The sequence below is a fragment of the Ambystoma mexicanum genome, chromosome 3q, assembly GCF_040938575.1.
Source record: "Ambystoma mexicanum isolate Mex_15411 chromosome 3q, UKY_AmexF1_1, whole genome shotgun sequence".
NCBI lineage: Eukaryota > Metazoa > Chordata > Amphibia > Caudata > Ambystomatidae > Ambystoma > Ambystoma mexicanum.
In genome coordinates, this window is record NC_090926.1 from 981,195,820 (window position 1) to 981,267,908 (window position 72,089).

Genomic DNA, 72,089 nt, shown 5'->3' on the forward strand with positions numbered 1-72,089 from the left:
TCAGGCCTCAAAGATAAGGCGGGAGACTATTCCATGCTCTTGCAGCCACATTCTGAAATACTCCATTAGTGGCTTTGGTGGTATTGCATCGAGGAGGGGCCAGTTGATCAGTATTACTAGATCTAAGGGATCTAATGTCAGTTTTCTCTTTGATCAGATACTGATTTGCCCAATCAACATTTATGTGTGATTAACAGGAGGCGATATAATAACGTCGACTCACCTGGGAGGCAGTGCAAACCACGTCTAGCCTCAGAGACATTAGCTCTATGGCTGCCGCCAAACCGGGCTCCTTTACCGGGTTCCCAGAATGGGGAATTACCGGGCCATTCCGAGTACAGAGGGCCCGGTAATTCCTCCCTCTGGGAACCCGGGCCCGGACCTTCCCCATTCCCATTGAGCCCCCATAGGGCTCAATGGGAATGGGAGAGGGTGCAAACAACGGGCCAATTACGAGTGGCCCGTTGTTTGCTCCCTCTTCCCCTTGCGGGACCCGGTAACGTAGCCTGGTTTGACCAGGCGTTCCTTACGGTTCCCGTGAGGGGAGCTTGTAATTGTGCGGAATGGAGTTAATGGGTCCGCACCCATTTGCGGAACCCGTTAACCCATTCCGCCGATCTTATAATGAGGATCATGATCTTTGCAACCAATTCCAGGAACCACTCGTACAGCATTATTCTGTGTCACCTGTAACCAATTACATTCCGTTTTATTGCTACCATGCAATAGACTAGAACAGTAGTCGAGTTTGAAAGACACAATCAGACCTTCCAGGATTTTGCCCCATGAAATCCCAAATTTTGCGGCATGAAATGGCAAATATTGCGGCACAAAACTTTATTTATTGCAGCATTTTTATGGGACATTTTTTATTAACTGGAGGATGTAATATTGCCACATTGCAGGAAAGAGGCGGAGTGCAAGGCTACAAGAGAGCCAGGGTATCATTATTATGTATCTTTTGTATTAATTTAATAGGAAGAGTCCCAGATGTCTCTGTAGGAGAGCTTACCTTAATAAGATGTTCCAGTGCAGGCTTGCAGTTGTCGAAAATGGATCTGGCTGTCAAGATAGCAGCAAGGACCTCTACAGTACCCATAGGGAAGAGTGGACAAGAGAGGTATTTGAGTATTCTGCCTTCCGGCCCTTAATGGACCGCCACAGACCACTTGGTGTTCTCGCGCTGGCGCTCTCACACCTGGTTTGCAATAAAATGCAGCACGAGAACTACCAAGGGGTCTGGGATATGTATTTCAGGTCCTGTATTTGTCTGCTTCAAAACCCTCTAAGTGGGATGCCGAAACTCTAAATATACAAACAAACTGTGCCCTCAGTGGAGAAGCAAATAGAGCGTAGGTTTAACAATGGCAATAACAATGCGGGTAAAAAAAATCCAATTACTGAACAGTATGCAGTTGGAGATAAAAACGTAGCAAATTAAAAGCACAATACTACAAAAGCTAAAAGCGGCTTGTAAACTGAGCCGTGCCGCAATGAGGGATCTATTTGAATGATCCACAAACCGCTTAGTGTTCTCGCTCTGGCACTCTCATGCCTGGTTCGATATAAAATATGGCACAAGAACTACCAAGGGTTCTGGGATATGTAGTTCAGGACCTGTATTCGTCTTCTTCAAAACCCGCTAAGCGGGATGCAGACACTTTAAATGAAAATGGGACATTCTCAAACGTCACTGCAGCAGTACATGGGTGAAGATGAAGAAAAAAAGTGGAATTCGAGAATGAGATTGGTTTACAATGGCCTTTAGCTGGATCCCCTCATGGCTTGGAACATTGGTGAAAATGTTGGTACCCATCATCGTGTTCATCTTTGTGATTTTCTGCACGTGCCAATTGGGTCTCCAGTGTTGTGCCAAAGTTGTGCCTAATAGCGCAATGATGATAGTTACTATTGGTAATATTAAAGTACCTTGTGGTACAAAAGAAGCAGAAATAAACACTGACCAGACTGACCACCCCATCCACCACATGGGCCCACTCCCTATTTGAGATGTACTGGACAACCTATACCACAAAACCATTTTCCCTCCCCCGGATTCTGAAAATTACAAAGAAGTATGAGTTGACTTGGCTGGGGTGGGGGATGCATTTACATGCTCCACCCATGACCTGTACACCTGAGCAGCACGCACATGCAGGGTTAAGCTTAAAACATGTTTGTAGAGCCTGGATGCCACGAACAGGAACACCTGCATGGGAGGAAGCAGAAAGGCAGGCCAACAAGCGTAAATATGGGGGTGGGTGGGAAATTCGGTACTGTAGAAGTAACAGAAGGGGGGAATGTTGGGATGGAAATTATTATATCCCACCCCCTAAGCTCTTTCAGGTGAGACGAATCCCCTATGAGATAGTGTTGTGTATAAGGGGGGAGAAAACTGCACTATGAAACTCGGTGCAAAAGCAATATTGCACAAACAGCAGATGCATGGCATTAGGAGACACATAGAAAGAAATGACATTTTGGAGTTATGACAAAAACACATACTTGTATAATCAAGCTGCACCAGCCGAGCTCCATGGAAAGATTTCACTAGGCCCAACATCATTAAGGCAGAATGAATACAGGCAGCTAGTTCTCACGGAAGTCCACTTCTCCCCTGTCTCTTCACAGTTGCAAACATATGATATCATTCAAAGGAATGTGCCCTGTAAAAGCATGGGACAACACCAGACTCCATGCTGTATCCATTCATCACCACTAAGCTGCCAGCAGGCCTCCAATTCCTACCCAGCTAGCCCAAAGCCAACCCCAAAACCACCAACTCGACCCCCACACCCCTGCATTCCTTGAGAAGCAAGTGACCCCCTTAAGCTAGCACAATCAAGTGTCCTTAAACAATCTAAGTATGCACAGCTGTTTTACATCCAGCATGAAATACATCCTTTGTAACACAATGTACATGGAGGTATAAATTAGAGATAAAAAAAGCCCAGGGTGACAATCTTGAGTGTGAGAGGTGTGGTATAAATGAAGCCCAGAATGTGTGGGTCAGTGTGACTGGATTTTATCCTCCCTTCCCCCTGCCACCAATTCCCACGCTGCCCCTGTGCATGCCACAGTGATATAGTGAGTATGATTAGCATGTTAGTTTAGAAGCAACATTGTATTTTATGATTGCCCCAACCTTCACTGAACTCCAAGATGAGCCCAACTGACCCACTTGGAGCCTGATAGATGGGCAAGAAACTAACCAATTGTAGCCTGTCATCCCCTACAGAGCAGGCCCATGTATATGGTTGTGCCACTCTGTGACACCAGTTTTTAATGTATATGATGGCGGCACACGGCATTTTAACTTCTGCTTGTTCTCAGACTAACAAGAACATTCTCATGCAGAAGAGTCCTTTGCTGATATTTGTATTTGGTAATATTAAACCTTGTTATCCTTGCAAAGCTATCTCCTGGCTTATTTCCCTACAGGGTTGTATTCACTCTAGAGTGTGCATAAAAAGGGACTTGCCTTCAGTCTCTTGAAGAGAATAGGAGCAGTACACATCAGATGAAGCAAGGCACAGCGTTACCTAGAGTGTGACCAAATCCATTGTGAAGGGAAGCAGCTGAGGTAATTTTGGCTTTGTGGCAGCAGGGCATTAAAGTGCCCACAGAGTCCCTGTGTAACACAGCGAAATACCTTGTCAAAAAAGCAAAATGGTCAAGTTGGTGGATGAAACATTTTTTTTTTTTTTTCAAATTTAGTTTTTATTGACAATAGGCAGAAATAAGGTCGGGCCGAACATCCGACCCGATCAGCAAATATGATCAGAACAACAGAAAAAAAAAAACACATTGTCGGTAACATTTTCAATTACATTTTTCTTAACTTCTTTTCCCGAATCACCCCCTCCCACCCCACCCCCCTAAACAATTAACAAGCAAAGTTTAGTGGTGTTACAAGTATATGAATTTTTGGGAAGTACAAATGCGAGCCATTCGGTTATTAAGTGTAGCACTAGGAACAGTGGGGTTCATATGAAAGGTAGGTAGGCGGAAGCTAGGCCGGGTCTAAGAGGGGCGAGTGAGGGCCCGCCAGTTATATACAATTACACAGGTCTGCGTGACCAACAGTAGAGCGGAGACACAACCCTCCTCCCAGATTCTCCAGTTGTTGGTGGGGACAGAGTGGGTCCAGCTCGTGCAACTCAACCATTCAACCCTCCAACATATATACAGCTTGGAAGTGAAAAACAGGCGGTGTTAGCCGCCATGGTTAACTCAGCAGAGTGCGGTGGGATGAGTGTTACTAAGAGTCAACGGGTCAGGCGCACTCTGTTATGAGCCTGTACAATGCCCCTTCTATAAGCGCATGGAGACACAATCATCGTGCAGAAGGACTGCCATCCATTCTTGTACAAAGTCTGTCATGGTATCATTCGCTATAGCTGTAAGCTTTTCATACGAGAATATCATCCTAAGCTTATGAAGCCATTCTTCCTTGGAGGGGGCCTGGCCGCTCTTCCATTTTTGGGCAAGCGCCAGCCTTCCAGCTCGCAGCATGGCACCAATGACTTTGGGGTAAAGATTTGTTTCCGTCTCCGGCAAGGGAATACCCAGCAAGACTTCTAGTGGGTGCAAGGAAGGACCGAACCCCTCAATATCTTTGATCCAGCTAAGTAGTTCCGACCAGTAAACCTGTATAATAGGACATCCCCACCACATGTGAAACCAGGTTCCCCTTTGGTGGCAACCCCTGGGGCAGAAGGGAGATACGTCTCGGAACATTTTGGACAGCAGGGATGGAGGGCGATGCCAGGAATGAAGAATTTTAAAGCTGTGTTCCATGGCAGCCGTGTATAGAGAGCCCGCGAAAATACCCTTAAAAACGGCCCTCCAGGTATGGTCATCCAAGGGCATCCCCAGTCTCTCCTCCCATATGCGTTTAAAGGGTTGTCTGCCCTCTAGGTCGGACGTTATCAAGACCATATAAAATTTGGACAGCGCACCCTTACGTGATGTGCTCTTGGCCAGGATGGATTCAAATGGAGTGAGGGGGCGGCTCAGCTGTTCGGACCACCGGGATTGGGACAAAATCCCCTTCAATCGTAAGTATTCAAAAATCGTGGGGGGCTTATCTACCAGGGCCTCAAGCAAGCTGCCATATTCTATGAAGCCCTCCTCTCGTGTCAGCTGGGAGACTCTTTCCAAGCCCAAGTCGGACCAGGCCTGTGTGTCGCGGAAGCCTCTTGTGTCTAAGTCGATAGGGGGCCCCCAGAGTGAGGATAGCGGGGAAGGCCAGGTGGTTAGGGGCTTGTTGGCCTTGCTAGGTTTCCATAGCGCCCACAGGGCTGCCAAGGTGGGGTGCATTTTTAGCTGGAGTGGGAGAACCTTAGGAGAGGCCCAAAAATAATCTCTAACCTTTTTCGGGTGGGCATGGATGTCTTCTATGTATGTCCAGTATGTGCCCATATCATCTCGCATGTGTTCCAACATCACCCTGAGCTGGGCTGCCTTATAATAGAGTCGGAAGTCGGGGAGGCCAAAACCACCATATGTCTTTGGGAGGGTTAAGGTGGAGGATTTGATTCTAGGTCTCTTACCATTCCAAATAAAATGAAGGACACGGGACTGCAGTGTTTCAAAGAAAGTCTCAGGTATCACAACAGGAAGTGCTGCGAAAAGGTAGAGGAGGCGGGGCAGGACATTCATCTTGATTGTGACCATGCGACCCAGCCAGGAAAGCGTGAGGGGAGCCCATCTAGTAAGGTCGCTGCTGATACGGGTAAGGATCCCTGGGAAGTTGCTCTGGAATAGCTGTGACAGGTCTCTGGGGATGGTAGTGCCCAGATACCTCGTGGATTCTCTTTCGATTCTGACCCCTAGGATATCGGAGTTGCTTCCGACATCCAGGTCGCTCTGGCCGATGGGCATGATGCTTGATTTGGAAGTGTTTATCCTCAACCCGGAGAAAGAGCCAAAGATGTGTATAAGGTCGAACCATCGGGGTAGGGATATCTGGATATTGGTTAGGTAGCCCAGGATGTCGTCTGCAAATAGCGAGAGTTTGAAGTCGCACTCCCCACATCGTATACCCGTGATTTCTGGGTCGTTCCTGACCGCTATAGCTAGAGGTTCCATTGCCAAGGCGTACAATAAGGGTGACAAGGGGCATCCCTGCCGGGTGCCCCTGGTGAGGGAAAAGGGCTCCGAGGTGCCTCCGTTAACTAACACTCTCGCTGTGGGGCTGTTGTAGAGTGCTGCTACCCACCCACAAAAATTGTCCCCCAAGCCCATCTTCCGGAGGACCTTGCCCATGTAGGGCCACTCGACCCGGTCGAATGCCTTTTCTGAGTCGAGTGAAAGGAGGTACCCTTCCACTCCCTGCCTGGATGTCTCGTGCATGAGGTTGAGGGTTTTCCTTATGTTATCGGACCCCTGGCGCCCCGGGATGAAGCCCACCTGGTCTCCGTGTACTAGGGTGGGGAGGAGTTTTGCCAGCCTATTCGCTAGGAGCTTGGCCAGTATCTTAACATCCGTGTTAAGAAGAGATATGGGGCGGTAAGATTGACATTGCGCGGGATCCTTACCCTCCTTAGGCAGGACTACAATCATAGCTGACATCATTGTGGAGGGGAGGGTGCCTTGGTCTAGCGCGGCATTGAACATCTTGGCCATGAATGGAGCGAGGGCTGATCTATAGGTCTTATAAAACTTGACTGTGAAGCCATCATCTCCCGGGGCGGTGCCACTCTTTAAAGAGGATATAGTGTCGATTATCTCCTCTGGGGAGATGGGGTGTTCTAGTGCCTCGGCTTTCTCAGGGAGAAGGCCCGGTATGGGGAGAGAGTCCAGGAATTGGTCGATGTCTTTCCCATTCCCAGTATATTCTGAACTATACAATTTTTCATAGTATAACCTAAATTGCTCTGCGATCTTGGCGTCCCTCGCGGTAAGGTTCCCTTCCGTGGTGCGAACCGAATTGACCCTCCTACTATTCCTGAGTTCCCGAAGTCTCCAGGCCAATATCTTGTCCGCCTTTTCCCCCTTTTCCATATATTTTTGTTTCAAAAACGAAAGCTTCCTTTCCGTTTGTCCTACTTGAAGGTCGGCTAGCTTAGCTCGCAACCCCTGCAATTCCTCCCATTGCCCAGGGAACATCTGCGTTTTCAGTTTTCCCCCTGGTTGGATGGCCGCTATCTTGCCTTTCAGCTGTTTCTCCTCGTGCTCCCTCACCCTCTTCCTTCTGGACCCAATACTTATGAGTGTGCCTCTAATGGTTGCTTTAAATGCCTCCCATACTCCCATGGTGCCTACCTCTCCATTGTCATTCAGGGCGAAGTAATCTTCTATGGCTACCAGGATGGTTTGGCGTATCTCCCTATCTTGTAAGAGGAGGTCATTGCACTTCCATCGGGTTTCAGCTACCGGGGCGGGGGGGAGGCCAATCTTTATCGTCACCATATCGTGGTCTGTCCAAGGGACAGTCTCTACCCCAGAGCTTGTGACCTCTCCCTGCAACGATGAGTCCACCAGGATGTAATCTATGCGTGAAAAAGCATCGTGAGGCTTGGAGTAGAAAGTGTAGTCAGGGTTGCGGCCCTGTACAGTGACATGTGTATCACACAACCCCAGCACCCCATTCACTTCCTGAAAGGCCTTCGCCATTTTCCTATGGTGACGAATGTTGGGGCAGGGATTTGCAGACTTCCTGTCCCGCTCGGGGCAAAGCACCATATTAAAGTCCCCCCCCACCAATAGGGTGCCCTCGGAGAATGCCAATATTGTTCCTCTCATACCCTCCCAGAAGGTGTCTTGTGCTTCATTCGGGGCGTATATGCAGACCAGGGTGAACAAGCAGCCCCGCACCTCCCCTTTCACCATGAGATACCGACCCTCTGGGTCTGCTTTCGAGGCTTTGAACCTAAAGTGGGCCCCAGGGGCTACCAACAGGGCAACTCCCCGCTTCTTCGTTTGTGAAGAGGCCGTGAACAAATGCTCTATGGTTTTTGCCTTGAGCTTAGGCTCTTTACCTCGAACCCAATGAGTCTCTTGTACAAAAAGGAAATGAAGACGTAACTTCGCAAACTCCCTTAGGATCAACGACCTCTTTGTAGGCGAGTTGAGCCCACGGACATTTAGTGACCCCACTGTTAAGGATAGGAGTGGATCATCCATGAAAAAGGCTGTCAAGGCTCATAACTCCCTTCCCTGAATCGCAAGCATCGCAGTTCCCACATTGTCTTTGCCGCCCACAACAGGCTCGGAGGAGCCCCCGGGGCGCACGAGTAACCCAAAAACTTATCGCGCAACAACAGTAACCCCAACACCCCAACCCCCCCTCGTCCCACCCCCCTCCCCCCTCCCCCCTGATCGCCTGGTTGATTCGTGACATTGTCAGGACAATCCAAACCAGGCCACCGGTGTCTCCCCCCTCCGGGCTCATATATTTCTTTTAACTTATGATTCGAGCCCCCCCCTATCCCCGGTTACAATACAGTTCACAGACTACTACTACATCCCCTTCTGATCACCTAGTCAAGTGTCACTTGCTTCGTGAGGCACCAGCGGCTCGTTTCCATCGTTCAAGGGCGCTGGAGACGTTGGGGCCACTCTCCTGTACTTTCTTTGGCCTCGGACTCTGCGCCTTTCCTTCGGTGTTTTGTTCCCTTTCGGACCTGTCGGGGGTCGCACACAGTTCTGGTCTTCCGTTTCCATACTTGGATTGTCTAATAGTTCGCCCGACACTCTCTGGATATCGTCTTCCGTGGTCAATGCGTACTTGTAGCCCTCGAGTTCAAAGGAGAGTGAAAAAGGATATCCCCACCTATACTTGACTCCCCTGGACTGGAGCATCTTCGTCAAGGGAGCACAGAGTCGGCGTCTCGCGAGGGTAAAGGCCGACAAATCCTGATATATCGAGATCCGGGCTCCTTCCCACTCCACCGGCCCTTTCTTGCGAGCCAGTTCGATGATCCTGTCTTTTTCCGAGAAGTAGTGAAAGCGGACTAACACCGATCTGGGGCCTCTGGATGGTGCCCCTGCTCTGTGGGCCCTGTCGATGGTGGGTTCGTTGGTGTTAGCCCCCTCAAATAGCACTCCTATTACCGCGTTAACGGTCCTGATGATGTCTGCTTGCGTTTCACCGTCGCGTTCTGGGAAACCAAGAAAACGTAGGTTGCAGCGACGTTCTCTATTCTCCAAATCGTCCATTTTTAGGGCGCATTTTTCTTCTCTTCTCTCGAGCTCCGACAAGCGCATGTCGAATTGGGTTTCAAAGACGTCGGCTGAGGCTGTGTTGGATTCCAGTGCCTGGACCCTATCGTCCAAATTATCCACTTTTTTATCTAGGGTGTCTAATCGTAATGTAATGTCCGCCCTGAAGCCCTTAATTTCTTCCAATAGGGCCGCCATTCCCCTGGTGACTGAGTTTGCATCCACCGGTTCCTGTTGTGCCTGGGCCGCCATTGCGGGGGGCGTACGATGAAACTTCTGCAAGGATTCTCTCCAGTTCATAGGGCCCTGCCCCAGCGGACCCGGGATGCGGGGCCAGCGGCAGCCTCGGAGGTTAAAGCGGCGGCTCTGTTCTGCTAGGGTCGGGGGGCCAAGCAGCTTCCCTCTGTAGGTGGTGCGGAAGCTGTTCAGGCCAGGCCGTATTACTTGGGTGATAGCCTCCCGTGATTCGTGTTCTCCGGTTATTGCTCGTGCTATGCGTTCGGTTCTGTGGGGGCCCCGACAGGGTTCACCGGGTTCCGCTTGGTCCTGCGGGCGAGTCCCCGCCACTCCCAGGCGCGGGCCCTGTCCCGGCCTTCCGTTTCACTATGCGGCTATCCTCTACTTCAGGGAGCGAGCCGCGAGTCACCCCCACCAGAAAGGCGGGGGGAGGAATCCGCCGGCCGGGGACGCCTAGGCCTCCTTCAGGCCGCGCTCGGGCCCGGGCTCGTCGTAGATTTCCACGGAGCCGCGGCGCCGCAGGGAGGAGGGGCTTCCGTCCCGCGGGGATGCAGATGCTCAGAACTCTGGATCGGTTCCACCTCCGGAGCTCAAATTTGGGCTAGGGGTGCCCGACACCTTCCTACAGGCTTGGGTGGTGTCAGCTCCTCACTCCTGGGGCGTCGGGGGGGGCTCAGGTCCCGCGATCTGTGCCCTGTCGAGGAGACGAGCGGAGATGCGTCAGTCCATCTCTGCGCCCCCTGGTGGATCCTCGAAACATTTATTTTTTAAGCTAAATACCCAGTTGTATGAAACCCTCCCATGTTCCTCTGCAATATACTAACTGAGGTCACACATTTTACTGTCATTGATTTGAAAAATGTGTTCTTTTCAATTCCTTTGCACCTCCTATTCCGATTCCCAATATCTCACAACGTTTACCTATCCTGGTCAAAGGTTTCAACACACCTGACTTCCGCAGGGGTACTGAAAGTCTCTCAAAAATGTTAACAGAGTACTACACATGGATCTGGGCAGTATACATGTACAGAGTACGGTCATTCAGTATGTGCATGACATCCTAGTGTGCAGCACGACAGAAGAGCTATATAGAGAAGATTACATTGCACTGCTGACATTGCTTGTTGACAAGGGATACAAAGTAGATAAGGACAACATGCAATACTGTCAGAATGAGTTTGTGTACTTGGGACAAATAATATCCTCAGCAAGGAAAAGATTAACCCCAGAAAGAGCAGCTGACACACAGAACACACTACAGCCCACTACATTCAGAGAAATGCAGCAGTTATTGGGTCAGTGTAACTATTGCAGAGCATGGATATTCCAGCTACACAAAACCTTTACTGCAGGCATTCAAAGAAGCACTGAGAAGGAAAGGGTCACTTACATGGACGGGAGAAATTATAACATGTTTCGAGGAACTAAAAAATGTCTTAAGTAACGTACCATTACAGGCAACCCCTGATGGCATGCAAGAACTGTATTTATTTCCCACTCCAATGGACAAGTAATGATGCTGTGTTGGCTCAGGAAACATTGCTACGACATAAACCCCAAGCATATTACAGTGGAATATTAGATTCTGTGATGCAGGCTCAATTCCCTTATGAATAGGCGCTGGCCGTTGCAGCCTTTGCCATTGAATATTCCTCAATAATCACCATGTGTTGCTCAGTCATGCTATATGCAGAGCATTAAGTGTTCACAATTCTTGAGAGATCTAAATCCACTTTGACCACACAAGGGGCCTTTGCATATGTAGTGATAAAGTCAAGCACGTCTATTCACATTATGTAATGCCACACAGTGAACTCTGCCACGTTCATTGCAATACCTGTTCAGGAAGGTGAGGAAGAGCATGATTGCATTACCTATGAAGGCTGTGGAGATGATTTAATATGACCAAGGGAGGATACACTTGAGGAATGGGAGGTCCTCTTTGTTGATGGGTCATCAATAATTGATCAGGAGACTGGCCAAAGACACACAGGTGAGGCAGTGTTGCACCTTGTAGGCGGAGAATATGATATTGTACTGAAAAAGAAAAATCAGCAACACACTATTCGGCTCAGGCAGTGGAACTGATTGCATTAATTGAAGCATTAGAAGCATCCAATGGGTGCTTAGTGACCATTTATTTGGAATCCACAGACCTGACATCCCCTGTACATTCAGCGTTGTCCAGATGGAAAAGAAGGTGATTTCAGAAGTCAGACATCACACCCGTACAGCATGCAGCCTTGTTAGGGACATGATTTTTGCTGTGTACCGTCCAACACTAGTATCAGTAGTTAAATGCTCCAACCATACCCAAACTCAAGACCCCGTTTCTCTTGGCAATGACGTAGCAGATAATGACACCAAAGAAGCAGCGTATCACAGGGACCCATAAATCACTGCATATCCTGATGTGGTATTCAGTTATTCAGGAGGACAGTTTTGTCCCCAACCTGCATGAATGTGTCAACACGTTTGTGGACATTGCAAAACATGTCATCTTTACAACACAAGCCAGATGCTTAGGACGTTGTGTGTCCCACTGCCCCGTCCCACTGGGCCTTTCCGGGAACTTAACATCGACTATGTGAATATGGTAATAACTATGTGCAGTAATTACCATTACCTTATTGTTGTATATTGTCAGTTTTCCCATTGTGTTGAAGCATGTCCCTGCACACATCCTGATGCAAAATCAGCATCCACATATTAGGTATGTGAGGTATTTCCTTGTTGGGCCGTGTGTGACAATGGAACTAATTTAATGAATTATTCAAGGGAATTGTATCCCTAGTGGGGATAAGGCACATACTTTGCTCAATATATCATCCTCAGGGCAACAGGATTTCTAGGAAAGATGTATGCTCTACTGAATAGTAAACTGTGTACGTTATGTATAATATTGGAGAGGCACTGCTTGCTCTGTCTCCCTCTAGCTTTGTTTAGCCTGAGCATGCAGCTCAGTAAAGATCACCACTTGTCCATGCACAAGATAGTGACAGAGAGAAGGATGCTCCTACACACACAGCATCAGATGCTCACAGGGTAGTAGGAGTTTTGGAGGAAGAGTTTCATGAGCATTTGCAGGAGTTAACCAGGAGTATAAAAGTTGTGTCTCCCTCGATTGCTCCTAGAAGAGAAGAAACAATTGAAGTGTCACCGATGATCGAATTGAACGTAACGGCACCACAATTGTATCCAGGGGACCAGGTCTTCATGAGGAATTGTGTCTGCCTCTGGAACACACAGAGGTTCCAGGAACCTTACACTGTTGTCATTGCCATGCCCTTTGCATTTCTGATGGAGGAGTTGCTACTGTGTCCACTTATCCGATATTCTGAAAGCACCCAGAACTACTCCACTTTCTCAGGAGAATGCTCACTTTACTGAGTGATATTACAGTACACTTTGCAGCACGTTTCCTTATGCTATTGCAGTTGATCAATCCTTATATTATGATGAAGAGCTGGCATTTTTCTGCTTAGTTGTCTGTTTTTTTTCTGCCTCTGCAGGTTCAACACTGTCAGCATCATGTAATATATGGTTTATGTTGTATATGTTGTTTTCTTTTTAGAGTGGATAAATTGTGTTTTTGTGTGGTTATTTTATATGGTTGGGGCATATAAAGGGTGGTATGGGTTGAAACAGCCGTATCCTTGCGGCTAACATGAACCAGGAGGGAAGCTGAGACAGGGATAGAACATAACCAATATAAAGGTGTGATCCTTGACACTGTGGCTGATGTGCACCACCCCAAATCGATTCGGGTAACATGTGGTATAATCACAGGCGTGAAGTGGGGAGGTAGAGGTCAAACGAGAGCTGCTATGTATGCTCTTTAATAAATGATGTGACGGGCGCACCCAGGTTATTTACACCTCATGAAATGCTGCATCTTATAGCTCTGCAGAGGAGGAGCCAAAAGCCTCTACCAGAAGTCATGCCCCTAAATTTCCTATCTGTTGGGAACTGGAAATAGTGACACAGGAGACACCTGTAATGATGCCAATAACACGAGCATCCTTTCAAGCAAAGCACCCATTGAGAAAACCATTCTTTATTTATCCACAAAGAGCTGGCAGTCTCTTGGGGAAGATCCCTAAAGAGCGAGAGAAGATGGATGGAAGAGCAGACTGGTGACGTTACATGAAGTAAAGTGGCACACCGAGAAGAGATAACAGAAGAGACCCCCTTACCGCATTCCGGGTCCGGGTTCCCGAAATAGGGACTTACCGGGTCATTCCAACCTTGGAGGACCCGGTAAGTCCCTATTCCCAGAACCATTCCCCATTCCCATTCAAGCCCGGATAGGGCTCAATGGGAATGGTGATGGAGCTAATAACAGTACCGCAATTTGCGGTACCGTTATTAGCTCGGAAGTCCCTTAACGGGTCCCTTCCATAACGCCTGGTAAAATAAAATTCCAAATAAATGTTAAGGAAGGGACCCGCTATGTGACCTCGGAATAGGGTGGTAAGGGATTACTGACTCTGGTGCCCATACCGGTGCCGGTAATCCCTTACCGCCTACTGCGTAATGAGGCCCATAGAGTCTGCTGATGAAGTAAGAATCAAGTAAAACTTTCACGTGCAAAATAAAGATTACACGTGTGGAAGAGCATGGAAGAAAGTGCAAACCATTTTATAATTGTACAGATGCTGTAATGCAAGTAGACTAAGGAATCATAATGGCTGGCTATACGTAGTGAACAGATTGCAGCGATGCAGCAAGGTATATATATATGCATAAGAAATCTGGATGTTCCACATCATGTTTTAGCAAACTGGAGCCCCATCAGCAGGAAAGCTGAAAGTGTGGCACAGTTAATAAAAGTAGCTGACGAGCAAGAAAGAATTCAAGAGGTCTTGGTTGGCCCAGTGTCAAAAGGCCAGTGTAGCCGAGAACCGGATTCTAGCTTCAAGAGATACAATGAATGCAAGAGACGGGCCAAGCTCCTGCCAAGGAACAGCAAAAAGACAATGAGTGCCAAGGTGTATTTGTTTGAAAACCATTAAATACAGAGAAGATGCTCGAAACATGTTCTCCAGTGACATAGATGGAAATATACTTGGGCAGACAACACTGAGCCAAGAAGATGAGAGCATGTTCACCCTCCCTTTTTATTCCCAGGAGTTGTGAGGCTTGCAAGGCCATGTTCAAAGGCTAATTGAATGACAGAAAGTAAGAGTGATGATAGATGTTGGGCTAATTGGGTGGGGAGGCATGGTCAAGCCCAACCCACAAACACCTGGGGTACCAGCTTGCATGCTGCTAGCAAGTGGAATATTCCAGAAAGGTACAAGGGTGTCAACCAATTATAGTGGGCCACGTATTAAAGAGCCCTATAGTTTGTGAACCAATAAATCGTTGTATATTTTATGAGGATGAATTGCACTAGAGGAGGGCTTAGTTGCCCACCTGACAATAGAGACCCAATCACAACCCCATTCCCCATAGATGGTATATGTAGACGTTTTCAGTTATCCGACAACAATCCAGTTTAAGTTTTTACATTTTGAGAAGTAGTGTGATGTCAGTGATGACAAAGTTTAGCCATAAAAGCATGTTTCTTTGTAAATCGTTGAGACCTTGCCATGAGATTGTACAGAAGGTCCCAACACCTTCTGTGGGTCCTGGCACTCCGGGATCAGAAAAGGGAGGCTGAAGCACATCAAGACACTCAGACTGGAGTTCAAAAGTCATCTGTTTATTTTTTTGCAGCAGAGCAGGACACAGCATACAGCATACTGATGAAAAATCTGTAACTCTCAAATCCCCTCAGTTTTCAGCTTCTTATATACTCTTTTAAAAAGTGAGGTAATGCAATGATCATCATAAGACATCCTGATTGGCTTTGGAATTTGAAGACAACCCCTTTTCCAATCCCTGGTTGGTTGCCTTAGCTGTCACTCAGACCCAGTCTGAACATGTTTCGTCTAACTCATTCTACACCAGTGGCCTGTTCCTGAACTTCGATGAAAAAAAATGTTAACCACTGACCTCATCATGACTAGCAGAAAGCGACCATTATATATGCTCAAGCATCCATTTTATAGTTGCCTGACTTGTCTTATCAAAAATGCTGACCAAATTACAAGATATCTGACCAACTTATGTTTACCCAAAACCTGGTCCCTGCTCAATTTCGAATCTGGATTGTTTGATAATTTATGATAACCATGTACTACTTAACATATTCTCTTCTATGCACGACATTTTGACCCCACAAAATAGATCGCCTTTAAAGCGATTTTCTGAAAGGCACTACATTTCTGATTTTCGCAGTGTTAGAGTCATTGATCAACCCGGTAAGTTATCTACATTTGGTTTGAGGGGATGAGGTCTATTTCCTATAAAGTCGTTTTGAGAGGGGTAGGAATACCTCCTGTACAAGATGTCCATCGATGTCCGTTGTACTCCCTGTTTTAGAGAATTGTTAATAACACTGCGTACCTTTTGCCAGCTTCCAGAGTTGATCTTTTTACTGATGTTTGAGTAAGTTCTGCATCTGCATCCATCCTATAAGAGGGCCACCTCATTTTAGAGGGCCTACGCACTCAAGTGGTAGCTGGTCAGTTGGTTAGATAAAGATACACCGGTTTAGTAAACTCAAAGGTTTTTGAATATTCTGATACCCTCCATCATCTAGCTGGAAGGACGCAACGTTTCCTGTGGAGAATGACCGAAATAGTTAAGCTTTCAAGTGAAGAAGATAAAGGTGGGACGCGCTACTCTTTGATGAAATCCCTCCTGGTTTCCACAGGTGCCGAGAGGACTGAAGGCAATAGTGGCAGGATTGAAGGAGTGGAGACAATACAGAGGGCCTAATGCTGAAACACGAATGGTGAGTAGGCTAAGGAGAGTGGCAAACTGTGGGTGTGGGATTGTGGTAACATAAAGTAACAGGGGTTATTTTAGTGTGCTGAAGTAGGAGAATGGGAAAACACCCTCCCCCCAGTCTCATCCGGATCATGTCCTAGGGGATCAAGGCCCAAACACCCCCCACGAGAGGAGTTCCAACAATTCCCTTCCTTACCGGATGACAAAGTATCCTGCTTCAAAAGCATACACATACGAGGAGTATGCCCACTAGCACGCCCGGGTCAGGCCGATGCCTGTGCCATGGACCAGCTCGATTAGACACCAACCACGGAAATCATCATCAGTAGAGATGCCATGACGATATAGCCAACAGACAAGAACACACGTGCAACCATGCACATTGGTCACTCACACACCAAACAACATGAAGAATATACTCAGTGCTATGACATAGCGGACTGGCATACCCACGGACATGCATCATTGTTATTTTTCACATAGGCCTTCTACAGCACCGCAGAAATGCAAGACGCCTGAAGAGCTTGTGTATATGCTTGCCGATGCTTTCTCGCTGCCTATCACTATGAGGATGCCACCATGTATATCTAATGCTGCGTATGACACTCTGTCACCCTGTGACCCCCATAGTATGGATTATGTACCGACACCCACGAACTAGGCCCAAGTAGGCCGCAAGCAATAGTCCCCGGGCAGGAGCCTCGCAAACAAAAATCATCCCAGAACGAAAAATGCAAGTGCTGACCATGCAGAACGAGCCCCCAACGAGAGCCCAGAGCCAAGGCCACGATGTTGCAACCTGCATGCCGCGCACCCAGCGCGAAGGTTATACCTGCAGATGCCAAGCCGTCAGAGTCAGAATACAAAATCTAATGCTCATAATTCTACTCCAGCTACGGTCTCCCCACATGTGAGCAAGCCTAACTGACAAGGTGCCAAGCTTACGAGACAGAGAACTGCCAGGGTCCCACGTCTGGGACACAATCTGCAACAACGAAGCGACAAGTTGGACACCTACAGTGATGGGAAAGACATGCACACCAGCCAGTAAGCAGACCTGTCCATTGTCTACCACAAACACATAGTTGCACATTGTTGCTAATGTCAGGTACACCGCGAGCTCGGAACGGCGATGGTTCCAGGCTTGGGGGCTCACGGGGGAACCAATCAGAATACGGGGGCTCAGCACTGACGCCATTACTCTTAACCAATCACCAAGGGTCCCCATGTAACAATTCCAATGTAGCAACTGTTAGGGACAGCCCAAGTGTACCACCTGACCCGTCCTCATCCACTAACATGTCTTCCCATAGGGTATCCATACTAACCCTACCACTCGGGGAACCAACCCGAAGTGGTGATAGGTTTTGTGATGATTTTCCCAGGTGACACAAGTAGCGCGTCATACTGCTGTAAAAAGGGCCTGCGAGCCCCACTAATGACGAGAGCCTCTCTGGATGCGTACGGTCTGAGCGTATCCCTGCCGTTACTCTAATAAACAGCAGTAATTACCTTGCTCCTTGTGTGTGTCTCATACTCCTTTTGGGACGCGGGAGGAGTTGGGGCCTCCCCAGCCCCGGAGGTCCGCGGACGGCTCTGCCAGCCCCCGGGAAATCACCCCGACAGTGCGACGAGGAATTTCAAATATATATGATAACGAGTTAAAGTGAGACATATAGCATTTGAAAGCCTTTGGTCCTCGCTCAAGGTGCATAGAATTATTGTCTTAAAATCCAAATGGATAATAATAGGCGGCACATAGACAGATCTGTGAGAAAAGACAATTCAAACTCCATTGGAGTATTTTTTGAGGCTAAGTGAAAAGAGGTGTCATGATGTGCTTGTGAAAGTCGACTAAGCTTGTCTGTTTGTGAACTTTATGTTTTAAAGAACTGTTGGGAGAGACGGCAAGGATAGGTTGTGCTGAATAGAGGTAAAAACATATTATCTATCTTGGGTCATTGTCGGCGCCGACCGCAGGTTAGATTGAAAGCATTGAGAAGTAAAGGCTTGAGAGGCGAGTCTGGAGCACGCTCATATTTGTTATTTTTCTGAAACATATTGTGTTTATACGCTGGTAAGTATAGACAGTCAATTGAGACTTGTCAAAATGGGAGAAGTCACACCTGTGATGCGTATGTGCAAAACCTTGCCAAAACAAATGCCCAAGATCAAACAGTATAGTGCAGAATGGGTAAAAGGCACTGCAGATAAGATGTTCATGCCATGGCCACAAAGGAGATCACTGTCAAAGCAGTATTACAACACCTGACTAAATACTTGCACGCAGTGTTCATGGGAAAGAAGTTAGAGAAATGGTTAACTATCTTAGAGCTCTGGAAGATGTATGAGGAGGAGCGAGAGGATCCGCCCACTGAGGAATGGATGCTTAACCAGAGGAAGGAGAGTTGTGTTGAGCTTTCTGCTCCCCTACTCCATTGGAAGTAAACGGCGATAGTATGGAAGGTGTAGAACTATATCCGTTGAGTGAACTGAAGGCGGCAACAGGTTATAGTAATCTGATATATTAGCCACCTTCGTATAGCAGTGGTGACAGTTCAGAAAAGAGCAAGAGAAAGGAAGAAATCTTTAATGCCGTGCAGAACAAGGAGGGAACAAAGGAATGGATGGGTGGTCAAATATTGCTTAAACGTGATGGGAAACGCATCGATGAAGTTAGGCAAGGTGAAGACCAAGCTAAACAAGATAAAAAAGACAGAGAATGAGAAAGAAGGTTGGGGGAAGATGATAATAAAAGAAACAATAGACAGCGGCGAGAACAAATGTATCAGTAGAAACAACAAGAAAGGAAGAAAGGGCATAAGAGCAAAGAAAGTATGACAACAGGCAGAGAACACTCGAAGAACAGGACAGGCTAGAAAAGAAGAGAGAAGAGGATGAAGAACAGAAATTGTGAGATAAAAGTATGCAAAGACAAAGAAAGGAAGTGTGTAGAGCAAATAAAAGAAGTGGAGGGAACAGAAAAGAGAAGGGTTAGATGGGAAGCAAAAAAAGTAAGGGAATTAGACGAAGTCATGGAACGAAAAAGGAGACAAAGGGAACGTGACATTGAGTATTCGAAATGGGTTATTGGAACCATGTCCAGCGATATCATGGAGCCATATAGAGACATTTCTCCCGTGACAGGAGGCAACGACAGAACCACTTGGAACAAACCAAGAGGAGTTTTCTCTGTTAAAGGAGGCAATGCCAGGACCATCTAGGGTAAGCCTAGATGAGAGTTTTGAGATAGGAAGCATCAAAGATAGGATTGATAAAGTTTATCAGGAGATGAGGAAAAAAGGTGAATCGGGAAGCAGGGGAATGGAAGACTGATCTATAATTGCTCAGTCGTGAGGCAAAAAAGGAAGCCTGTTTAGTCTCGAGCATAGAGCATTGTCGTTAGACGTGCTGACTTTGAAAAGAGATGAAAGGGATGAGAGTCATACTAGTTGGGGACTAGATATGTCAGATGAAGAAAGGGAAACCTTCCATGAGGAGGAAGGAGAAGACACATGTGGTCCTGAGGGATGCACACATTTAGACAAGGAAGTGATATGGTCAGATTTAGAACAACCTAAGGATAGAACCCCAGATTTTCTGGCATATCCCGAGCGCCCTAAAAGACAAGGGCATGGTGAGAGAGGAGAATTGCCACCATATGTGAGCAGATTAAGGTCATTGCCAGGAAGAAGGCGAGCAGAACCATTGTCCCTGCTATGAATTGGCAGACAATGGGAGATAATGGCGAATCGGGTACACGCAGTTCCCCTTATTAGAGAAAGAAGGAGCTAGGCTGCTGTATATTCCATGGCCACAGATGGATAAAGATAATTTAAGATGTAAACTCCCCAGTTTAGCAGTGGGTGCGGGAAAAAGAATTTATGAGTTAGAAAAGATGACAGGAGGAAATACTCTAGCCATAGGTGACATTAAGGGTCTCCTAGCAGCCATTCTTGGGGAAAGGGCTGATGACATTTGGAAACGAGCAGGATATTCTAGTGTCATGGCAAAGAACACAGCTCAAGATGGAGCACCATTTAATAATTGTAGGGCAGACTTTGGAGAGTGCTGAGGGGGCAATGTCCTGATACCTCAGATATGGGTGCAATTATGGCACATAAGATGCAAGAAGGGGAAGATCTGCTTGCCTACATTCAAAGTATTCGGGAACGGTGGACTTTGGAAACTCGCAAACCTTGGTGGAATTAAGTGGCATATTTTACCACATTTTATGTCAAGGACTGCCAGAGCAGGTGCAGAAGCCACTCAAGAAATTAGTAGGTATGGAAGCAAGACCATGGGCAGAAATACAGTTTCCTGTAGTGCATCATTGCCGACTGCTGCAAGAGATGAATAAGAAACAGGAAGAAGCTAGGAAACTTGAGGAAGCCTATGTAGTTCAGAAGACATTGTCAAAATACTCTTTACAAGGGGTGGTTTTGACGAGCGGGGAAAGGCTCTGAATACAGCAACCTATAAGTGTATCACAGATAAATAATCAACAACAGACGGATCAAGGAGGAAATGGGTTCGTGCAGAGAGTCCAAGGAATGGGGTTCAGAGGAAGAGGTGGTTTTCAAAATAATCAAAATAGTTTTCAGAATGTGCAGAATGACAAACAGAATATGCAAGGAGGGCAAATTAGAAGAGCGCCTCTTGTATGTTGGGCATGTGGCATAACAGGCCACACTGGATGTATGTGTGGAGTCTAGGGTATGTACAGAATGCCAAAAGGGTGGACAGTTTACCATCCGGCATATAGCCCTCAAGTTAGAAATGGGTTTGCACAAGATCAGACAGTGTATCAATAGCAAGTGCCGCAAATGCAACAAGCACAGCAATTACAGCAAGCTCCATTGAATCTAACGCAAGGACAGCCACAACTCGCACCCATACAAATACAGCAGAACACAAACATGGGACAGCTAATGATGCCTAGAGTGGGGGGTGCTACTGGGATGGGAGGGAGTCCTTTCACAGGTACTGGGATAAGTATATATCCACAATAGGACAGCTTGCAGGGCAACTTGATGTGTTCAGCACTATCGGTAACACCAGATCCCCAAGAGGAACTGAGGGTTGATGTATCAATAGGAGGAAAATATTTTTCTTTTTTAGTAGACACGGGTGCAACTCACTCATGTAGATGGGAGGGAAAATGTCCGTTATCAGGAAATGCCATGGATGCTCAAGGCTTCTCTGGAGCTACAAGTAGAGTTCCTTTTATTGATGAATTACCGATTTCTGCGGGAGAATGTGACATGTATGTGCCTTTATTGTATTCACGGCAGACACCAGTCAATATTGTGGGGCGAGATTTAATGACAAAGCTTAACATGACAATTTCAGTTACTCATGATGGCATAGTGTGTTCCACTCCTGGGATACACTATTTGAATATGGGCAAATTTATAATGGCATATACAGGGCATATTGCTCTGTGAGTAGTACCACTAGACCCCGAAATTGTTCTGTATGGGATACGCATTTTGTTTACATGATTGCCCGGCTTAGTGGGAAAGACTATGAGAATACCTGATGAGTTTCTGTTAAGACCACAGATACCATTGGACGAAGAGGGGGGACAAGTAATTCCACTAGAAATAGTTGCAGCTGTAGTATGAGGGGAATTAGCCATGCTCAAAGGGTGGGATGAGGGCAGTCCATGGTGAACAGTGATTGCTATTGGGGAAGGGTATAGATTGACTGATGTCACAGATGAGGATATGTTTAAAGACGATCCAGCAGACAATGACTTGATATTTGAAATGAATATTACTTATTGGATTAGAATAGAGAAAAAAGAGGTCCTGCAGCGAATGATGATAGGGCGGCAATGTCCGGAATATTTTGATGAAAATCTCGTTATGGACTAAAGGCCCCTATGACGTAGGCCTATTGAAGGGGGTAGTAGAAGTTCAGATTAGATGAAGCCAGGACAAATTTTATCTCGAGCAAGACAGTACCCCATGTCTTTAGAGGCAGATGAGGGTATTTTTGAGACTTTTTCAGCATTAATTGAGTAAGGCATCCTAATGACATCAGAGTCACTGTGCAATACTCTAGTGTATCCTGTGAACAAATAGAAAGGTGGGTTGTGTCGTTTAATTCAGGACATGAGGCCAATTAACCAGATTACAGAGGCAGAGTTTCCTCTAGTTCCAAATCCTGCGATTATACTATGTAGTATCCCTGTTGAGGCACAATATTAAGATAGTCAGGTGATGATAATGCTTGGATTCTGTGTGATCAGGATGATAATCACACAGTGCAAGAAGACAACGAAGAAAGCAGTAGGAATGAAGATCATGATTGATACTGAATCTGGATTAGAACCCAAAGAATTGACTTATGAAGAGACTGTATTAAGGCCTGTATCCATGCATCTGAAATAACAAAGTTCCTTTATTTGAGAGACCACAAAAAGTATGTGGGAAGATGGATCTACTGCAGTCCAAGTGGACAATGCAAGCTTATGACCTGGAGCGTTGATGACCATGTAAAATCAGCAGTATCTTTGAAGGGGGTGATGAAGATATGGACCCCAAAGAAGTATTTCTTCAAAAAATGATGTTTAAATGTGCAGACTGGTGAGAGAGTGGTCAATGAATCAACCAGAGGGGGGAATGTAGAGGAGGAGCCAAAAGACTCTACCGAAAGTCCTGCCCCTAAATTGCCTTTATGTTGGGAACCGGAAATAGCGTCAAAGGCGACACCCGTAATGATGCCAATAACGCGAACAGCCTTTGAAGCAAAATACCCATTGAGAAAACCGTTCTTTATGTATCCATTAAGAGCTGACAGACTCTTTCGGAAGATCCCTGAAGAGCAAGAGAAGATGGATGAAAGAGCAGACTGGTGACATCACATGACGTAAAGTGACACACCAAAGAGAGATAACAGGAGAGAAAGTAAAGAGAACATATAGATTCTTGTGATGAAGTAAGAATCGAGTAAAACGTTCACATGCAAAATGACGATTACACATGTGGAAGAGAAAGAAAGAAAATGCAAACCATTTTATAATTGTACAGATGCTGTAACGCAAGTAGTCTAAGTAATGATAAAGGATGACTATACATAATGATTAGATTGCAGCGATGCACCAAGGTATATAAATCTGCGTTTTAATAAACTGAGACCCCATGAGCAGGAAAGCCAAAAGTGTGGCACAGTTAATAAAAGTAGCTGACAAGCTAGAAAGAATCCAAGAGGGCTTGTATGGCCCCAGTGTCAAAAGGCCATGGCAACCGAGAACTGGTTGTCTAGCTTCAAGAGATACAATGAATGCAAGAGACGGGCCAAGCCCCTGCCAAGGTACAGCAAAAAGACAAGGGGCCTCATTACGAGTTTGGAGGTAGCCATGCCCTCCAAACTCAAAGAGCATGGCTACCCCCAAACTCGGGTCCGGGTTCCCTGAATGGGGAAATACCGGGCCATTCCGACCTTTGAGGCCCCGGTATTTCCCCATTCAGGGAACCCGGACTTGGTCCATCCCCATTCCCTTTTGAGCCCCCATAGGCTCAATGGGAATGGGGAGCATGCTAACAACGGGCCCGTTAATGACGGCCCCGTTGTTAGCATGCTGGGCGCTCGCGGGGCCCGCTAAGGACGTTGGGTAAAACCAGGCGTCCTGAGAGGGTCCCGCGACCGGACCTCGTGATAGGGCGGTAAGTGGTTAATGGCTCCAGAACCTTTACTGGCACCGTTAACCCCTTACCGCCCTCCTTGTAATGAGGCCCAATGAGTGCCAAGTTTTATTAATTTTAAAACCATTAAATACAGAGAAGAAGCTCGGAACGTGGTCTCCAGTCACGAGACCTAGAAGGAAATAAACTTGGGCAGACGACGATGAGACGAGAAGATGAGAGCATGCTCACACTCCCTTTTTATTCCCAGGAGTTGTGAGGCTTGCAAGACCATAAGAGTGATGAAAGATGTTAGGCTAATTGGGTGGTGAGGCATGGTCAAGGCCAACCCACCAACACCTGGGGTACCAGCTTGCGTGCTGCTAGCAACTGGAATATACTAGAAGGGTACATGCATGCCTTGCAATTATAGAGAGCCACATATCAAAGATCCCTATAGTTTGTGAACCAATAAATCATTGTGTATTTTATGACGATGAGGATGACTTTCACTACAGCAGGGTTTAGTTGCCCAGCTGATATTAGAGAAGCAATCACAACCCCATACCCCATAGAAACTATTTGTAGATGTTTTCAGTTATTCAACCACATTCCAGTTTAAGGTTTTACCGTTTGCCACGTGGTGTGACGTCAGTGATGATGGGGTTTTACTATAAAGGCACATTTTTATGTAAACCGTTGAGACCTTTCCATGAGACGTCTGTCGATGTCCGTTGTACACCCTGTTTTAGAGAATTGTTTATAAAGTAACTTCTGCATCCCCGTCCATCCTATAAGAGCACCATCTCACCTTAGAGGGTCTCCGGGTACAGCTCAGTGTTTGGTACACTTGTTCCTTTGTAGAGTACAGAGTCTTTTCCAAGAGCACACTGTCCAAGCGGTAAAAATGGACACAGATGATATAGAATGTACCAGGAAGAATGAACAGGCATGTTCTAAAATAAAACCATTGCTGAAGATGGAAGGAGCGTTGTTTTCCATCAATCGATGTTTGGCAGGGACTTTCCATTAGTTTTATACATTGAGGGACATTTCCATCGAATTTATTGCTATGAATAAATTTGCATAGAATGCATTTTTCTTTTTTTTGGGGGGTCCCCCAAAGCCCTGTTTTTTACCATTTAAAACACACCACAACAAATATTAACCCTTTACCCCTCAAAAACATGCATTCGATGCATATTTTATCATTGCAAAACCCTTGATGCAAAAAAATTTGATAGAAAAGAATTAGATGCAAAGACCTGTTACCGTTTGGCAGCAGTAGTGAGCAGTGTAGAAGGGGGCTTACTGGGGTTTTCACAAGATGTAATGTCATGGGTGAATCAGAGCTGTTGCACGACATGGGGAAATTACTTGCCAGAGGAATATTCCTTTTGCTTCCGAGGAAATGGCACTACACCTATAGGAACAAACATTTGTGCAATAAGACACTTTTCATCCCTGTCTTGACCAAAGGCACAGCAGCGTTGATGGATGTGTACTGCGTGTGTGGACAATAAACATACCTACACCTCCTGCTATCATGGATGGGTGTATGTTCACTGACCATCGTGCACTCAGCAATTGTGGTAGTCCCAGGCACCCATCTGACCCCCAGAACCAAATAAGCCCCCACCCAACATGCGTGCCCATTGTTCACTAAGACTTCATCATCAGAGAAGATCAAATTACCTGTCCAAAGACTCCTCTAATAAACTAAAGGCAATCCGCAATCAATACAGTTTGTTTACTAAAACAGAGAGTTGTTTCACTGCCCTCCTGGTGCCAGGTATCCAGACTGCAGCAAACGCCAAGTGGCTGCAGGTCAGCAGGTGGGAGATGGATCAGCTGGTGAACCATACAGAGTCTTAATTTGATAAAGACTGAGTTAAAGGCAATCAGGCGTATGACCCTCCAGAACAGTTACATTCTGAATTTGCTCACAGCAATGAAGGGGGGAAGTGTGCAAATAAAATGGTCTGTTTAGCTGTACGTAAACCTCCCCCAAATGATGTGGATAATGGGTCCTTGTCCCATGAGATAGGGGCCTTGCACAATGTGAGGATTGCTATGGAGAAAGAAGCTGAAATGAGTGCTGTTGACCGGTTCGATTCATTGTTTTCATGAGCCCCGTCGCAATTAGAAATAGCTGTAATAATTGCCGGTTCCCACTGTGGTTTTTCTGCTCGTACTTTTGTGTTTGTGTCAGATGATCCTGTAGTGCTGTTTGAAGATGTTGCAGAAAATAGTAGATAGAGCTCCTACTCTCACAAAACACCGAGACTGATAGATGGGACAGGGTTGTAAGACTGAGGATGGTTAAAATAGAGCAGGCATTTGAACCCCCGGGTACCTTGACCACATCCCCACAGACCCAGAGAACTAGGTGGAGTGGAAGGTTGGTTTAGCAGGAGATGGAGGGTGTTGATTTATGACGGGTACCCAAGAAGAATATGCCTGAGGGGAGGGAGCTGACGTCATGTGTGGGATTTGGTTACCCAAGGATGATGACTATATAAGGAAGGAGGCAGCAGGGTTAGTTAATAGAGTATTAACTAAAGGGGGAATGTTAAAATGCATGTACAGAATCTCAGATAAGCAAAAAGGTTTTCAGATTCAGAAAAACCTATTAGCACATACTATCGTGGGAGCAGAATGTCGTGGGAGCAGAATGAGGTTTGCGCAGCAGAAGGTGCATGTATTGTTTTTAGTTAGGCTTGACACATATGTATTATTGTTGCGGTTGCAGAGGTTATAGATAGGGCTTTACTATAGGCCCTGTGTTTAGTTGTTGTTTCCAAAGTTGTGGTCCGAAGTGAGATGTGCGTTAAGAGCTGAAACAGGTGGAAGTTGGAGTAAGACAGGAGGTAAAGTGAGGTCAGTGTGTTAACATGGCAGAAGTGTCACTATCTTAAATGTTAAGGCCTAATACATTATGAACAGAATAGAACACAGGTCCTGAGGTGGAGCTGCATCTCTGTGTAGCTCAGCTCCAAAAACAAGGTGTTGTGATGCCAATGGGCAACAAGCAGATTTAGAGCACTACTGCCCTCCTCAATGAGCGATCATCCCATATATATTAGAAGTAGACACACAACTAAAACAAAAACATCCCTGAAATTTAGATCCAAGAGCGGTGTCCCTGTCACATCATTATCTGGGCACCTGGGGTTTGAAGAAGATAAGGGGAGCCATCTCTGGAATGTTCTGTGATTTGGGATAGGAGGAACAGAGGTGATGCCAGTACATTTAGTACAAGGTCGGGGAGGCAGCTTGTGTGCACCATGGCATCTGATATAATGAGAAGGCCTATTGTTTTATCAAAAAAGAGTTGGCCTTGCCAGTTTACTTTGATCATATATGGATTAGAAGGGTGCACATCATGTGGCAGTCTCGATTCATTAAAGTGTCAATAAGTCTAAACTACCACTCTTATACCGTGATTCAATAGTGACGATGTTGTAGACAACGTGTTTAGGGGAATGGGTTTAGATAAGATGTGGCCAATCAGATCAGGAACTATAGTGGGACATTAGCATGTTCTATAGGTGGTAGCCAATGAGGGTGGTGGGATAACATTGTAACCAATACATTCAAATTCAGAGGTTTACCACTATATGGCCTGTAATTTCGTGGAAGTTACAAGCTCTGTGTCAGTTCAGTTTTAAAGGGCCGTCTGGGAACTTTTGCATGTAATGCACCTTATTTTTCCTTGCAAAGAAGTGCAGTAATTATTTGGCCTTTTAGATTATGTTTTACCGTTCTGGTTGCGATTTTCTATACACAAATTTAAACCGTTGTAGTTCTTCAGTAGACAGTGGACAATTGTGTGCACAGGCCACCAGCTTCAAACTCTCTGATTCTTCCTCTTCTCCATCCGTTTTTTGATTTAGTTTAATCACCCTTCCCTGGAGTAGCAAACACTTTGGCAGTGGCATCCGTCACCACAAAACCCCCACTAAAAAATGAATTCCAGATATGCACAGATAATGAAATAAAAAAATACTCGAAAGCCAGTACAATGTATGCATTTTTAAGACTGACCTTCTGTTAATGCATCATTAACAAGATGGCCCATGGGCCAGAAAATCTGAAGTTCAATCTCACATCTGTCAACACAAAGTGAGTGAGAATTTTAATATAAGCCACACCTAGTCTGGGAACGGAAAGATGTTCTCTACAGTTGTGGTGGCTTAAGGTAAAATAAAACAAAGGACCTATGACACACAGTGGGCCTCATTACGACCCTGGCGCTCCCGTAATGAATGGTGCCGGTACAGGACCGACACCGTTCATTACGGGATGCCCTATTACGAGATTCCCTTGAGGGACCCGCTCATAACGTCTGGTTAGACCAGACGTCCTTAGCTGGTCCCGCAAGGGAACCAGGGAGCTAATAACGGGGCCGTTATTAACGGCCCTATTATTAGCTCCCTCCCCATTCCCATTGAGCCCTATGGGGCCTCAAATGGGAATGGGGATGGATTTTTTTCAATGAGGAATTACCGGGTCCTCCAAGGTTGGAATGGCCCGGTAATTCCTCATTGAAGGAACCCAGACCTGGAACCCGGTATGGAGGCAGCCATGCCCTTATTAAGGGCATGGCTGCCTCCATACTCGTAATGAGGCCCAGTGACTTCCAGCTTCTCTGGTAGCTGTTAATTGCTGTGTCCCACACTGGATTGTGTCTTATGACAGCCTCCCTGGAGACAGGCGATCATTGAACAAGATGAGATTTCTCCAATACCATTAAGCGATACAGCGTTGCCACATTTTGTACCATAATCCTAGTCAAACATAACAGATGAATGTTAGAAGTAGATATTGTTTTTCCTTTAACCAGCATTACTTATCAAGAAGAGAAACTCTATCAGTTGTAAAGAATGTAATCGCCTTCTTGATCTCCTGCCAGTAAAGGTATTTATTTGATTTGTAGAACACCAACATTTCGCCCACTTTGCTGTACTATAGGTGAAACATTTAGGGGCCAATCTGCGTATAGTTTTCTAATAGTGTTTTGGTTGACTGGGCGGTGACAATTTTCATTGTTGGATGACTGGGCATTGACAATACTGTTCTGGTGTAAACCGTAGGTGGAGGGTGCACTGAAGAAACCCATGGGGTTGCTTGTAGGTCCTGTCTCTTATTAGAGAGGTTAGGAGGTGAGTGGTGATGCCAGACGTGTCTTAATGTATCTAAGAGTCTCTGTGAAAGAGATAGTTTTCAAGGCCTTCCTGAACCTAAGGAACAAGTTACTTACCTGTAACTGTTGTTCTCCAGCATGGGTCTGGCATGGATTCACATGCTCATGAATATTCCCTGTCGTCAGGCTGGGAATCCTCGGTAAAGAAAAAACCAGTATCAGTTTCGTTTCTGATCTGTCTTTCGTAGTAATAACCAATCACTGGTCTCTGCGTCATACTGACCACAGCCAATGACTGCCCTCTACCTAAGCACCGCCTCTGGCAGCCATCTTCAGATTTGGAAGCACGTGAAGTGGCAGTATGACCAAGTGAAGAGCCGCAGAGGGGTAGGCGGGAGGGTTCGCATGTGAATCCATGCTAGACCCATGCTGGAGAACAACAGTTACAGGTAAGTAACTTGTTCCTTCTCAAGCATGGGGTCTGGCATGGATTCACATGCTCATGAATAAAGAATACATAGCAGTACACACATGCACAACCACGGGAGGTGGCAAAGGCTCAACATTAAGCAGTACATCAAACTCAACATTAAACATCTTACCTCCTCACCAGGCTCACCTCAGGCGAACAGGTTGCGCAGCACTGCTTGGCCGACCCTGGACTCCTCCCTGGAATCCCGATCGACGCAGTAGAATTTCGTGAAGGTGTGCGTCGACCTCCACATAGCAGCCCTGCATATGTCCAGCAGGGGCACACCAGAAAGGAACGCCGTGGTAGCTGCGATCGCTCTGGTGGAATGGGCTCTCGGACGGCCAGGCAGCGGTCGGTTTGCCAACCGATGACAGTACATGATACAGCCGGAGAGCCATCTGGAAATGGAAGCCTTCGAGAGAGCCTTCCCATGATTGACAGGTCCAAAGTTCACAAAGAGTTGTGACGTCTTCCGAAAACACTTTGTGCGGTCCACGTAGAACTTCAGCGCTCTAGCCACATCCAGCGAGTGCAAAGTCCTCTCAGCCGGCGACGAAGGCGACGGGAAGAACACAGGCAACACCAAGGGTTCGTTGAGATGGAAGTCCGACGGTACCTTGGGCATGAAGGAGGGGTGCGTCCTGAGCACTACCCTCGTGTCGTGAAAAGTCAAGTACGGGGCCTTGCAGGAAAGGGCCTGGATCTCTCCCACCCGTCGTGCGGAGGTGATGGCCACAAGAAACGCTGTTTTCCACGACAGAAACTTCAACGGGGCCGAGTGCAGAGGCTCGAACGGAGGTCCCATGAGCTTGGTCAGCACCACGTTGAGCTCCCACGCCGGGGCCGGAGCCTTCACCGGCGGGAACGATCTGAACAGTCCCTTCATGAACTCTTTCACCAGACGATGAGACCACAAGGACGTCCGGCCCGTGGTTCTGGTGTATCGGGAGATCGCGGCAAGATGAATCTTGATGGACGCGTGTGCCAGTCCAGCTTTGGCCAGCGTCAGCAGGTACGGCAGTACCTGGGGAGCCGTAATCCGTAGAGGGTTAATCTTCTGTGCGTGGCACCAGTCAGAGAACCTCTTCCATTTGTGTCCGTAGCATTTAAGAGTCGAGGGCGCCCTGGCCTTTGCAAGAACCTCTCTGCAGTCGGCCGGTATGTCGTATCCTCCAAACTCTAGCGCTGCAGGAGCCAGGCCTGCAAGTTCAGCGATTTCGGGTCGTGGTGGAGGATGGCGCCTCCTTCCCTGGAGAGTAGATCCGCGTCCACCGGCAGCTTGATTGGCGGGGACGCTGACAAGTCCAGAAGGTCCGGGAACCATATTTGCCTCGGCCACGCAGGTGCGACGAGGATCATCCTGCACCCTGACCTCTTGAGCTGGTTGACGAGCCGGATTAGCAGTGGCAAAGGAGGGAACGCGTAGAGGAACAGGCCCTCGCAGGGGAACGAGAAAGCATCGCCCATGCTCCTCGCCAGGGGAAACCTGCTGGCGAACCTCCGGCACTTGGAGTTCGTCGCCGTCGCGAACAGGTCGATCTGGGGTGTGCCCCACCGTCGGAAGAGGCGATCCACAAGATCCTGCCGTAGTTCCCACTCGTGGCACGAGCGCAGCTCCCTGCTGAGTGAGTCGGCGATGGTGTTCTTTATCCCTGCCAGATGAAACGGCACCAGAAACATCCTTTGGACGACGGCCCAATGCCACAAGTCCTGCGCCTCCTTGGACAGCGCTGGGGACCTGGTTCCTCCCTGTTTCCTGATGTAAAACATGGTGGTGGTGTTGTCGGTGAAGATCCTCACCACCTTGCCCTTGAGGGACGGAAGGAAGGACCTGAGGGCCCAGAACACTGCACGGAGCTCCAGGACGTTGATATGAAGGGACTTCTCCGTCAGGAGCCAAAGGCCTCTCGCGTGCAGATTTTCGGTGTGCGCTCCCCACCCTTCCAGGGAGGCATCCGTGGTCACTGTCTCCTGGTGGTCTGGGGTCTGGAAGTCCATGCCCGCCGTCAGATGCGCGCGGTTGCCCCACCACCGGACCGCTCGGCGGAAACTCTCGTCGAGTGTGAGCCTCTCCTCGAAGCCGCCCGTCGTTTGGATCCAGCGCGCGTCCAGGAACTCCTGCAACGGGCGCATCCGGAGCCTGCACATGGGAATGAGGTAGATGCAAGAAGACATCATTCCGAGGAGGGACTTGATGGACCTCACCTTGGCCGCGTCGGAAACCAACATCTGCTGTACCTTGCCCAGGATGGAACTGGTCCTTTCCTCCGACGGGGAGGCCAGAAGGGACACTGTGTCGAGCTTCGCTCCCAGAAACAGTGCGTTTTGCGCGGGTACCAGGTGGGACTTGGCGTAGTTCACGGAGAATCCCAGGTCCGTGAGAAGTTGGACGGTCCTTGCCGTGTGCTCCACGGCGAGCTCCCTCGTCTTGGCTCGGATGAGCCAGTCGTCCAGGTAGGGGTAGACGTGGACCCCTCACGGCGCAGCTGCGCCGCCACCGGTGCAAGGCACTTGGTGAACACCCTGGGTGCCGACCGTAGTCCGAAGGGGAGGGCTTTGAACTGGTAGTGACGCCCTTGGACCACAAACCTGAGGAATTTTCGGTGCCCCTTTAGGATGGGAATATGGAAGTAGGCATCCTCCAAATCCAACGACGACAGGAAGTCTCCTTCCTCCAGCTGACCCAGGACGTGCTGGAGGGTGACCATCCGGAACTTCTGCGCCTTGATGAACTTGTTCAGACGTCGCAGGTCTAGGATGGGGCGCCATCCTCCCGTCTTCTTCTTCACGAGGAAGTATCTCGAGTAAACTCCGGAGCCCCGAAGCCTCTTTGGGATGAGTTCGATGGCGCCCTTCCTGAGCATCGCCTTTACCTCCAGGAGAAGCTGAGGGACGTGAAGCTCTTTCCTGGCCACGGGGGGGGACGCGCGGGCACCTTCTTTGAAACTCGAGCGCGTGGCCCCGGGCTAAGGCGTCCAGCACCCAACGGTCGGTGGAGATGGACTCCCACACGCTGACGAAGCTCGCCAGCCGGCCTCCCACTGGGGTGCTTCGGTGGGGGCCCGACCCCACGGCCGGTTCAATCCTGTTTCGACGAGGCTTTGCCGCCTTGACCTCCTTGGCGACGACGGCGGGGTCCGCCAGACTTGCCTCGTCCTCTGTAGGCCTCCTGAGACGACGAGCGGGCCGCTTGACGGTAGGTGGAGAAACCGCCGCCGGAACCTTTGGAGGCGCCCTTGCCTCCGCTGCTCCGAAAGGGCGTCCGACGTTGCTGCAGAACCCCAAGGGCCCGGACCGTCTCAGTGTCCGCTTTAATGGCCTGAAGGGAATCGTCCACTGTTTTCCCAAACAGGTTGTTCCCATCGAACGGCATGTCCAGGACTCTGGTCTGTACGTCTTGACGGAAGTCCGTAGCCTTGAGCCATCCACGCCGCCTAAGGCACACGCCGTTGCCCAACTGGCGAAACCCAGTGTCGGCGATGTCCGTCGCAATAGTGATGGCGTGGTCCGACGCCACCTCACCTTCCTGTAGGATCTCCAGGGCATCCGCCCTCTTGTCGTCCGGTAGGAAGTCCAGCAGGGGAGCCAGTTTGTACCATACCTCCCTGTCGTAGCGGGCCACGATAGCCAAGGCGTTGGCTGCTTTAATCGTCGTCGCTGCAGACGAGATGACCCTGCGTCCCATAGCGTCCAACTTCTTTCCCTCGCCGTCCGGTGGGGAAGTCGATGTGGAGGCCGCACCCCCCCCCGCTTTCTTCCTGGCCGCCGCCGAAACGACGGAGTCCGGGGTAGGCTGCGCCCGGAGGCACAGGGGGGCCGCGTCCGGGACCCGGTACTTCTTCTCGTACCGGTCTCTTCTAGCTGGCGTCGTGGAAGGGTTCTTGAGGAGGGCGAGGCCCTCATCCCAAATGTCGTCCAGTAGAGGCACCGCGAGGACCGTCTTCCTCTTGGCCTCGCGCCGTTGATAAAGGAATCCTTCCTTTTTCTTCTCCTCAGGGCAGAGTTGGAAAAGCTCGGATGCCCTGGCGATCATGGAGTGGAACGATCCAATCTCGTCGGGCGGAGAAGCCCTGGTGGGAGGTGACGACGGTAGATCCTCGTCGTATACCTCGTCGTCCATACCCGTCGCTGCCGTGTCAGTCCCCGTATCATCCCCTCGGGTGGACGGGGAGGAGGGCTGGACGGGGCGCGACGGCTGAAAAGGAGGTGGAGGGTGAATCCTTCTCTTCTTGGGAGGGGGAACACCAGAAGGTCCCGGTTCAGGATCCCCCGACGGGAGAGGTTCCTCCGTCGGCAACGGTAGTCTCGTCCTTATCTCTGAGCATAAGGACTGTATAGCCAACAAAATGGCCGCCGAGTTGTCTTGCGGCGCTGGCAGAGGGGAATCCGACGGGCGATAAGGGGCCCCGTCGGCACCCTCTACGATGTCGTCGTCACCTGCGTCGGGATCCATCCCGACGGGCCGGTCTTCTTCCACGCCAAGGCCGTGGCTTAAGACCTCGATCAGCTCCTCCTCCGAGGTTGAGGCCGAATCTACGACGACGCCCTGCCCCCCCTTTTTCTTCCCCGCCGGGGATTTCACGGGGCTCCTATCGATGGGCACAAAGGAGGACTCCGTCCGAGGTGGCAGGGAGACTCTGAGCCCCGAGGTCGCCACCACTGGTGTAGCCTCCACAGGCTGAGCCAGGGCCGCCGCGACAGTATCGATAGAGGGCTTGGCCGGATGGATTAAGGCCTTCACCACCTTAGGTGCGCTCACCGCCTTATCCTTGAGGGGGGGGGACACTGCCTCGCTCCCCCTCCGATGGGGCCTTCGAGCTCGACCGGGGCCTCTCCAGGAGCTTCGCCGGGTGCTCGCCCTTCCTCTTACCCGACCCAGAGCGTTGGCTCGTGGCTGAAGGTGCCGGGGAGGGTGCGCCCTGCCTGGCGCCCGTAGGGCCCGACCGTTCGGCGCTCCCGGTGCCAGCGGACTCGCGGTGCTTGGCCTTGTGTTGGACCCCCGTCGCCGGGGCGTCCTCAAAGGTCTTAGAAGACCGCTCGGATTTCTTCCTCTTCTTCTCGCCTGACGGGCTCTTCCCTTCCAGCCAGTTGGCGAGACGTTGATGGCGGTCCTTCATGGTCCGCTCCGACATATTGCCGCAAAACGCACAGTCCTTCTCCACGTGCGTCTTGTCCTCATGTAAGCAGTAGAGACAAAAGGAGTGTTCGTCCTCCTTAAAGACGTTCTGCAGCTGGCATCCAGGGCAGATCCTGAACAGCTTTCCGGGCGTCGAGCTTCCCTTCTCCTGGGCCATGTCCGGGCCTGAGAAGCTTCTGGAGTCCTCCAAAAGCGTAGCTCGACGAAATCTTCACCCTTGAGGGGCGCAGACGAATCCGACACGGGTCCCCGTTGATCGGATGGAGAGTCGGTGGAGCTTGAGGCTCTTTTGACCGAAAAAACGACGTTTTTGAGAAAAAACGTGAAAAAATAGCACTAACGCTCGAGAGCAATAGCACGAGGATCCCAACACATGAACGTGCGGTAAAAATCTGAAGATGGCTGCCAGAGGCGGTGCTTAGGTAGAGGGCAGTCATTGGCTGTGGTCAGTATGACGCAGAGACCAGTGATTGGTTATTACTACGAAAGACAGATCAGAAACGAAACTGATACTTGTTTTTTCTTTACCGAGGATTCCCAGCCTGACGACGGGGAATATTCATGAGCATGTGAATCCATGCCAGACCCCATGCTGGAGAATCAGATTAATCATTATGTAGCTGTGCTGCAGTCTGTGCCTGAGAGTTTGTCCTTTCTCTCAGTGATTCCAGAGGGTGGAGCCTGACTACAAAATTCACAGCCATGTAGCACGCCGCAGAGCTGTGTTGCAGAGGTGTCTGCAGTATGTGCAGTCCATGCAGGCCAGAAGGTGGAGGCTAAGGCTTGAGGATCAAGGTCTAGGCATTCCCCCGGAGTTTGGAGAGGTAAGACCTTGCCTACCAAGGGCTGGGGTTGGGGCCCAAAGTTATTAACGGGCCCGTTGTTAGCACCCTCCCCATTCCCATTGAGCCCTATGGGGGCTCGATTGGGAATGGGGAAGGGTTCCTCGAATGAGGAATTACCGGGCCCTCCAAGGTCGGAATGGCCGGGTAATTCCTCATTCGTGGAACCCGGACCCGGTATGCGGAAAGGGGGGGCTACCTCCTAACTTGTAATGGCCCCCAATGTGTTTTTGGAGGAAATATTTTCCTGTCGGGAGTCACCGGATTATGAGTGCCTAAGGGGAGTGATTTTAGTGTCAGGCTAGTGGGAACAGCCCCCCCACCCCATTAAGTATTGGCAGATGGGGTCCCCTTGAAGCCCAACACTCTTCCCTGGCTGTTCGATTACAATGGGATATACAGGAAATTAAATCAACCATGGCCTGGCAACAAAGACTAAGGGCCTCATTACACGGACGGTGATGGACCAAGGTGCTATTAGCACCTTGGTCCATGCCGGTAAAATATCGGCACCGCCTTGGTGGAAAGGGGAATTACCGCCCTATTCCAAGGTTGGTAATTCCCCCTTCCCCTATTGCCCTTCCCCATTATGCATAATGGGAATGGGGAAGGTGCTAATTACGGCACCGCGAATTGCGGTACCGTAACTAGCTCCCTGGTCCCTTTGCGGGTTGTTTTTTAACGCCTGAAAAAAGCAGGCGTTAAATTCTCCAACCCGCAAAGGGACCCCGTAGTAAGGCGGTACGGGTTTACCGGTACCGGTAAAATACCGGTACCGATAAACCCTTACTGCCTACCGTGTAATGAGGCCCTAAGTGACTGATTCTCTGACAAATGCTCAAAGGTACCGATGGTGTACTTGGAGATGATCTCAATGCTAAAACAGCGGAGTAGGAATGGACTGCTAGAGGTGGGAGCTGCCCTAGAGGTGATCTATGAGGATAGCCCTCCTAGGCCCCCGGCCCAAATAATGATGGAAATGAGAGATCCTTTGAGGGCTAAAGAGAGGAGGATCGCTTCATGCAAGTGTCAGTCTCCACCTCTGCGTCTGTAAGAAGAGAATGTTCTTCTGTAAACAATGGATCAATCAACAACAACCAAACTCCCCTATTTCCTCTGATTCAAATTGCCTAAATTAAACTACAAAGGATCAAGGAGCCCTGCTGACATTCATTCTTGCAAAAATTGCGAGTCTAGAGGCGCTCTCAGGAGTTATTCATCTAAGGCTAAGAAGCAGAACTAACAACCGAAAGGCAAGCAAGGCTTTATGACCTGGACAGTGGAGAGGAGGCTGATAAACCAACTATGATGGCCTCCCTCCTGGAAGCTATGAAATGGTAGAGAGCAGTTCGAGAAAAAGAATGGTATAAAAGGGGAAGAGAGCGCAAATAAAGATGTGAAAGGAACCTAAAGTGGGAAGTGAGATCCCTGAGTTAGAGGATGACAGGCCAGCCAGTATGACCATGTTCCCTAAGCCAAAGTATCGAAGGATGGAGACTGAAAGCCAGATGAGTGCCCCGATGTCATTAACACCATCAGCTCATCCTGACTCTGAGAGGGCTCTGGTTCTGCCTATAGAACAAGGGGGCCCGATGACGAGGGTCTGGATCGATCCAAAGGATACATCTATTGAAACCAGGCTGTTTTTAATATTTGAAAAGCCCAGTAAGCAAGACCCTTATGATAAAAAGGGAAAAGGACAAATGGAAAAGAAGTAAAAAAAATGTGCAATCAATGAAAAAGCTGAAATCAAATGGGTCTACAGCATTCCTTAGGAATCTTAGAACCCCAGAGGCCCAAAGAAAAAGGAACGTCCTTCAATTCAAGGGTCTTCAATAATGAGGTTGTGGAGGAGATAATCGAACTCGAGGAGCTCCACTTGGAGAATCTATCAACCTATTCAGAAATGATAGAAGAAGATATGGGTGAGGCAGAGAACGCAACATGCTGTCAGGATGCCTACCCCCAGGCATCCGGACCAAGTCCATCAGCCCCGGGAGCAGGCATCTAGACATTTAGTAAAACCTCAGCAGCCCCGGCTAGGGGCTATCTGGGTTCAGTCCTGGCGCCTTAGGTGCCAGGCTCATAGTAGGAATCAGTCCTGGCGCCTAAGGCGCCAGGCTCATAGTCATTACTTACCTGAGGCAGACCATGCTGCAAATGACTCCAATCCAACATGAAGCCTGAAAGGGACTATTTTTCTACAGGGACTATTTTTTACTCGGGTGTGGTTCTAGGGACTTCTTACCTGGGACTACTTTTGAGGCTATTTAAACCACACCCGACCAGCAACACACGCTTCACGTTATTCTGCATCCAGCAGCGTAACACTCACCGTGCCTGCAGCCTGCATCCAGTCTTCTGCCACGCCCGCCTCGAATCCGGAGCTCCTAAAACAAAGAGGAAAGAAAGGGACAAGGTTAGAAAACAAACTTATTTCTATTCCACACCTGATTCTGGATCCATCTTGTCTCCGGACCTGTAAAGAACATCATTTCTGCATGCGCCGCACCTCCAGCTGTAGCGCCGCGCCATACTCACCAGTCTTCACAGCATCCTTCGGGTCGGCGCTGCCTCCATCATTTCTTCGCCGAACTTTGTCACCTAGGAGACAAAAGAAAACCACAAGGTGAGCCGAGGGAACCAACAAATATAATTCTTACCACCATAGCATCTGTAAAAGGAGACAACACAACACGTTTTCCTCGTGCAACAATTACCGGACAGCGCCGGGTAATACAGACTCTTACCTGAGCGCCACCAGCTGCCACAAGAGCATCTTTTCACGAGCCAGCTGCAAGACAAGAAAGGAAGGGGGGAACAAGAGTAAACATCGGACATATTGAACTCTATGAACTTAATAGTGACTGGTCCTCACCAGGAACCTCAGAGTCAATACTCTTCGGAACTCTCCCGAGCCTTCAAACCAGTGAAGTAACTGGAATCGATGCGCCCCTTCAAATCGACGCAGGATGGAGAGCTAATCTTTCAAGAATATAAGGTTCGATTGCTGTGAGGGCATTTCGGAGGTGATTAGTTGGGGAGGATTGTGGGGGTGCCATCACTTGAATCCACAAGTGGCTAAATCCATCTCTCCACTTGCAGGAGAATATTTCTACAGGTTAAGCCAACAAGATTAGGAGGGCAGATCCAGTCAGTCATCGCTGCACTGCGCATCACGTGGGTGGAGACTGCAGCTGTACGGGGCCGACCGACGCCCCTGTGGGAGCCAGGTGAGCGTAACAGAACGCAAAGCCTATCTACAAATCCCCACCCGGGCGTTATGAAACCTCAGAAACTGACCAACTAGCCCTATTGTTAGGGGAACTTAGGGCAGAAGTGCACTCCGCACGCCAAGAGACTAATGCCCTCAGGAGAGAACTGATTGTGTCAAAGGAGCGCACTGATGATCTTGCTAGACAATTACTGCAAAACCAAGCTGGGTAAACACCATTACCTGGACTCGGGGGGAATCCAACTCCTGTTTCATCGAACAATCCTGTGCAAGTGGTTCTACCAGGGAGCATTCCTTTAGCTCCACACAAACTTTTTGCGGGGGACCCAAAAAAGTTTGCCGTGTTTATGAACCAATGCCGCTTGCACTTTTTATGCAGACCTGGAACTTTTCCGAACGACCAAACCAAAGTAGCCTTTGTACTATCATATCTTAGTGGCAGCGCAGCGGATTGGTCAATTCCATTAGTTAACCAGGATGACCCTCTTCTTCGGGATTTTCAAGGTTTTCAATTGAGCATGGAAAGAATATTTGCCAGACATTCACAGGGACAGGCCCTGGATAACGAATTTTTATCATTACGACAAGGTAACCAGGATCTACTAACCTATATCGCCACTTTCAATAGGTTAGTGGTGGAAACCGGATGGCCAGAGGTAAAACGAATTACATTATTTCATCGTGGACTTCGGGGTGAACTCAAAGACGTTTTGGCCCAAGTTGTGAACCCACCTCAGGATTGTGCAGAATATATAGACTTAGTGGTCCAGTTAGACCACCGACTTCAGAATAGAAAGGCTGATCAAGCTAACTTCGAGAATCGGGTATTGGTTGAACCCAATGTTACCCTCAAAGGAACAGGTGTATCAGAACCGATGCAGATCGGGGGGGCCAAGGGACCCTTAACTCAAAAGGAAAGAGAAAGAAGACGGCAGATGCAATTGTGTCTGTACTGTGGGGCCTCAGGACATTTTCTACGGGATTGCCCTATAAAAACATCTAAAAAAGTAGTCGGAGTTGCTGATAAAAATCAAACAGAGCCTGATTCGGGAAACGACCACGCCCGACAAGCATAGAGGTCTGCTTGCCGAGCTTGAAGAAGGATACTCAGACCTCGCACTTCATCATAGCAATGGTCCTTCTAGATCCAAGGCAGCCATCAAGTATGCACGCAGTGAGGGCATACATTGATAGCAGGGCCATAGGAAACTACGTGGACCACGAGTTGGCTTCTAGGATGAATCTATCTCTCTGCAAAAAGACCACTTTGGATGTCATCACCACAGTCGATGGAACTGAAATTGCCTCTGGGCCAGTAACTCATTCCACCGCAGAGATGACACTATTGGGTCAGGATGGGCATCGAGAGACTATTGTGTTTGATTTAATTAAAGCCCTGCAGTTCCAAATAATACTGGGGATACCTTGTTGGAAACACATAATCCTTGTATTGATTGGCGAGAGAAGAGAATAACCTTCCCGGATTGTGCACATATTTGTTACCCAAAAAAACCCTTGAACCAAGGCCTGGCCACAGTCGCTACGCCACTCGTGCAGTTACCTCAGGAATATCAAGAATTCCAGGATGTTTTCCAAAAGGAACAGGCAAACACCCTACCACCTCACAGATCATACGATTGTCAAAACGATCTCATACCCGGTGCACAACCACCATGTAGTAGGATCTACTGTAACGCTCACCTGACTCCCACGGAGGCGCTGGCCTGGTTCGCGCTGCTGTGACCTCTTCTAAGGTGATGCGCACGGTTCGGAAGACGGACTGGACCGGGCCCCCAAATCTGGCTTGTCTGGCTCGCAGAAGTATCCTTCTGTAGGCGAAAATAGGGGATTAACTGTCTGCGAGGTAATGCAATCAGCCTCCCACTTTCCCCTCTCACCCTCCTCAAAACCCTTCTGTGATTCCTCGTAGCGTCTCACCTTAGGGTCTGGAAGGACGAGCTCTCCATCCTGCTTCTGATGCAGGGGCGCGTTGGTATCCAGTTACTTCACTGGATTTTCGGATTGGTGAGAACCAAACTTGCTTGGCTTCCAGGTAAGTTTTTTTTTATAAGAGGTTCCCCTTGTGTCCATGCATTAATGTACTAATGCTAGTGTCTTTTTCCCCATAGGGGCCGGGGTACGGAATGCCGGGGAACAGGCATCGACCCGAGATGAGAGGTGAAATCCTTGCAGAAATCAGGTAAGTCTTTAATGAGCGTTTTTTGGTAATGTCTTTTCATTCGCTCATTAACGCTGATGTCTCTTTTTCCCCTTAGGGGCCGGGGTCCGGAAATGCCAGGATGCGGCGCGGACCCGAAATGAAGAGGGAATGAATCAACAGGTAAGTCTTAACATGGAGATTTAGCTTTCCTTATTCCCTTCTCTCTCTCACCTTTTGTTCTGGTCTTTTTCTCCCTAGGCGCTGGGGCGTGACTGCGAATCCGGATGATCGCTGCTGAACATGGAGGCTCCCAGTAAAGGTGAGTGGAATGCGGCGCTGCAGCGATCGACGCGATGAGCTTTTAAATAAAAGTCTTCCTTTTCAGGATTGTCGGCGAGATGTCTCCGGGATGCGGATTTAGCAGATAAGGACTTTTCCTTCTTCTGTTCTCTTCTTCTCTTCCTTTGCAGATGATCCAGGATGCTGGCAGGCGTGCAGAAGTCAGGATGCAGGAGCAGACACGGTGAGCGTCCAGCTGCTAGATGCAGAACAACGCGAAGCACGTGTGGCTGTTCGGGTGGGGTTTAAATAGCCTTGGAAGAAGTTCCAGGTATGTATCCTTCCTCCAATCAGGTATGTATCCTTCCCTGACCACGCCCGGATGGTAAATTAGTCCCACAGGTTAAGTAGTTCCTTTCAGGCCTCAAGGAGGCCGGGATCCTGCAGCATGGTCTGCATCAGGTAAGTGCACCCAAACACATCCATAATGAGCCTGGCGCCTATGGCGCCAGGACTGATGTCTTTTATGAGCCTGGCGCCATAGGCGCCAGGACACTGTCCAAAGGGCCCCTATATGGGGTTGCTGGGTCCTTCCTTGGGGACTGGATGTCCGCTTTTGCCCGGGAGCGGGCATCATGACAGCACTCCCCCCCAAGGCCCCTCCCAAGGTTGTTCCCTCCGGGGGTTTTGGTTTGTCTGGGAAGAGTCGGTGGAATTTCCTGACTAATCGAGGTGCATGCACATGGTCGCTGGGTTCCCACGACCTCTCCTGAGGTCAGTACCCCTTCCAATCAATTAGATAGAACAGTTTTGACCTAAATATTTTTGAGTCTAAAATGTTCTTCACTTCGAATTCGGGCTCCCCATTTATTAGAATAGGTTCTGGAGGTTTGAGTAGTCGGGTTCCGGGTACCACTGGTTTCAGAAGTGATACATGAAAAACAGGGTGAATTCGCATACTAGCTGGTAAATCAAGTTTAACAGCCACTGGGTTAATTATTGCCGTAATAGAATAAGGTCCCAGATATTTTGGGTTAAAAGTTCGAGGCCCTTTGAGTGGCAAATGTCTGGTAGCTAACCACACGTGATCCCCAATCTGATACGGAGGTGCTTCACTCCGATGTAGATCAGCATTCTCCTTGTATTTTTTCTTGGCTTGTTGTAAATGCGTAGTTGCCTCTTTGAAGACTTGGGTAATTGTAGAATGCAGATGTTCTACTGCAGGCATTCCGAGGTGAGTCAAGGTTTGAGGTTCGAGGGTGATACCCAAACAAAGTATAAAAAGGACTGTGGCCAGTTCCAGAGTGTACCGAATTATTATATGCGTATTCGGCTATCCAAAGAATGTCTTTCCAGTTGCTTTCAGATTGCTGTAACATACACCGTAAGTATTGCTCAAGGGTCTGATTTGTCCTCTCGGTCTGACCATCGGTCTGAGGGTGGTGACTGGTTGATAATCTTACGTCGATCTGCGCCATTTGACAACATTTGCGCCAGAAGTGGAAAATGAATTGGCTTCCCCGGTCAGAGATTAGTATAGATGGGAATCCATGTAGCCGAACAATATTTTCGAGGAATTATTTGGCTAGGACAGAAGCTGAAGGTAAACCTTTCAAAGGAATAAAGTGGGCCATTTTGGAAAACAAATCCACAATTACCAGAAATAGTATTGTACCCCGAACAAGGAGGCAGGTCCGTAATAAAATCCATTGATAGGGTGTGCCAGGGTGCTGGCGGTATGTCTAGAGGTTGAAGGAGACCGGCTGGTCGTTTCTTTTGACTTTTATTTTGGGCGCAAACACCACAGGACATCACAAAACATTTAGCATCTTTTCGCCAAGAGGGCCAACTAAAATTGTCGTTTCACCTTTTCCTCTGTCTTGTCAATACCGGTGTGTCCCTCTATTAATGCATCATGATAACCGGAAATAACTAGTTCGTGTAATTCCTTATGTGGCAGGAATAAGCGTCCTTGGAAATAAGGTAAACCATTATCTATGGTAAAGTCTGATCCCTTTTGTATCCAATCCTGTAAGGTTGTAGGGTCCAGGAGTTGTTTCACTCTGGCTTGAATGTCTTCAAGCGTCTGAACAAAGTCATGCCTGGAATCCTCTGTTCGGGAATTATTGGTACTGGTTCTGAGTTTGTATCAGATTCTCCCATTCCAATTCGGGATAAGGCGTCTGCTTTGCCATTCTTGGAGCCAGGTCGATAGGTAATCACGAAATCAAATTGAGCGAAAAACAAAGCCCATCGGAGCTGCCGTGATGATTGAGCCTTGGCGGTTTTCAAATACTGTAAATTCCCGTGATCAGTGATCACTGTGATGGTATGTCGAGCGCCAAGCAGATAATGCCGCCAGGCTTTAAAAGCGGACTTAATGGCTAACAGTTCTTTGTCCGTGATTGCATAATTAACCTCGGGTGCCGAGAATTTTCTGGACCAAAATGCTACGGGATGCAGTTGGTTGGTTTCGGGATCTCTTTGGGACAGGACAGCTCCCATGGCTAGGCTGGATGCATCAGTCTCGACGACATAAGGGAGATCTGGACGCGGGTGTTTCAATATAGGTGCGGAGGTAAACTTAGCTTTTAAATCCTGAAAGGCCTGCTCGGCTTCTTCAGACCATTCAAAACGTTTATTTTTCCTCAAGAGTGCAGTAATGGGTTGTACCACGCGAGAAAATTCCGGGATGAACCTGCGATAGAAATTGGCAAAGCCGAGCATGCTTTGAACCCCTTTTACAGAGCTAGGTGATGGCCATTTGAGGATGGCATCCACTTTTCTTGAGTCCATTCGGTCTCCTTTGGGTGTCAGGATGAAACCTAGAAACTCGACTTCTGTGGTATGGAAAACACATTTCTCCAATTTAGCAAATAGTTTGTGTTGGCGCAGTTTTTCAAGTACTGCCCTGACGTGTTTTCTGTGATCAGATTCCGAAGAGGAGTACACCAGAATGTCATCGATATATACGACAACACAAACATCGATGAGTTCCCGAAGGACATCATTCATGAAGTATTGGAAGGCAGCCGGCGCGTTACACAATCCGAAAGGCATCACCTGGTACTCGAATAATCCGTATTTAGTACGGAAGGAAGTTTTCCATTCGTCGCCTTCTTTAACTCGTACCAGATGATAAGCCCCCCAGAGATCTAACTTGGTGTATATGCAAGCGTCCTTCACCTGGTCAAGGAGTTCAGGGATCAGAGGCAGAGGATAACGGTTTTTAACCGTTATCTGGTTCAATGCGCGGTAATCGATACAAGTTCTAAGGTCACCTTCTTTTTTGGGCACGAAGAACAAAGCCGAGGATGCCGGGGACTTTGACGGGCGAATAAAACCATTAGCTAGGTATTGATCCAAATATTGTCTCAAATGCAGATTCTCAGGTTCGGTAAGGGCATAAATCCTGCTACAAGGGGGTTGTGCACCGGGCACCAGATCGATTTGGCAATCGTACGATCTGTGAGGAGGTAACGTGTTGGCCTGTTCCTTTTGGAAGACGTCCTGAAAGTCTTGGTATTCCGGAGGTAGTTGCATGGAGGCAGAGGTTACAGATGCGAGATTAATCTTCAGGTTTTCTGTGAAGCAGGTTTGTGTACAATCCGGGAAGGTTATTCTCTTAGCTCGCCAATCAATTCGAGGATTATGTGTCTCTAACCAAGGGATTCCAAGAATAACCTGAAACTGTGGAGCCTTGATTACATAAAACACAACACCCTCCCGATGGCCGTCGGGACCAATAAGAGTCACCTCAGTAGTGGAATGTGTTACCGGTCCAGAGGCAATTTCAGTTTCATCGACTGTGGTGATGACATCTTTGCTGGTTTTAGGACGGAGAGGGAGGTTAATCCTAGAGACCAATTCACGATCCACATAGTTTCCAATAGCCCCACTATCGATGTATGCCTTTATTGCATGCAACCGCTTAGGCTGTTCTGGATCTACGAGAACCATTGGCGCAATGAAATGCGAGGTCTGAGAGTTAGTTTTCAAGCTCGGCAAGCGGACCCCTACACTTGTCGGGCGGAGTCGTTTCCCGAAACAGAGTCTTCATGGTTTTTATCAGCGGCTCCTACCGCCTTTCGGGGCGGTTTTGCCGGGCAATCTCGTAGAAAGTGTCCAGAATTCCCACAACAAAGACATAATTTTAACTGCCGCCTCCTTTCACGTTCCTTTTGAGTTAAGGGTCCTTTAACCCCTCCAATTTGCATAGGCTCAGAGACATCAACTCCCTTGGGATTAGCATGGGTCTTGACCAACACCCGGGTCTCAAACCTGGACCGATCTGCTTTTCTGTTTTGAAGTCTGTGATCCAATTGGACCCCTAAGTCTATATACTCTGTGCATTCTTGGGGCGGATTTACCACTTGGGCCAAGACATCTTTAAGTTCGCCGCGTAGGCCTCGATAAAACAACGTGACTCTTTTATCCTCTGGCCATCCCGTTTCCACAATTAGTCTATTAAAGGTTGCAATATAGGATAGGAGGTCCTGATTGCCCTGTCGGAGGGATAGAAGTTCGTCATGCAGAGCCTGCCCCTGAGAGTGTCGAGCAAATAACCTTTCCATGCTTGCTTGAAACCTTTGAAAATCACAGAGAATCGGGTCATCTTGAGTAACCAGTGGAACTGACCAATCGGCAGCGCAGCCGCTGAGATATGACAATACAAAGGCTACCTTGGTCTGATCATTAGGGAAGACCCCAGGTCTGCATAGGAAGTGCAAACGACACTGATTCATGAATACGGCGAATCGTTTGGGGTCCCCAGCAAAGCATTCGGGTGGAGCCAGCTGCATGTTTCCAGGTAGATTCATCTGCACAGGGTTACTGGAAACCACAGGAGCGGGGTTCCCTCCGGAACCGGGTAGAGGAGTTTGCCCAGCTTGACCTTGCAAAAGCTGTCTGGCCAGGTCATCAGTTCTTTCCTTTGATATTATTAATTCCCTCCTGAGGGCATTAGTCTCTTGGCGAGTGGCATGTACTTCGGCCCGTAATTCCCCCAGTAATTGGGCCAACTGATCAGTCTCAGAACTTTCCATAGCGCCTGGGTGGGAATTTGTAGGAAGTCTTCGCGTTCTGTAACGCTCACCTGACTCCTACGGAGGCGCTGGCCTGGTTCGCGCTGCTGTGACCTCTTCTAAGGTGATGCGCAGGGTTCAGAAGACGGACTGGACCGGGCCCCCAAATCTGGCTTGTCTGGCTCGCAGAAGTATCCTTCTGTAGGCGAAAATAGGGGATTAACTGTCTGCGGGGTAATGCAATCAGCCTCCCACTTTCCCCTCTCACCCTCCTCGAAACCCTTCTGTGATTCCTGTAGCGTCTCACCTTAGGGTCTGGAAGGACGAGCTCTCCATCCTGCTTCTGATGCAGGGGCGCGTTGGTATCCAGTTACTTCACTGGATTTTCGGATTGGTGGGAACCAAACTTGCTTGGCTTCCAGGTAAGTTTTTTTTGATAAGAGGTTCCCCTTGTGTCCATGCATTAATGTACTAATGCTAGTGTCTTTTTCCCCATAGGGGCCGGGGTACGGAATGCCGGGGAACAGGCACCGACCCGAGATGAGAGGTGAAATCCTTGTAGAAATCAGGTAAGTCTTTAATGAGCGTTTTTTGGTAATGTCTTTTCATTCGCTCATTAACGCTGATGTCTCTTTTTCCCCTTAGGGGCCGGGGTCCGGAAATGCCAGGATGCGGCGCGGACCCGAAATGAAGAGGGAATGAATCAACAGGTAAGTCTTAACATGGAGATTTAGCTTTCCTTATTCCCTTCTCTCTCTCACCTTTTGTTCTAGTCTTTTTCTCCGTAGGCGCTGGGGCGTGACTGCGAATCCGGATGATCGCTGCTGAACATGGAGGCGCCCAGTAAAGGTGAGTGGAATGTGGCGCTGCAGCGATCGACGTGATGCGCTTTTAAATAAAAGTCTTTCTTTTCACGATTGTCGGCAAGATGTCTCCGGGATGCGGATTCAGCAGGTAAGGACTTTTCCTTCTTCTGTTCTCTTCTTCTCTTCCTTTGCAGATGATCCAGGATGCTGGCAAGCGTGGCAGAAGTCAGGATGCAGGAGCAGACACGGTGAGCGTCCAGCTGCTAGATGCAGAACAACGCGAATCACGTGTGGCTGTTCGGGTGGGGTTTAAATAGCCTTGAAAGAAGTTCCAGGTATGTATCCTTCCTCCAATCAGGTATGTATCCTTCCCCGACCACGCCCGGATGGTAAATTAGTCCCACAGGTTAAGTAGTTCCTTTCAGGCCTCAAGGAGGCCGGGATCCTGCAGCATGGTCTGCCTCAGGTAAGTGCACCCAAGCACATCCATAATGAGCCAGGCGCCTATGGCGCCAGGACTGATGTCTTTTATGAGCCTGGCGCCATAGGCGCCAGGACACTGTGCAAAGGGCCCCTATATGGGGTTGCTGGGTCCTTCCCTGGGGACTGGATGTCCGCTTTTGGGGACGCAGGGCTTGAACCGGCTCCCCGGGAGCGGGCATCATGACATCTACGCCCTTACGGAACCCGAAAACCTTCACCTACGACAATACTTGGACCAATACCTTGATAATGGCTTCATTCGTCCATCCAAGTCCCCTGCATCTTCAGCTTTGTTCTTCGTGCCTAAAAAGGAAGGTGACCTCAGAACGTGCATAGACTACCGCGCGTTAAATCAGATCACGGTTAAGAACCGATACCCACTGACTCTGATCCCCGAATTACTAGACCAAGTAAAGGACGCTTGCATCTACACTAAATTAGATCTCCGAGGGGCATATCAACTGGTACGTGTAAAGAAAGGCGACGAATGGAAGACTGCTTTTCGCATTAAGTACGGGTTATTCGAATACCAGGTGATGCCCTTCGGGTTGTGCAATGCACCAGCAGCCTTCCAGTATTTTATGAACAATGTCCTTCGTGAACTCATTGACGTCTGTGTTGTTGTATACATAGACAATATTCTAGTGTACTCCTCTTCAGAATCAGACCATGTGAAGCACGTTCGTGCAGTCCTTGAGAAACTACGCCAGCACAAGTTATATGCAAAATTGGAAAAATGCGTTTTTCATGCTACGGAAGTTGAATTCCTTGGATTTATCCTGACTCCAAAAGGAGTCCGAATGGACTCTCGAAAGGTGGACGCAATCCTCAAGTGGCCATCACCCAGTTCAGTTAAAGGGGTACAAAGCATGCTCGGATTTGCTAATTTCTACCGCAGATTCATTCCGGATTTCTCACATGTTGTACACCCTATCACAGCACTTTTGCGAAAAAAACAAACGCTTCTTGTGGACCGAAGAAGCTGAAAAGGCCTTCCAAGAGCTGAAAGCGAAATTCACGTCTGCACCTGTCTTAAAGCATCCACGCCCCGAACTTCATACATAGTTGAAACTGATGCATCCAGTTTAGCCATGGGAGCTGTCCTGTCCCAGAAGGATCCTGAAACCGGTCAACTTCACCCAGTAGCATTTTGGTCCAGAAAATTCTCGGCACCCGAGTTAAACTATGCGGTTACCGATAAAGAATTATTAGCAATCAAATCCGCCTTCAAGGCTTGGCGGCATTATCTTCTCGATGCCAGGCATACCATTACGGTAATCACCGATCACCGGAACTTGCAGTATTTAAAAACAGCCAAGGCCCAATCGTCGCGTCAACTTCGATGGGCATTGTTCTTTGCTGAGTTCGATTTCGTGATCACTTACAGACCAGGTTGTAAAAATGGCAAGGCAGATGCCTTATCCTGAATAGGGATGGGAGAAGCATATGCGAACCCGGAACCGGTGACTATAATTTCGGAACAAAGAATTCTTGGCATGACCACTCTACAGACACTAGAGGATATTCAAGTAAAGATCCAACAACTCTTCGATCCAACAGTCCTGCAGGACTGGGTGAAGAAAGGCCCGGACTACTCAGTCATCAATGACCTACCTTATTATCAAGGGCGACTATTTCTACCACACAAGGAACTACATCTCCAATTATCATGACACCCTGATGGAAGGACACCCAGGTATCGCAAAAACTGGAGCTAAAAATAAGAGACAATTCTGGTGGCCCACCTGGCGAAAAGACATAAAGTAATTTATAATGTTGTGTGGCATTTACGCCCAAAACAAAATTCAGAAGAAAAAAACAGCTGGCCTCTTACAACCTTTGGATATTCCACCTACACCGTTAGACTTTATTTCAGATCTACCTCCATGTAATGGATTTAACACCATTCTAGTTATTGTGGATCTTTTTTCCAAGATGGCCCACTTTATTCCTCTAAAGGGATTACCTTCTGCTTCAATTCTGGCCAAGGAGTTCCTCGAAAACATTGTTCGAATACACAGATTTCCTCCCGTATTGGTCTCTGACCGAGGTAGTCAATTCATTTCACATTTTTGGAAGAAATGTTGTCAACTGGCGCAAATCGACGTGAGGTTATCAACCAGTCACCATCCCCAGACCGATGGTCAGACGGAGAGGACCAACCAGACCCTTGAAGAGTACCTACGTTGCATGCTACACCAGACCGAAAGTAATTGGAAAGATATTTTATGGATTTCCGAGTATGCACACAATAACTCTGTACATTCAGGAACCGGACAAAGCTCCTTTTATACCATATATGGCCATCACCCTCGAACCTCAGAACTAGATTCGCCTCAGCATATAGAAATTCCTGCAGTTAGTCATTTGCATTCTACTATTACACAACCCTTTAAAGAGGCAACAGAACATTTGAAACAAGCAAAAGAGAAATATAAGAGAAATGCTGATCAACATAGAAGTGAAACTCCACAATACCAGATTGGGGATCAAGTTTGGCTGGCTACAAAACACATACCTCTGAAGGGAACTCAGACTTTTAACCCTAGATATTTGGGACCTTACACTATTAAGGCCATTATCAACCCGGTAGCCGTCAAATTGGAATTACCCTCTAATATGCGCATTATTCCTGTCTTTCATGTTTCACTTTTAAAACCAGTTCAACCAGGAACAAGATTAACCAAACCACCCGACCCCATCTTGATAGATGGAGAACCTGAATTCGAGGTAAAAAATATTCTGGACTCCAAGATGGTTAAATCAAAACTTTTTTATTTAATTCATTGGAAGGGCCACGGACCACAAGAAAGGTCATGGGAACCTAATGACCACGTCCATGCACCTTGGTTGGTGAAAAGATTCCATCGGAACTTCCCAGACAAACCAGGGCCCAGGGGAAGAACAACTTTAGGAGGGGACTTGGGGGGGAGTGCTGTCATGATGCCTACCCCCAGGCATCCGGACCAAGTCCAACAGCCCCGGGAGCAGGCATCTAGACATTTAGTAAAACCTCAGCAGCCACGGCTAGGGGCTATCTGGGTTCAGTCCTGGCGCCTTAGGCGCCAGGCTCATAGTAGGAATCAGCCTGACGCCTAAGGCAGACCATGCTGCAAATGACTCCAATCCAACATGAAGCCTGAAAGGGACTATTTTTCTACAGGGACTATTTTTTACTCGGGTGTGGTTCTAGGGACTTCTTACCTGGGACTACTTTTGAGGCTATTTAAACCACACCCGACCAGCAACACACGCTTCGCGTTATTCTGCATCCAGCAGCGTAAAACTCACTGTGCCTGCAGTCTGCATCCAGTGTTCTGCCACGCCCGCCTCGAATCCGGAGCTCCTAAAACAAAGAGGAAAGAAAGGGACAAGGTTAGAAAACAAACTTATTTCTATTCCACACCTGATTCTGGATCCATCTTGTCCCCGGACCTGTAAAGAACATCATTTCTGCACGCGCCGCACCTCCAGCTGCAGCGCTGCGCCATACTCACCAGTCTTCACAGCATTCTTCGGGTCCGCGCTGCCTCCATCATTTCTTCGCCGAACTTCGGCACCTAGGAGACAAAAGAAAACCACAAGGTGAGCCGAGGGAACCAACAAATATAATTCTTACCACCATAGACTTACCTGATTTACCACCGGAGGCATCCTTTTGTGACTCTCCATATTTTCACGTGCTGCATCTGTAAAGAGAGACAATACAACACATTTTCCTCGTGCAACATTTACCGGACAGCGCCGGGTAATACAGACCCTTACCTGAGCGCCACCAGCTGCCACAAGGGCATCTTTTCATGAGCCAGCTGCAAGACAAAAAAGGAAGGGGGGAACAAGAGTTAACATCGGACATATTGAACTCTATGAACTTAATACTTACTGGTCCTCACCAGGAACCTCAGAGTCAATACTCTCCGGAACTCTCCCGAGCCTTCAAACCAGTGAAGTAACTGGAATTGACGTGCCCCTGCAAATCCACGCAGGATGGATAGCTCATCTTTCAAGAATATAAGGTGAGATTGCTGTGAGGGCATTTCGGAGCTGATTAGTTGGGGAGGACTGTGGGGATGCCATCACTTGAATCCACAAGTGGCTAAATCCATCTCTCCACTTGCAGGAGAATATTTCTACGGGTTAAGCCGACAGGATTAGGAGGGCAGATCCAGTCAGTCATCGCTGCACTACGCATCACGTGGGTGGAGACCGCAGCTGTCCGGGTCCGACCGACGCCCCAGTGGGAGCCAGGTGAGCGTAACACATACATCTGGGAAGAGGAAAGTCTGGAGGAGGTCTGTTTACGGATGGTTGCAGAAAGCTTGCCACCTCTAGTAACTCTAGAGGTGGGCCAGCTTCTGCTGTCTTCATAAAGGATTAATTCCAGACCTTAGAAGCCAGGAGTCTGGCATTGGTGAGAAGACCCCCGAGGGAAGGACATGTGATCAAGGAAGAGTTTAAAAGAAATGAGACGATGATTCAACGAAAAGCAGCTGGCTTAAATCAGCTATGAATTAAGTGAGTTCGATCAGGTTGTTGAGCGCTACTGACCACTCTCTAATGTCTATAAGAGAACAAGCAATCAAAAGAAGAAATATAAATATTGCACAGTGTGATGGGTGTCTGCAAGCTCACTATTCCCACAAGCCACCCACAAGGTTTGTGAAATTAGAAACAGTAGAATTAGTGTTTTTGAAAGGCAACTTGCGCACAACCCTCAAAAATGTTTTGCTAAAGATGCAATTGTATCAGTGAAATTACTGGCATCAATTCTGATATGTGAAAAACATCATTTAATTGAAGATGATAGACAGCCAACACATGTTTCGACCTGCGGGTCGTCTTCAAGGCTTTTACAAGGTGTTGCCATGGACATATTTGAGAGAACACATGTTGCAAAGCATAAGTGAGAAAAACAAAGTGAACATCACATTTGTAGTTTCTATGCATAACATGAACGATTTGGATTTAAAAAGGATAATTATAACAAAAACATAAAACATACCAACATTGCCACAGATCAGGTCAGGGATGGGAGTAGTCGGATACATGCATATGTGGAACAAAAATCTTCAATTAGAAAACATAAGTATTGAAACTCATCGGAATACATGAATTAAATAAATTAATAGAGACATAGATGTATGGTGTTGTATTATAGTCATACATTTAAAGTCATTGCAACCTTTTAAATGAGAATGTGTGACAAATGTGAGTGTAAAGCCAGTCTGTTAAGCCATCAGCCATGCATATTTGGTAATCCCGAGTGTAAAGAAGGTCCATGCCATAAAATAGATTGAGCAAAGTGGTTGCCAAAAGAATACACATAGGTGTCATGCATCACCTATGTTGAAATCATGCTGTGATATGTTATTGACGACAAAGAAGCAAGGCTTACCACATAGGTATTTTACTCACAAATTCTTCTTTGTTGTGAATATTCAGATTGAAAGAAATGTTTTAAATATATAGTAATAAATAAAGTAATGTCAAGTTATCCAGCAGTTGTTAATGGTGTAAATACCGATATCAGAAATACGTGAAACGTTCCTTGTAGTATTAGTTCAATCCTAAAAAAGTGTACTGGTATTGTATTGTATTGTATTTTATTTATATAGCGCACGGAGCCCTGAGGCAACTGGGCACATTTCTTGGGTACATATGCAGAAGCATTAATTACATAATTTACAGTTACAGGCACATCAGACAGTGGAATATACAATTATGCACATAGGTTATACAGTTTATAGATGGTGACTGTGTGATACAGGCAATTTACATAGTGGGAAAAGTAGTGGTATACATGATCTATTTTTCATTCCTGGTGAGCCAGGTTCTGGCATCTATTCTGAATTTGTGGAAAGACGGTTCTAGTCTGATGTTGGGTGGTAGGGCATTCCAGGTATTAGCTGCGAGGACTGGGAATCTTTTCCCTCCTGCTTTTTGCAACTTGTACCTAGGTATGATGAGGTAGTTGGATAGCGAAGATCTAGTTTGTCTACCTGCGTTGTGGAGGTTGAATTTATCGCTGAGATATTTGGGTGCTTGGTTGTGTATACATTTGTGTGTGATGGAAAGGGTCTTAAGCTTGATTCTTTGGTTGATTGAGAGCCAACCAACACTATCACTGATATGTGCAATTTCCTGGGGAAGTTAGTTGCTGCTCTGAGTGCATTGTTTTGATAAGTCTGCAGTTTGCGTAGATTGTGCTGACTGGTGCCTAGGTAAAATGCGTTGGGGTAATCTACTTTAGTTAGTGCAAGAGCCCTGGCCCGGATGATACAGTTGGCAGGTGTTAGGAAGGGTCTACAAGCGTTACCGGACCAGCAAACTTTAACTTGTAATGAGGCCCATTGCCTTTATAGATCTTGAACAGGAATTTGATAGCATAAGTAGAGAGACGTTATGGGACAAATTGGGTGCTTGGGCATGTCCCCCCGATCTATTGTAGGTGATTAAAGCACTGCACTCTGAAACGGAAATACAGATATGACTATCTAAAAATTGTGTGTTATCTTGGAAAATATATACATCCAGGGGGCTAAAGAAGGGTTGCCCGCTGGCCCCAATACTTTTTAATTTATATATCTCGGATATGTCGGAGAGTCAAGCGGGAGTGCAAGCATTCCATTTGAAAATCTATGGTCAAACAGCCACTGGATTATGTTTGCGGACGACCTGGTAATTATGGACCAGACGCCGATTGGGTTACAATGAAGACTGAGCCAGCTAGTAGCATATCTGGAAGATAATGGTCTACATATCAATCCAACTGCTTTAGCTAACACAATCACAGAGTTAGGCTTCTCTCTCCGCATATCCAACCCAACGCACAGTAAAGGCAGGACCCTGGACTGGCTAGCTGACCTAAACTGTGACACGAAGATTCTCTCCAATACACCATGTGCCTGGTCCGACCACCATGTTATCTCCTTCACTATCCAGCATAGCTAGTGCCTTAACTCCAGCTCCACACATGCAATTACTGCCCCTATTACAGCCTATCACCAGTCAACCTAAGCTTATGAACATGGACCCGACTTTGCTTGTGGAGCTGTATAATCACACCTTACTTCAGGCCTTCGACAAAGTAGCACCTTTAAAAATGCATAAAGCCAAGCCACTAGCCGACTTAAACAAGTGGTTCACTTCTGACCTGAAATCCCTATGAGGTACCAAAAGAATTACAGAAGCAAATAGGAAAACAAATACCCTACAGATCTGAAGAAGGAAAAGTTAATTACTGTCATAACTGTCTCTAACATACAAAGCTGCCATCCTACAAACTAAATGTGGCACCTACAATTACAGAATTCTGAATGCTAACTCTGGATCTAAAGAGTTATTCACCATCCTCAGAGAATTAGAATCACCATTACAACCGATAGAATCATGTACTAAAGATGCGACCTAGTGCACAAACATACAAAAATCATTACTTGATAAAATCTCTCTCCTACAAACTAAAATAGAAGTCATAAAGCTTAGCCCGCCAACTGGCACTTAATTCGCTGAGCCTCAGGACCCACCTCCCAAACCTTGCTGTCCATTTGAGTTTTCCTCAGTCACCATAAAGGAAGTAGAAGGAATTATATCTAGCATAAAACCATCAAGATGCCAAGGGGACATCTGCTTGGTGACAGTCATTAAAAAAGTGGCCATTGAGCTTGCTCCTTTCATCACCTCATTAATAAATGCATCCTTTGAAACATGCACGGTCCCAACGAACTTAAAAGATGCCTGGGTCACGCCGCTAGTAACAAAACCAAACCTCAACCCTAACATCCTTACCAACTACAGGCCTATAACTACAGTACCCTTCTTACTGAAAATTCTTGACAGGGCGGCCTACTTACAAATTCAATGCCATCTAGAATATAATAACCTCTTAGGCCTTCAACAATCAGGTTTCAGACAAGGACATGACACAGAATCAGCCCTCATTGACTTAAAAAACCAAAAGGATGAATTAAAAGACAAAGGTAACCTGGCCTTCCACCTCTTGCTTGATCTATCAGCGGCCTTTCATCCAGTCAACCATAAAGTCCTCACCAAACACCTGAACTCGGCTGTCTGTTTCGCCGCGAATGACGCTGCCTGGATACAGTCCTTCTTCGCTAATGGGACCATGAGGGTATTTGCACCGAGTGACTCAGCTGAACCTGCCCCAATCTCTTGTGGAGTACCCCAGGGTTCTTGTGTCTCCCCTACATTATACAATATTATTCACTAAGCTACTCTTTTAGAGACACTAAACTTCTTAACAAAATATACCGAAAGATTCAGGCGTGGATGGCCATCCATGACCTCTGTCTGAAAGATGATAAGGTAGAGTTACTCCTTATTGGGTCCCATCCAATACAAATCTTTCAATATTGATGGTAATAACATCAAAGTCTCAAATTAAGTAAAAACTCTAGGTTTATATTTTGACTCTACCTTCTCGCTTACCAGACAAGTTAACACAGCGGCATCAGCAACAGCCTACACATCCAAATTGATTAATGCCTGCAGGACCTTCCTGTCCGATAGCTACTTCATTTTAGCAAAAGGCTCTTATTTTGTCGAAACTCGCTTATTGTAATGATTTATACCTAGGTACAAATAAACGTAATATGAAAAAATTACAAGGGTTACAAAACAACGTGCTTAGAGCGGCACTGAACATCCCGAGAGCCAACCACATCTCCTCAGCAAGACCCAACGCACATTGGCTTCCAGTGCAGGCTAGAATCGCATTCAAAGCACTAGCGATTACTCACAAATGCCTCTCAAACTCTGCTACAAAATTCTTGGTAGACAAATTCACCAGAAAGCAATCCAACGGGCCCACCCAGGCCTTATACTCACAGTGCTTAAATATTCCCAGATTAAAGCTACAAAAAGCAGGAGGAACAGTTTCCTAGCACTAGCGGACAAACTCTGGAACTCCTTGACTACTGTACTGAGAGCGGAACCGTCTGTAAAATCTTTGCTCTTTGAACTTTGCTCAAGATTTTTAAAGTTACCTTTTGATTCATAATGGAAGATGTTTGTCCCAGAAGTCCCGCTTTGCCGCGGGAGACTTGTCTGTTGTGCTCTCCTCGAATTGCATTACTTCTGGTTTTTCCGGACTCCGACGCCCAGAAGGCTCTGCTCCTCATTTCAGAGACGGGACTTACATAAGGGCTGCTGCTGTGCGTGCACCGCGCGCGCACCCAGCAAGTCCCAGAAGTCCCGCTTTGCTGCTTCGCCGCGTTTGTCGCGGCGGGTGGCGTTCTTATCCCTTCTTTTACTTTTCTTTGTATTCATTTGCCACAATTACGTCTTTACTCTTTCGTTTTGTGGGTGATTGAAAAAAAAAAAATGAAGCGAGCCATTTCTACCTTAAAAACAGGGATGCCCCCTATTACAGCATCTCACTATTCCAATGGTGAAAAGTCACCTGTGGCTAAAAGAAAACCTCGCCTGAGTTCCACACCTCGAGCAGGCAATTTAAATATAAAAGGGAAAACAAGAGCCGAAATTCTTCTTGGCATGGATATTCGACCCTTTTGTAGTAATCAAAGTGCGGCTTCATACGTGGATACTGAAAATGAAAACATTAAACTATCAGCATGCGGTCAAGAAGTCCAAAGTTCCTTTGTGCCACAAAAAGACTCACAAAATTGGACTTTCGTCCAGGAATCTTTTGGTGAATGACAAAAAAGAAGACATGGTAAAATCCGGACTTGTGACCCCAGAAATTGTTTCCTTTGCAAATGAAAATGTATCTTTGTCTGATAGTATTTTGCTAAAAAATATACTAACCGGAATTGCTGTTCCTTCTACTGTAATGCCAGATAAGCACGCTATTTCCATTAGAAATTCAAATTAAAAAAGTGCAATCTCCAGTGACATGCCGGTAATAGATCTTAATTTAAACGACACTGCTTTCTCCACGCATACACTCTCTGACAATCTGTCTAAATCCCCCATTCTATTTACTAGCATCAGTGCTGCGAATTCCGTAGCAAATTTGTCTTTCAGTGCCCCTACCCCGCGCAAAGTAAATTTTCATGCTAATCCTGACTTGGGCCCAACAGAATCACAGAGTGTTCAAGCTGGAATAGCCTTGACATCGATGAACACAGCGATTTTGGCTTTAGCCAAACTGTTTGAGGTCCTAGCCACAAAGGCTGATCTACACTCCAACCAACTGAATCAAGTTTTGGCAGACCATCTTACACTTGCCAACAAACTAGAAAGTTTGAGATCACCTTATGGCCTTTCTAAAATCAGGAGGTCCATAGCTTCTCAGACCTCTCCTTTGTCGACCACCCCATTAAAAGAATACCATACCATTCCGTGCTTTCCTAACCCCATTATAGATCTTATGAGTGTGGGACATAACTCTTCTCCAGTTCAGCAAATAAAATCAATGAAACCAATTTATCCCTTATTCGATGGCAAACTAAATTCGTGTGACATCACTAAAGGGGATTTTAAAAAGCCCCCGCCTGTCAAAAAATCCAAAAACATCAAATCTGTGGCCAAACGCGGTAGGCAAACCAAGGTATTTGTTAAACATCTATCTATACCTGCCGCTACTACGATTGCTGCAGCAAAACTAGTTGCAAAAAAATATGCTATGCAGTCTCTGAACCGGAAAGAGAGGGTTTTGTCAGTGCCAGTGGAGCATAGCCCGCTAAATGATTTAATAAGAGTGGCGACTGACATGTCCAAAAACACACTCTTGAATCAGACAACAAATGATTTGCCACATAAAGCAGATTTGTCTAAGGGCCTTGCAGATAATGATATACGACTAAAAAATCTAAGAAAAGCTATTGATGATTACATGACATCCAACTCCACTACCAAAAAGTTGATCTTTGCGCCGCCTCAGTCTCTGCCCTTAAAAGATTCTCCTGTTCCGCCGCCGCAGCATGTGCAAAAATTTCCACTTTTCGCAAATGCTGTTGCTCCTCAAACTACTGTACAGACTTGTCCAGCGCAACACTTGCAAACTGCGCCTCTAAAAGTTATCAATGCACCTTTATCTCGAAGCACTTCTCAAGTGTCTGTACAGTCCATGGCTATTGGCACTGTGGCTGAAAATAATACTACCAAAGACATAGAAAAATTGATTCACACGTCCTTGAACAAGTTCTTTGAAAATGCTGGCTTTGTGAAACCTAATTTTGCTAGTGCACCCTTGCACATGCCTAAAGCTGTGCCTCTGCCACAAAAATCTAAACCTCTGAGTGGCGGCCCTAAACGACCAGCGATTCATGCTCTAACGCTTACTTGTATGCCTGCTCCAGCCAAACAGTATAAGCTTAATCGTGCCTCCGTTCTCGCAATCTTTAGTGAAATTCCTGCATCAGATGACATCGGCTCTATAGACATCGAGCTGGTGGAATTTATCAACAAGGGCAATTGCTCATCTGTAAATATCTGGATAAACTCGCGACTTGTGGCAAACTATCTGGGCCGTTAAACAACAACTCTCTAATCTGGGTTTTTTGCTTCACACTATGTCAGAGACATCGAACTCGTCTTCAATTCATCTTGAGGTTTCTCCTTGTATTCAATCATTAAACAAATCACAGGCTGTGACCCCACATACTTGTTTGTGTGACTCCAAGAGTAACCAATGCTAGCTTCACAATCTCACAATTTTCTCTTTGGTCTTTGTTTGTTGGAATTCAAGAGGACATGCGCATCTGCTAAATAATAATAATGCTCAGCTTTTGGGTCGTGATGTCATCATGTTGCAAGAAACTTGGTTTACCACTGTACCATCTTGGAACAACTATGATGTGCTTTTGAATCCAGCTGAAAAGGGTGGCCGGGGGCGTCCCACTTCGGGACTGCTAACTGCGGTGAAGCAATCCTCTTTGCTAAAAATTGAAGCATGGTTCTATCCTAACGCTTTTTTACAAATGTCAAAAATCATGGGTAACAATTTCTCATGTCCTGTGATAAATGTTTATTGGAATCCCCTGGGAATTGATGATAATGGTTTTCTAAATTCTGTAGACATAGTCGTGCTCGAGGGTGTCACTGATTTTATTTTATTGGCTGGTGATTTAAACTTGCATTGTCTGAGTCCTCCATGTAATTCTGAAAAACTTTGCATACAAAAGTGGACGAGTTTGGTTCAATCTCGTAATCTGTTTATGCTAAATGGAACTTTTCCGCAGGATATACCACCCGGAGCCACTTGGCACCGTGGTCGAAGTCAAGGTATTGTTGATTTTATGTATGTAAATGCATGCTTCTTGAATAATATCACAGCATTTGAAATAACTGATACAGAAGCTAGCGATCATAATATTTTGAATATGATGTGCTCCTCAAAATCTGTTACATCAAATTTGGAATCTTCAATTATATTAGATCCCATTAAAGTTAATCCTGCGAGGAACAGATTGAAATGGTCGGAAAAATCACTTATAGCCTTTAGAGATCACTATCAAGCAAAATTGATTAAACGAAAAGGGAGCTCTTTTCCGGGTGATGTTGTTTACCATGACTTAATGCAAATGTTCCAATCAAACTCTTCTCTTCATAAACAGAAACAGACACCTTATCTTCATTTGCCTGACCAGGAAATTAGAGTAAAAAAAGCCTCCATGCGAGCAGATAGGAGAGCTGCCCTTAAGCTACCATCAGACATACGTGCTCTTGTTTTATCCCAAATCAGAACAAAGTACAGGAATTGGATTAGGGGCATGAGGGCAAAACTAAATCAATCCGATGGTTACTCTATGTTAAAGGCTTTAGCTGCAAAGAATTTGGCTCAATCTTGGTCTATTATTAACCAATCTACAGCGGGGCATCAGGTGGCTGTCCAAGCAAATGACGTGACGGAGTCTATGTGGATCTAGCACTTTTCAGCTCTATTTGCTGAGCCTCCTCTTATTGGGGATTTAGCCAATTTAGTGGTCCTACCGCCGTTTCATTTGGTCTTTGACAGAGATGATATACTGTATTTTATAAAACAGGGAAGCAATTCTAGAGCCCCTGGCCCCGATGGCTTGGCTAATATTCATCTCAAACAATTCCCGGACATTTGGGCAGATATTTTGTATCTCCTGTTTGAGTCTATCAATGCCTCACAGAGCATTCCTATATCATGGAAGCAGGCTATTGTTATCCCAATTTATAAGAAGGGGGATCGAGCCAATCCTGCCAGCTACCGGCCCATCTCTCTTCTTGATGTGCCAGGTAAAATTTATTCACGTTTAATTCTTAGAGAATTGAAAAATTGGTTGAAGAAATGTTCAAAAATGGATCCTTTACAATCAGGCTTTGTTTCCGGCCTTGGCACCTTACCTAACATGATTTCATTAAATATGCTCAAGTCCCAATATGCAGATCGAAAACAATCCTTATATTTTGCCTTCATTGATTTTCGTTCTGCTTTTGACTCTATTAATCGGAATTTGTTATTTCATAAATTACACTCACTTGGTTGTCCATCTACTTTGTTATCCTTAATTATTCAACTACATTCCGAAACTACTATGCGAGTTAGACTTTCCTTTGAAGGTGCTTTATCAGCATCTTTCACTACATTCTTGGGACTCAGGAGTGCATTCTGGCTTTATTCTTATTTAATTTGTTTATTTTTGACATAGGCAACGTTTTTCAGCGCATCATATCAGATGCGCCTCAATTAGTTCATCAACGTATACCATGGTTACTCTATGCTGATGATCTGGTTTTAATATCGCAAACACCTAGGGGTCTCCAGAACATGTTAACTGCACTTGCAGAGTATGCTGCGAAAAACCATCTAATCATAAATTTGGAAAAATCACAAATTATGATATGTAGGCCAAAGGGTAAATTCATGGCTCAAAATGTTGCTTGGAATCTTCAATTGGAACCTTTGTACATAGTTTCTGAATATAAATATTTAGGTCTGTTTATTCAGAATACTATTGGCGACCCCAAACATTTGACCATGTTGCAGTCTAAATTACTATCCTTAGTGTCACAAGCTAAAATACTGGTTTTCAGATATGGCAAATTCACCTTAAAGCACCTATTTATGTTTTATGAACAAAAAGTGATTGCCAGCCTATTATATGGCATTGAATCAAAACTCTATTCAAACGATCAACCATGGGACAAGCTAGAAGCTGCTTTTTGGAAAAAGGTGCTACATTTACCAAATTGTGTGCCTATGCCCATTTTACGTTTTGAAATGTGTATAAATTCACTAGCTAGTAGAATAAAATGGAGAATGTGCGTTTTCTTTCGCAAATGTTTATTGGGTGTGACAAATAATAATATTTTGAGCACAGTTGCTTGTTATTTGATCTCTTCCGATTTAACCTTTCCGACGACATGGCGAACTTTTGTTCTTAAAATTCTTGTGGAAGCCAATATTTCTCTACAGTTCTTACTTGATAGCCCAATAAGTGCCAAAAAACGTTTTTATCAATGGGCCTGGATTCAAAATTATGAACTCTGCACTAATTATAAAGACTTTGACATCCGAATCTTTGTTAATAAGAAATTGGGTCAAGTGGCGAATTACCTTTTGAAGTGCCCTTCAGCAAAAATTAGACAGCAATTTTTGCGTATAAATATAACTTATGGCCTACGAGAGAGCAGTTAGTGAGGCATCAAATTCTTTCCCCTAACTTAAACTATTGTCGATTTTGTGAGCTTCATTTTGTAAGAGAAACTTTGCAACACGTGGTAGTATCATGTCCTAAATTGAAGAACTAAATATGTTTCTAATTTGTTAAATTTCATATGGAAAGGAACGAAATTGAGACGTGGAGCTTTTTATTAAACAGTCCCAGGTTTGCTGTCATAAAATCCCTGGTACAATTTTTGGAAAAAATCTTACCGACTGAAATAACTTGATTACCAAATAGAACTGAGTCAGTAAAAATGATAAATGTGAAGTCAGTTCTAAAATGCTTTTTTAGCTGTTTACATCTGTTTTGATCCCCTGGCTGAGTTCCTGCTGTTTATCTATATTTTTTACCCTTTTTACTTATTCTATTTTATCTTCTTTTAACATTGCTCCTTTTCCTGTCTCCAAGTATCCTATGTGAAATGTAACCGATTGTGAAATGAAAGTGTAATTTAAATTGTTTTTCTTATTTGATGGTTATGTATATGTAATTTTGAAAAGTTGATTGATTTCAGCTGTACCAAAATAAAAAAAAATAAAAAAAAGATGTTTGTCTATAAATGTGCCTCTATCTATATCACAATGAATGCTAATTTTGTGATTTATCTTGGTATGTAACTATATTGTACACCTTAAGCAATGCGCCCAGATACCTTTGAGTTAGGTGTGCTATATAAATAATGAAAATTAAAAATAAATAAATAAATAAAAATCCTAAGAAGACCAAGCTCATGGTACTGCCGATAGGCAGGGGAAAAAGGTCTCCCAAATTTAGTGGTTTATGGGCGACGAGATGCTGGAATGTGTGAACGACCTAACGTATCTGGGTATGTCTATCAACTGAAGCTTTATTGAGGCTCAATGGATGTGGCATGTGAGAATGAAATGTAAAAAGTTGACAACTCTGGCCTCTATGTTGCACAAGAGGTATGGAAAATTCTCAATAACACCAGTAGTGACTTTCTATAAACAGAAGGTTGTTCCCATTCTCATTCTCTTATGGAGCAGAGACTGCATTGAATTTGCCAATACAATTCTCGAAGGGATTGGAGAGTTAATACGGGAAGTGGGCTTTGCATCTCCCGCAAACCTTACCAGTTGCCTTAAATAGATTTGAGCTGGGCTGCAATCTGTGGGCTCAATTATTGGCTGGAAAAGTCTGGCCTTATTCAGGAAGTGTGTGAGTAATAAGGGAAATTGTAATAGGGATTGGCTCTTAGGCATCTGCAAGAAAAAATGTGGGGAAATACTTTTTAAGTGTGGATTTAACAGGAGAAATCCTACTGGAAACCCCTGATAAGGTAAAAAATAGTATAATGGTTCAGGACTGGATAAACACTCAAGAAACAAGGCTAAAGTACAAACTGACCTTACATATGGTTCTAGAGAGGAGATCAATCAATAAACATCTGGCTTACCTTATGAAGTTCCCCAGCTACCGATATCAAGACTTGTTCATGCAATTGAGACTGAGCATCCTGCCCACTCGAGAGGATCTGACCCCACGCAGGCATGTAAAGACATCAGAGGCCCTTTGTGGGCACTGTAGTAAGAAGGAAATAATGGAGTCTACTCAACATTTGATCATGGAATGTTCAGGGTTGAAATGTTATTTATTTATTTATTTACTTATTTGTTCATTTATATTGAGCTCCTAACCCGAGGGTATCTATGCACATTACTTGGGCGTACAGTGTATTCACAATATAATTTACAATCACATGGGGTCAAAATATTAACATTGTGTTACATAAAGAATAGGCAATTTGTAGTGAACATTTGCTTTTGACTATAGTATATGTACAATATAATTTACAAAAACAAGGGGTCAAAATGTTAACAGTGTTACATGGAGAATAGGCATTTTGTAATGTAAATTAGCTTTTGCATAGCAGAAGTAATTTATCAATCCTGTGTAAAAGAGCCAGGTTTTCACTTGTCTCCTAAATATCCAGAAGGAGGGTTGATTCTAATAGCTGTGTGCAGAGAGTCCATAGTTTGGCTGCTGGTACTGGGAAGATGTTGCCACCAGGTTTGTGATGTTTAAATCTGGGAGTGTTTAAGCAGTGTGAATAGGTGGAACTTTTGGGCCTGTTGTTTTGATTTCTAGAGAATGTATCTACCAGATATTTGGGTTCAGAGTTAGAGAGGCATTTGTGGGTTATGGCTAGTGTTTTAAACACAATTCTATCCTGCCCTGGGAGCCAGTGGGCATTGTGTCTAGCTGTAGATATGTGGTTGGTTCTTGGGATGTTCAATTCAGCTCTACGTACATTGTTTTGTAATACGTGTAACTTTTTTACATTGCTTTTACTGGTACATAGTTATAGGGCATTGTAGTAGTCAAGTTTTGAGCAGATGAGTGCTCTCGCAAGTGTAATGCAGCTGTCAGAGGACTGGAAAGGTCTACAGGCATTAATCAATTTAGAGCTGTAAGCTGTAGCCTAGGCTGTTGCATTAACTTGTTTAGCAAGTGAGAGGGTAGAGTCTAGGTAAATGCCAAGAGTTGTGACTTCCTTCAAGACTTTGTTACCATTGATGTTGAATAACTTTTATTGTTTGTCTAGCTTATTAAGATGCGACTGTGATCCAACAAGGAGTATTTCTGTCTTATCGTCATTCAAGTAGAGGCCATGAGTGGCCATCCATGCCTGAATAATTAGGTATATGTCATTCAGGAGTAAAGTGTCTGTTTCGTAGGCCCCTGTGATAGGTATGATGATTTTGGTGTCATCTGCATAGTTAGTGTATGTGACACCCAAATCATCTAGGTGGTCGATAAATACCTTAGTGAAGATATTATATAATGTGGGAGATAGGCAGGAGCCCTGCGGTATGCCGCACAAGACTTGGGCTGGTTCTGCTGATGCAGTCAGTGAAAAGACCCTTGTTGTCCTATCAGCGAGGAATGATTGTATCCATGCAGCAGTGCTCATAGAGAACTATGCTGCTGAGTTAAGATGTTTAGTAAGAATTTGATGATTGACCAGGTCAAATACCGCTGATAGATCTAGCAGAAGAGGAAGGGCCATGTTTCCTTTATCTTTTAATTCATCAATTTGGATTTTCAGATCAATGGGGGCTGATTCCGTGCCATGGCCTAGTCTGAAGCCTGATTGACGGAGGCCTAGGATATCGTGGATTTGTAAATATGCCGCCCTGTCCAGTATTTTCAATAAGAAGGGTGCATTGGTGATGGGCCTGTAGTTAGTAGGGGTGTTTGGGTTAAGTCTTGATTGTTTAAGAAAGGGTAGAACCCACCTATCTTTTAAGTTGGTTGGTACCATGCCTGTTTCAAAGGAGGCGTTTATTAAAGAGGTGATGAAGGGTGTAAGCTCATTTGAAGCATCTTTATGGAAATTCATGAATGATGTGGGAAAGGGTTTTAATTCTCTATAACTAGAAGAGTAGTGGAATATTTTTTTTTTTTGGTGGAAATCTGTTGATAATGTTATTTTATAACTGTACATTTATTTGTATAGAGTCATGGAGCAAGGGAATGACAGTTGTGATGTGAAGATTTTTATTGATTTCATGTTTAGGATGGACGTATGTCTGGCAGTTTGTACTTGGTCTTTGAAACAATGTGAAATGCTATTTATGAACAGTTTGTAAAAAATGAAACATAAAAATAAAATAATATTTAAAAAATAATCAATATGAGTCCCCTGGCACAGTGGGCCTTCCAAGGTTTGCAGATTACATTTAATCAGATGATATTTCCCCTGACCTCCAGTTTCAAGTACCCGTCCTGTAATTTACAGATTATTACATTATGACGTGAAAAAGTGCCGTTAGCACTTTTTTATTTTTTATTTATTGTGCATTTGGTGAACAAAACCTTCAGCACACCAAATACATACCAAACATATCAAACATTAAAAAAACTATCTGAAAAGTTATACAATTTATCATAAGCAGGGGAAAATAAGTAAATACATTCATAATTCATATATATATATATATATATATATATATATATATATATATATATATATATATATATATATATATATATATATATAACATTTTCCATAATATAACGTGTACACAATAAGATCCGTTCATAAAAATGTAAAATACTATTGTATGGCTGAAAAGTATTTTTTCCAAATATGAAAAGCAGACGCGGAGATCACAATGCATTCTGCACAATATATCTGATTCCAGAATTGATCTGTGGTAATAAAATCCATGTTCGGTATCAAGAAAGCATAACATTTTTCGTATAATTTGGACAGGGTCACAGAGGTGGTGAGTACATGCCGAGATATTTATATGACAGTTTTACATAGTCAGAAAAATCTTTTCTCACTGGGAATTCCAGACCAACCACCAATATACTCTTTAGTCGGTAAAATGTTAAATCTTAGGTATATAATACAATGTTTTATGCCTCCTTAGTTAAATAGCTCCGGGGGCGATTAAAACAAAAACCATATGTGGCAAATGTTGCATTTAATTATCTTTTGTTGTAATGCAGTTAGCAAAGGCTGGAATGAATATACCAAGTTATAGTTTTACATTTCATATCCCTGTTAGCTGTTGGCAAAGTGGCCAAATCTTGCAAAGAGAGCCCCACTTCAGACAAATACTTCTGCACAGATGCCCACATTTCTGAGAAGAGGGGGCAAGTGGGTAATTGCAAATATTGTTTACCCATCAAGCATAACAAGCGATTGTGGTGGTTAGTAGTCACATAGAAGGATAGTACAAATTTACCTTGCTGAACAGCCACATCGATCTAAATGATGGGAGCCCAAATTCCAGCCTCAGCGAGTGCACAGGTACAGACAAGCGTACACCAATAATAATGCAAAGTCATTTACCCTCCAAGCTCTCTAACCATTTCATATTTGATCCATTTAAGGACTCTGTACTGTATAGTATACCAGGAACAATGCTGGTTTTGTATATATAAATCAATCCCTCAATGTTTTGTCCTCCCTTGCTGTTAATATACTTCTTTAGCACTTCCCATTACCTCTGGACTTTGCTCATTACAAAGGTACCATAAGCTGATTGTTGCTGCCAAGTCCTAATAGGAACCCCAAGATATGTATAATCATTTATGATTTCCAAAGGGACGTCATTAAGTATCCAGATTAACGTGTTCTTAATACTAGTACTATGACCGCCAATCAAAACCTTGGTCTTGTCCACATTGATTTTGAGATTACTTTCTTCTGTATAGGCCAACAGCTCATCGCTAGAGTACTGGAGGCCTATTGGGTTGCAGTCCAGTAATACTGTTTCTTCTGCGCATCCAAGCCAAGGGACCGGCTCACTTCCCAATTTGGGAGGAAAATTACGCACTTCTCCCAAAGCCTGTGCCATGTCAGAAACATAAAGTTTATAAAGCAATGGAGACAAAGCACAGTCCTGTTTTAATCCTTTATTTGTCAAGATAGGCAGGGTGGTTATACCCTCTTGGTTCAGTCGAACCATAGCAAATGTATCAGAGAACAGCTTTTTGATGAAATGGAGCAAGCACAGCTCGATTCCCCAAGTCCAAAGCTTCTTCCATAGCCTGGCTTGGGGCACTGTGTCGAATGTCTAATTACTAAAGTACACAAAGCAAAGGTCCAGTCTCTTTGCCTTGGGACGGGCAGCCTCTGACATAAAACAATGAATGGCACAGATATTAAGCTTGGTGGAGTGCTCCTTTCTAAATCCTGTTTGAAGTTTATTGAGCAAGCCCTTCCCTTCAGCCCATTTATTAAGTTTCCTTAGAAGCAACATTGCAAAAATCTTTTGACTGCTGTCAATCATTGCCAAGAGTCGATAGTTGTCAGGGCAACACCTGGCTCCCTTTTTAAATATGGGGATGAGAACCGTCATCCACCAACTCTCAAGGATTTACCAGTAGTTACAATCTTATGATAAAGTTATGATAAGGTAATGGCCCAGAACGATGGATTTGCCTTAATAACCGCGTTTGCTGAACCGTCGGGTCCAGAACCTCGGGCGTTGTTAAGTCTCTTAATAATAAGCAATAAGTCATCTATATCGAGTGATAACTTCTCCTATGCATCTAAGGGTCGGGATATCACAGGATAGTATTTTATGTCGGTATCGCAGTATAGGGTTTGAATTGTCTTCCATATCGAGCCCAGGACAACATTTTCTTCCATTATACTTTTTTTTTTAGACAAAAGAATCATCTTATTTCTCTTGATCCTAGCTGTCTCAGCAATATTCCCTTTTTTGTTTAGAAAAGGGTATCAAAGGGACCATGGGCTGGCACAGTACTAATAGCAATATTGTTAAATAAACCAAGTTGTTTGCCCAGTTCCCTCATCAGCTCACCAAAATCCCAGTCATGACTTTCTAACCAACCTAAAAGGAAATATTCCTTATCAAAAATGTGTTTATTGAGCTTGCTTAGGTCCAATCCTGTCCAAATTATACGGTTCCCTTAGGAATTTATTGTAACCGATTACCAATACTTCTGCTATATCTTAGCTTATCCAGTGCTATAGTCCATTTGAAAACTGCATGCTCACTGTATCCGGTATGTTGTATGGTTAACTCACTACAGCAACTAGCAGTGTCATAATCTGCAAAGATGTAGTGTAGGGAGGAGTTGGCTCTGCCATTCGCCCATGAAGGGCGAGGAATCCTCGCTTGGAACCCCTTTTATTAAGGCATAACATGTCATGTGATTCCGTCAAAGAACACCAGCCCAAACGTCTAATCCCATGTTTACCACTTGTCTCTATGCAAGTATTACCACTCACGGTGTCACCTATGGAAGCCAGGTGATCATACAATGTGGGAGAATTAAAATCACCTGCTAAGAGTACTCTTCCCTTCACACACTGCTCAGCCCATGATGACAAGAGGCTCTCAACCACGTTTATTAAGTCTGTGGACCTCATTAAGAGGTTGGAGGTAGCCATGGTGCTATAAGCACCATGGCTACCCCCTTACTGCATTCCGGGTCCGGGTTGTCAGAATAGGGACTTATCGCGTCATACCAACCTTGGAGGACCCAGTAAGTCCCCATTCTGAAACCATTCCCCATTCCCATTCGAGCCCCAATAGGGCTCAATGGGAATGGGGAAGGAGCTAATAACGGGCCCGCAAATAGCGGGCCCGTTATTAGCTCCATGGTCCCTTAGCGGCTCCCGCTAAGGGCGGCTGGTAAAAGCATCCGGCCTTAGTGGAACCCGCTAAGGGACCTCGGAATACAGAGGTAAGGGGTTACCGGCACCGGCATCCTTACTGGTGCCAGTAACCCCCTACCTCCAACCTCGTAATGAGGCCCACCTGTGTGTCCTTCTTTATTAGGGGGAGCATATTCATTAATGAGCAGTATGGACTCCCAAAGGCAGAAGGGGTCAGAAATGACTGCTGGGATGATAAATGAATTAGGAGGTCCGCTATTAAAGGGCGTTAAGGTGAATTTGTACACGCACACCTATAGTTAGGCCTCCTGTGGGGCAGCCCCTGGGATGACAAATTGCTGGTCGGCACAGAACTTGAACTCCTTCAATATGAAAATATCGGGTGAGCCAGGTCTCCTGTAACATGAATACCTCAGATTCCGTAATTAAAGAGCGTCCCCCTGAATACCTTAGAAAATAACTATATCCCTGGGTGTTCCTACACATACAATCAATGTTTGTTATAGTTTTTATATATCAGTGATTTCCAAATCTCAATGTTTTAGGTATCCATTGTGTGGCCTGCTTTTGACCAGTCACTGTATTTTTATGATGGATTGATTAGTGAGGAGCGGAGGCTATCCCTCTCAGTAATTAATTTATCAGAGGAAACTGGTCTCACTCGAATAGCCTGCTAGCCTGCACTACAATAGTACCATTTAGACGTGGAGTGCTAATTATGTGTTTACTACAAACTGTGAGAATATAGCCCATCCTGTTTAATTAATCATTACATGTACTCAACAGTGTAGAAACAACAGGTGAGATTAACTGAATAAGAGCCCAATTGGTTGTGCTGTATGGGTTAGCGAGTTCTATGTGGAGCATATCTTCTGAGACAATTTCACTCAATCTGGGAATTTTGCTCCAGAGATCAAGAAGAAAAGCATGGTTAAGATATGTTAGGAGCACCAGGAACCGTGGGTTGCCGTGTCTTCCTGTTTTTAAGGTGCACCAGCAGCCAGTTGGTAGAAACTTAAAGAGGCCCGTGCTCGTGGTGCCTGCTGTATGTGTCAAGAGAAGTTAGTTTTTAATTTCTACTTGTTCAGCGCTTGTGCTGATTTGTATATAGAGGTTTCCTCCTTTGTTTCCAGCTCAGGTGCATGAAGAATAAAGGTCAAGAAGGATCATGGTTTCATTTTCTGATTTTATTCTCTTGAATTCTTCAATTGATGGAGTAACAAGTGGTGCTGGCACGTGTTTCGACCTTGCAGGTCTTTTTGTAGGCTACCAATTTAGTTTTTCGGGTACATGACAATGGATACGTTTGTTGGGTACCAATCATATTATCAATCCCCAAGGAAGACAATGGTAATGTAGCTCCCCGCCCAAAGAATATCTCTGTAGGCCGACTCACATCTTGAGTAAAGAGTAGTTGTTATCTATAGCTGGCGAGTCAAACAAGACTCTTTCTACAAGAGTTTCATTATTAGTGGGCGGGGTAGGCAGATCAATGATAATGTTTATCTTTCTTGGGTGCCAGAGGATCATGCGTCCCTCGCATTTTCCCTTTAATTGGTGCCGGGCTGCAAGCCTTTTTTAGTGGCTGCACTCCAGAGGGAATAGTTTGCACTCTTCGTGTACAATAAACGCAAAGATATTCAATGAAGCAGACTCACCAATGTCTTTTCTTAGATACAAGGAGGCAAAAGGAAATCCACTGCCAAGCCTCCGCGTAACACTCACCCGGAAGGCAGGCTCTGTTGAGTCAAGGTCCAGGCTCAATCCACCTACCCATGTCAAAGCATGCTATTAGACACTGTGCTGCCTGTCTTTGTAAGGGAGGAGGTGAGCAATACTGTCCTGCCATGTCTCACTCAGTGAACTGGCACACTGGCTCTACACACTGCTGCACACCATGTGCGCTGCACACTTTACTTCACGTTTTCAGGTGGGGCAATGAAATGTCTGGATAAAAAGTGAGGACGGAGACCACTAGGAGGCGCAGGCCAAGATGGCCACGTAGTGCAGCAGCTCTGTCTAAGCCGCATAGTACACAAGCTTGTGGGGATCCCCCCACGTCGTAATAGCCTGGTGAAGTGAGCCATGGACTCCTGCGGGACACAGATGGTGCGGTAACCTACGGCACCCTAGATCAGTGCCCTCAGAAGTTGAGCCCCATGCAGACGACCGTGGTGGATCTGGCAGGAGAGGTGGCCCTGAGTACAGAGGGGACCGGAGTGGAGGCCCTGCACCTCCGATGATGTAGGAGGAGACCAGAGGTAGCATATGAGGGAAGGGTGATGGCGGTGAGCGGGGGACAACCCTGTCGATAGACTCGGAGTGAAGCACCTGAAGCGGACCCAGCACAAGGTAGCAGAGGAGCCTTGGCAGAGAGGAGGTGCCACCACATGCAAGACCAGAGTGAGTGACATGGAGGGTAGATCTGGCCATCCTTGCAGCGGCTGCACTGGAGATGGTGGGAAAGGCGCACCAGTCCCCACATAACAGGTGAGAGGGAGGGCAGAGGAGGCGCTGGAGAGGGCCCACCTGCATCTGAAGCCTTCTCTGTTCCAAAGCTCCATGCGGTGTGAGAAAATGTTACGGCATGCGGACTGCCCTCCCCCCTGATAATACTGCTGCCGAAGTTCGGGTAAAAGCATTGGAGCAGCGGAGCTCACCGCTGCCAGTGAAAACCCAGGCCCAAAAGTGGTGAAAATGCCTCAAACACTTGGGGAGCACTTTGAGAGCCCAAAACTAATATTAGAGGCAAAGACACAGGGGGTCTGATGTGAGAAGCACATGCAGTCGGGAAGCCAGCCATGTGAATAACCTGAAAGACAATTGGAGTCCAGTTGTGACAAATTGAAAGGACTTGCAGTTGATTAGTTCCCATTCG